Source organism: Ranitomeya variabilis, chromosome 6, assembly GCF_051348905.1.
Source record: "Ranitomeya variabilis isolate aRanVar5 chromosome 6, aRanVar5.hap1, whole genome shotgun sequence".
NCBI classification, from domain to species: domain Eukaryota; kingdom Metazoa; phylum Chordata; class Amphibia; order Anura; family Dendrobatidae; genus Ranitomeya; species Ranitomeya variabilis.
Genome location: NC_135237.1, coordinates 500,456,905 through 500,528,993, shown reverse-complemented (window position 1 = coordinate 500,528,993; position 72,089 = coordinate 500,456,905). Strand labels below are relative to the sequence as shown.

The 72,089-nt window shown below is 43.1% G+C and overlaps 1 protein-coding gene across 1 annotated transcript; it reads right to left on the bottom strand.

Moving 5' to 3' along the window:
• Positions 1–22,177: 22,177 nt before the first annotated feature.
• On the bottom strand, positions 22,178–71,292 carry DECR1 (2,4-dienoyl-CoA reductase 1). Its single transcript, XM_077270805.1, has 10 exons — positions 71,140–71,292; positions 52,678–52,883; positions 50,911–50,968; positions 49,824–49,910; positions 38,143–38,290; positions 28,666–28,765; positions 26,267–26,339; positions 23,609–23,755; positions 23,416–23,478; positions 22,178–22,997 (listed from the first exon to the last, which is right to left on the bottom strand). Exons 1-10 carry the CDS (start codon positions 71,209–71,211, stop codon positions 22,938–22,940), a joined length of 1,014 nt encoding a protein of 337 aa, XP_077126920.1. The 5' UTR covers positions 71,212–71,292; the 3' UTR covers positions 22,178–22,937.
• Positions 71,293–72,089: the final 797 nt, after the last annotated feature.

Sequence of the window (72,089 nt, the reverse complement as noted above, 5' to 3'; positions counted from 1 at the left end):
CCCTACTCTGGAACCCTTTACCACAACACATCAGACTCTCGCCTACCATCGAAATCTTCAAAAAGAACCTGAAGACCCACTGTTGAGGGAGGATTTAAACTGATCCTTCATGGTTAACCCAGTGATTTCCAAATTAATATACAAGGTGTTGCCGGCAACTGAAAATGACCAGACGGAGACGTGTGTCTCTGTATGGGGGATCGAGCTGATCTCTGGCCCCCGTTTATTTTGTGTATGAGTTTTCATTGTCATAGAAATTATACTTCAACCAATCAGCATAAGAACACGCTCACAGTTCTTAACCTATAAGAATGCAGGAAAAACTTAACCCATGAGGATACAGGAAAAATGGAAACTACAGATATGGTCATGTCTTTTTGGCATAGTATGTGTTTTTCTAACAGATGCCTCAGTCTTGTATAGTGATACACCCCCGAATCTATTATCTGGCTTGAGTCAGAAAACTCAAGGTCTTTATACCAATTATGAACCATAGCCTAGTTGCATACCAGGCTTGTGAACAACAAGATAAAATTACTTCATGGCAGCTGTAACCTTTTACCTAATTAAATAACAGAATTTATCTTAAAGCAACAAGAAAATGGAGTCAAAAACACAAAATGGAGAATCTAACACAAAATGGAGAACCTTTCATAATTTGTTCCTACACACCACCTCTTCCGACAAGCCTACAACCTGCAGTAACCACCGATCGACCAAACCACTGCATGACCAGCTCTATCCTCACCTACTGTATTCTCACCCATCCCTTGTAGATTGTGAGCCTTCGCGGGCAGGGTCCTCACTCCTCCTGTACCAGTTATGACTTGTATTGTTTAAGATTATTGTACTTGTTTTTATTATGTATACCCCTCCTCACATGTAAAGCGCCATGGAATAAATGGCGCTATAACAATAAATAATAATAATAATAATGTCACACATGTGCCTTGTATGGCTCACGTTTTGAACCTGGTTGTCCAGCAATTTTTATCCAACTATCCCGGACTAGATGGGCTTCTGCAGAGGGCACGGTCGCTGTGTGCTCACTTCCGCTGTTCGCATCCCGCAGCTCAATGACTTACATCTCTACAGAAGTCGTTGGGCCTGCCAGATCACTGGCTGAAATGCGATGTGCCCACAAGGTGGAATTCAACTCTGCACATGTTGCAGCGACTGTGGCAGCACCGACGAGCCCTGGTGCAATACATTATGACGTATAGCCTGGGCCAACAAGATCCAGAGGTGGGGCAAATCACGCTGCAGGAGTGGTCTCAGATCAGGGACCTATGCACCCTTCTGCACAGTTTTGAAATAGCGATGAAGATGTTTAGTGCTGACGATGCCATTATCAGCATGACTATTCCGGTGATTTACATGCTGGAGCACACCTTAAACAGTATTCGGAGTCAGGTGGTGGAACAAGAGGAGGAGGAGGAGGAACAGGGGGAGTCGAATGCCGACCATCTGGACCTTGGAGCTTACAGAGCCATCTTGGTCCGACTGCGCCCTGTAGGCCTCTGTTCAAACAGCATGCATTTTGTAGCAGTGGGCAGCCCGCCTGTATGTGCGTTAGTAATAGGCTGTAAACCAGATGCTCTGCATTGCCTGTGTGAACAATGCCACATACAGACTATTATCGCTTATCTTTCTGTGCACTAATGCCAGACAACCAATACTGGATTGAAAGTGGTTGTTTCATCGGTATTTTTTGCACCTGTGTTGTTGCCATCATTTATCGGGTCCGATGCGCCCTGCTGGTGCATTTGTTTGGAGGCTTCAGCAGGTAACCATCTCTGCTTTTTTCTCTGTGATTTTTTTTTACACCGCCTGTTTACCTAAGTACTATTTTTTAACGGCATCTAGCCCAGGAAATCCTTTTGGGCCTTGTAGAATTTTGTGCTACTCAGCAGAGTACCCCACCCATGAGAAATGCTACACCGCCTGTTTATCTAAGTACTCATTTTTAACTGCATCTAGCCCAGTTATTCTGGTATTTGACAACTATTAATAATTATGGTAATCCTAACTGACCTAAAATGGGAAAGGTTTTGATTCCATGTCAGATATTGAGAAAAACAGCATGTGTGTCTTTTTATATAGCGTATGTAAACTTCTGGTTTCAACTGTATATATAGATATATATATAGCTCTGGCAAAAATTAAGAGACCACCACATCAAAACCCTGTCATGGGCAGCCCAATCTCCAGACCTGAACCCCATTGAAAACCTCTGGAATATAATCAAGAGGATAATGGATAGTAACAAGCCATCAAAGAAGAACTTTTTGCCACAGGAGCAGTGTGAAAGACTGGTGGAAAGCATGTCAAGACGCATGAAAGCTGTGATTAAAAATCATGGTTATTCCACAAAATACTGATTTCTGAACTCTTCACGAGTTAAAACATTAGTATTGTTGTTTCTAAGTGATTATGAACTTGTTTTCTTTGCATTACTTGAGGTCTGAAAGCACTGTTTTGTTTTTGTTTTTTTACCATTTTTCTTTGTCAGAAAAAAATACAAAACTTATTGCTTGGAAATTCGGAGACATGTTGTATAAATAAAAGACCAATTTTTACACTTTACTCAAAAATAGACCTATAAAGAGAAAAATCAGACAAACTGAACATTTTGCAGTAGTCTCTTTTGCCAGAGCTGTATATTATATTTATATAAAATATATATATATATATACATACACACTAGATGGTGGCCCGATTCTAATGCATCAGGTATTCTAGAATATGTATAGTAGTATATAGCACAGTCCACGCAGTATGTAACACAGCCCACATAGTATATAACACAGCCCACGTAGTATATACCACAGCCCACGCAGTATATAACACAGCCACGTAGTATATAGCAATGTGGGCACTATATCCCTGTTAAAAAAAGAATTAAAATAAAAAATAGTTATATACTCACCTTCCGTCAGCCCCCGGATCCAAGAATGAATTGCGGCAATAACACGTAAAAAGTTGGTCACACAGGGTTAATAGCAGCGTTAACGGACTGCATTACACCGCTTTATAATGCACTCCGTGTAACGGACTGCTAAAACCCTATGTGGCTGCTGACTGGAGGGGAGTAGGGAGGGGCCAATTCGCGGCCAGACTGTGCCTGTCGCTGATTGGTCGCAGCCAGCCGGCTGCGACCAATCAGCGACCCAGGATTTCCGCGACAGACAGATGGAAGTTAGAAACAGACGGAAGTACCCCTTAGGCAATTATATATATATATATATATATATATATCAGGATGAGGGTCATATATACCAGGATGGAGGACATTATATACCAGGATGGAGGACATCTATTCCAGGAAGGAGCCCAAGATGGGGGCATTATTACATAACAGGGGAGGAGGTGCAACTTGTATGATTTAGAACACCACAAGGACTCATACATCTGACCAACATGCGGCAGGGGGCCGGTCCAAATTTTGCACTGGGGCCCATCGGACTCAAGTTATGCCAGCCTGAGCAGAACAGTGATGCAAGGCGCATGTGGGTCTGGTCGGAATCAGTCTACGTATTGTGGGACCCAAAGGGGTGTGTTCACCACATAGTCTGCCAAGTCTCTTCTGACTGATTGGTCAGTTTCAGTCTGTAGAAACACCCAACCAAACCGATAATACCTAGGTGTCAATATATTTGTAGAAAGAATAACAGGAACGGTACAACAGAGTTTTAAGAAAAATAATGCTCCACAATTTTTTTAATTGTGGGGAATGAAATTGTTTACAGTATTAGAACAAATACGTCCAGATAGATTACAAGTATTCTTTTAGTAGAAAAAGGAGAAGGATGCTTCAAAGTAGACCGTGTTGCCATAGAGAAGAAGTCACTCCACAATGGAATAATTTTATTTTGTTTTTACGCGTTTCATTCTCATACCGAAAAGCATAAAATAAAAACTACGAAATGCACTTGTATCTGAGGCTCCTTGAGGGCTGGCTTAAGAAGTACAGCTCTAAAGAGATTGGTGAAAAGGTGTCCTGCAGTAGTACTCTAGAGCATATTGGGTAATCCCTACCTAGACATCCATGTTTGCTCAAGGTGACAGACTCCATTGGATTAATAGGTAGCAATGACATAATACACAAGATCTTTTTGGGTTTTTTTGCTTCAAGTTTGTAAATTGCCATAAGCAATTTAACAGAAAACACAGGGGAGTACACATAATTAGAGAAGCTATTTCTCCTGCCTAAATAAATTGGATATTAATTTTAAATTAATATTGGTGATTGTTTTCCTCTTTTTAAAATTTCTGAATGTAATTATCACCTTATCCAAAGTCATGATATACTTTAAAGTCGGGTTATACAAACGTCTTCCAATCATAATTAACTTGTATTACACACAAAACAAGAAAAAAAATACCTTACTCTCCAAAGAAATTGTGTGGAATAAAATACATATTTTTTCTCATGTTAATTTTTACACCAGTGGTCACAATTGAACCAGGTTTTATTCACACGGTCGTATAATAGCTTTATGTTAGGACAGGTTCACACATTAATATAAAAAAAAATCTTTCAGAGTTGCATCCAGAAACGTGGGATGATTTTTTTTTCTTACTTGTCATCCACATACAATCCGTTTTGTTTTTTTTAATAGGCAGCTATTAATAATTTACAGGACCATTTGCAGTTTCCTATGATGAAGAACTGCAAAGTATCCATAAAAATGTAATGCCATACTGTGTCTCTGTATAGCATCGGATTTTATTCTCACACCCATAGACTTGAATGGGCGAGTCTCATCTGATTTCCAGAGCAAAATCGTGTATGCTGTGATTTTTTTTTACATGCAGCTTCAGTCTGTTCATCTGCACTGCTTCATTGAATAACATCCACCCGGGTGGGGTACATTTTTTTTAATGAATAGCACTCAGACTGAAAATTTGGTTGTGTGCACAAGCTCTTACATAAGATTCTGGATCATGCTAGTGTAAGAGGGTGTGTCGTGGAAGATGAGATTCCTCCGCACTTTTCAGCATTTTTCACCAAAGACTTCCACCTACTGCTCAAATGGAACCATGCAGAACTAAAAGAAGAGGTAAGTGTTTTAGGAACGACGGGTCTAAAAGGAGCACGGGTTCAGGTGACATCAGTGACACAGCTCCCAGATAGAAAAAGTTGGAGCGACAAGGTGGGAAGAGGATTGGCGCCAATAAGTCAAACCAGCAGGACGTGTGCTGGGATGGACTCCGTGGCCAAGTGAGTGGTATCCAGATGACATCGATCAAGATCCGTGAACTAGACCATGCCGGTCAAGATCCATGAAACAGACCATCCAAGTCAAGACCCAAGACCCAGCCCTCATTCATCTTGGCCCAATAGACAACTGTCACAAGTCAAGCACCGAAGACAAGGTGTAGACCCCAATCTGGAAGTGGACATTCACTGAGATCAGGAGGCGTGAGTAAACGGACAGTTACTTCTAAAGCAGACATACGGTACAGTGTTCGGTCCGGAGCGGTGCAGCAGATGGGACGTGGGCCGGACAGAGTGATGAAAGCCCAGAGAGCATTACTTGACTTTGTTGGAAGGACTTGCGGCGAGGCAGGAAATACCGGTGACCCGATAGCGCCAGTAGCTTAAGTGGGACAGTTTTAGTTAGTGACATCCTTATTACTGTAAATGTTGCACCCACTAAGTAAGCTAGTTAGTATATAGAGCATTCCAGTTGGAAATGTTATACAGTGTTAATATCATCTTTACTAATATTGTATACTGTAAATATTCTGTATTCGCAAGGTTTACTTCCTACCAAAACTAACCATCCTTATATCCGTGTTAGGAAAATAACCAGTTAAGTTGGTTACTTCTGCCTTGTCCTTGTAGGCATCTAGTAACCTGTTTTACACTAGGAATAATAGCAGTAGTATTCTTGTCAACTATTAAGGATGGACTTGGGCCAAAAGTATTCCTGTGAAATACAAAATGATTTTTGTCTGTGTCAAAATTCTCAATTCATGAATAAAACCTGGCTGCAGTGATAACGAAACCTGCTTATTTTTCCTCTTGGATTGGTCTTACATTCTCGAAATTCTCAAATCATGAATAAAATCTGGCTGCAGTGAATGCAGATTTTCCCATTACGGAGATAGGAAATTACATCTGATGCTTATATATAAAAATAAAGATTATTATTATAAAGATCTATGGAGAACTGTACCTGTCATTTCAAGACAACTTGCCGCAAAATGTGTGTGTGACTATGCAATGGCATGTAAAAGATTGGCCAGCCCTTGTCAAAATTACTGTTATTGTGAAAAGTTAAGCAAGTTGAAGATGAAATTATCTCTAAAAGATCTAAAGTTAAAGACGACACATTTCATTTATATTTTAGGCAAAACATATATATTTTCATGTTTTACATTTAAAAAATTACAAAAAGTAAAATGAGTCGATGCAAAAGTTTGGGCACCCTGCATGGTTACTACCTGGTAGCACCCCCTTTTGAAAGTATCACTGCTTGTAAACACTTTTTGTAGCCAGCCGAGAGTCTTTCAATCCTTGTTTGAGGGATTTTAACAAATTCTTCCTTGGAAAATTCTTACAGTTCTGTGAGATTCCTGTGTTGTCTTGCATGCTCTGCTATTTTGAGGTCTAGCCACAGATTTTCAATGATGTGCAGATTAGGGGACTATGAGGGTCATTGTAAAAACTTCAGCTTGCGTCTTTTAAAGGTAGTCTATTGTGGATTTTGATGTGTGTTTAGGATTGTCACATACACACTTCTCAGGACATGACATAAGGTGTGCCTGCAAGGGTTAATTTATCTCCTCTCACTCAATCCAACACTCAACTTCTGTTCTAGGCTATAAAGTGAACATAAATCACACCAAGACACAGTCCACACACCACTGTTACGCAACATGATGCCACCACTCATCACAAATGGGGTGATGAGTCCCTGAAATATGTTACTGTCTGACAATCAAATAGTCACACACTCTCTGAAAGGCTATGGATTCTTTAGTGCATACAAGGATTAAATGTATCAAAGATTTTAAGCTTCAATATAAAAACATACAGTGCTTAATGTTCAGCGTCCATACCGAGCACCTACTGTTTGGGCACAGACACCGAACACGGACTTAACCAGGAAGTCCATGTTACTGTTTGGGTTCGGCTCCCTCAACACTGGGTGTTTGTCATGATGTCATGTGCATGACAGTGGGGACACTGCTTTTACTCCCCGGTGAAATCCTAACCTCCAGAGAGTTGCGGTTCCCACACTGTCAAATGACAGCGTGAGCCCGCAGCTATGATCAGAAGTAAAAAGGTTTAACTGTGGTCACTGGCGTCGGCTGATGAGACTACTGATCTCATCAGCCTACGCCTCCTACCGCTATTAATAGTGAGAGGTGCCGGCTGATGGGAGTATTGATCAGCCAGCACCTGTGCTCTAAATAATTAAAAAAAACAAAACACCGGTGAGGGTTCCCCTGTATTTCTGATAACCAGCCAGGCAAAACTGACAGCTGGGGGCTGCAACCCTCAGCTGTCAGCGTTATCAAAGTTTGTTATTAAGAATAGAGGGGTCCCCAGGCTGTTCTTTTAAATCTAAAGAAATAATAATAAAAAAAAAACATCATGGAGCCCCCCATTTTTGACAACCAGCCTTGATAAAGCAGACAGCTGGGTGCTGTTGTTCTCAGGCTGGTAAGGGGCCATTGATATTGCTCCTCCCTCCCAAGAACCACAGATGACTGAGCTGTTGCGAGATCCACGCTAGCACAGTGAGAAAAAGCCTCACGGTGCAGGAGTGAGTTCACCGCAAGAAATTTCTGGCACACAAACCCAAACTTTTTTTTTTTTTTAAACTGTTCGGCCAAACCTGCCAGATCCAAACATCCAGGGGTCTGCCCATCTTTACTTACAATAAAAGATATAAAAATAAAAATTAAATGACACACAAATATGCAACACCATTATAAAATGAAAAGGGGGGGGGGAACAAATACCTATTGTTCTTCTGTTTCCTTGAGGAAAGGAGAAAATGAATTATGGATCACAAGCAGCATTTCACCCATTTTTTATATGCCTTGTCCTGGCTCATATTTCCAGGATACGTTGAATTTGACTATTTAAAAGTTGCTGGTCTGTGACTGGACAATGGGCTAATTTATTTAGGGTCTCCCCCAATTCGCTCTATACCAAAAATGGGAATATCTAGCCGAGTTACAGACCATCTGCTGGCTCCATTGAAGCTAAGGGGCCAGGAGCCGAAGTGTCATGTTTGACACCTCACCAGGAGACCCCCCCCTGTTGTTTTGAGTTCCTGCAATAACAGTAGGCAGATGTTATGTCCTTTGTGTAGATACAGTCCTATGGATGCCTTAACTAGTTATGTTACTGATATGATCGTTTCCCTTACCATATTTCCTTCACAATTATGATTCATTATCCATTTGTAGAAGCCATCCTCTTTTCAGCTTCAGCTCTTTTACAGATGGTTTTATGCTTGCATCAACAATTTGTTGAAATTTCATTGAATCCATTCTTCCCTGTACCCATGAAATTTTTGTCATACCATTGGCTGCAACACAACCCAAAGCATGATAGAGCCAACCCCATGCTTAATGGTTGGTGAGATGTTCTGAGCGCCCTTTTTTCTCCATACATAACTTTGATCATTGTGGCCGATGGGTTCTGTTTTCACCTCATCGGTCCACAGTACTTAATTACAGTATGCCTCAGGCTTGTTTAGATGTTCTTTTACACACTTCTGAGGCTGGATTTTATGGTGAGGACACAGCAGAGGTTTTCTTCTGAGGATTCTTCCATGAAGGCCATATTTGTGCAGGTGTCTCTGAACAGTAGAGCAATGTACCATAACTCCAGAGTGTGCTAAATCTTTCTGTACGTCTTCTGTAGTCAAGAGGGGGTTCTGATTGGCCTCTAAAGCAATCCTACGGGCAGCTCTCACTGAAATCTTGGTTGGTCTTCCAGACCTTATCTTGATCTCCATTTTTCCTGTTAACCGTCTTATCTTAATTACATTTCGAACTGAGATAAGAGAAATCTTCATTTTCAGGGTATGTGCACACGTCAGGATTTTTTGCAGAAATTTTCCTGACAAAAAAACGGAAATTTCTGCCAGAAATCCGCATGCGTTTTTTTTTGCGTTTACGCGTTTTTGATGCTTTTTTTGCGTTTTTTCCCAGATGCATAGAATTGCGCGAAAAACGCAGAAAATCCGCAAAATTAATGAACATGTATGTAAACATATAACCCAGACCCATCACCATAAGCCAAGGGATGGGCAACACTCCAATCAATTATTGAACATACTGATCCAAAGGGCAATTATTAAACTGCACACAGAATCAAGAAGTTTTATATTTTTTTAAATAAAACGTTGTAACTTTATTGGTATACAAAATACACAAAATAAAACACACAAGATAAATCAATGCCTCATCAACATAAAAATGAGTTATTGTGGCAGATAGGAGTAGAAAAATCTAGAAGCTAGCAGGACAGCATGAGGTAATATAAATATTTTTTGGTTAATTAACCTAATAATCAAGCATGCTGAGAAAATATCTCTTGACAAAATTGAATGCAGCACATGTTTTTGAAAAAAGTTCTAGGTGCCCTTTAATTATAATAATACATATGTTACAAAAAATGACTGCCAGTCAGATAATATAATACAATGAGCAGCAGGGGCTACTAAAATTGCCGTGTTTAAATGAGTTCAAAAACCGCTATACTAAACCCATAAAGAACGCTGATCAGAATAGACTAGCGATACACATTCACCCTTTATAAATCATATACTGAACAGAGTCATAGCGTGGTATATGGGCAAACAATAGCTGACACAGCCACAAAATTATAAGTCCAATTACTATATCAAGATAATATAGCTCCTAAATACACAAGTTCAGGATACCTTCACTGAATGAACCTAAATGTCCAGTATAGTGTATGTACTTGTCCTAGTATACACGTCCCAGCAGAACAAAGGCAAAAAATCCGCCTTTGAATCATATGCTAAACTAGCCCAGTAGAAATAATCCTCAACAGCTGCATCCAAACAGTGCGTAGCTAAAAGTGAGCGGACGCTATTGTATTCATTGTGTCCACTGACTAGTATAAGATAGACCTTGCAATGACAACGCCTACTTAGCACAGGCATATGACTTGTTCACCCATAAGGAGCACACAAAACTTCAATAATACATATTACCTAGGAATCCGATGCTTCCTGCTGCCAGCCACATGTGGCACGCCAATCTCTGCCAAACCCCGACGCGCGTTTCGCGACGCTTCCTCTTGGGGGCGTGTCTATACTGAGGCGTCATAGAGCCTTTAAACAGCCATAAGCCAATGAAATCACATGGGGGCGGAGTTTAGTATCCCAAGCCATTCAACTCAAGACAGTCTGCTGGAATACGTAGCGGCGGCAAGTAAATCACAACACCGGTGTGTGTGTGGCGCACAGGCCTAACAACCCAGCTGGCATAGCTGAGCATCAGTATGCATTGAAGGAACTTGTAAGCCACCGGCCATAACTATGGCAAGCAAATCACTACAGCGATATACATTTTATATTAAGAATGGATATTGCAATCCTGCTGCACAGTAAACTAAGTGGCAGAAGGCTCATTGAGCAAAAAACCAACTCATACATTCTACAAATACCCACCCATATTGTAATGAACATCTTTATATAAATACAAACACCAATATTATAAAAAATATTACAATAAATTCTCGCTGTTTTTTTTAAACACGAATAACAAGAAAACTATTATCAGTAGTATTAATAAGGTGTGGCGACACCGCGACAAATGAAAAGTGAATAAAAGATACGAGTGAATACCAACCATGAAAATAAGTGAGAGTTAATGACTGAAAAATGTTTAATATAAATGTATGTGAACAGAACCAGAACAATATACATAGATAAGCCGTATATGCAGATAGGTAAGGAGTGACTGGAGCTACCACCTGCAGGTTGGTGCAACCAGCCACAACCGTAACCAATGCACGGGAATATAAAATGGCAGTACAGGATAAAAACATCCTGCAAAATTTAAAGATTGAAAGAAATAAGGTGTAAAAAAAAAATATATATATATAATGATAAATTAATTTAATGATGACCAAGAGAGGCCCAGTGCTGTGACCATAAAACAAGAATAATAAAAGGAAGCAGAGAGCCTGCCTGACAGATGAACGGCCACAAAGGCCAAATGTTACCAAGTGCAGGAAAAACAGAAAGTGAAACAAAAACACCAAAGAAGTGATAGGCACGTATTTAATGAATTGTGAGATGTGTACAATCATGCCAATAAATTGCTAGAAAATACTATTTTACCCTTACGGGCTCAATTACTCGATTATATATATTTGATTTTGAGGTTATGGATGATGCAATCTAATCATTTATATAATGATATTAGAGGTTGTAGACTAAATACTGTATCCTCTAGTGTTGTGTAACAGTTTGTGCCTTATGTATTTGAATTTATGATGATTTTATTTGGTGAATTTATGCGCAGTCAGTACAGTTGTGTGCGGTGAACAGCGATCATCTTTTCTTCACTTTTGTCTTTCATGTGTTTTCTAGCAATTTATTGGCATGATTGTACACATCTCACAATTCATTAAATACGTGCCTATCACTTCTTTGGTGTTTTTGTTTCACTTTCTGTTTTTCCTGCACTTGGTAACATTTGGCCTTTGTGGCCGTTCATCTGTCAGGCAGGCTCTCTGCTTCCTTTTATTATTCTTGTTTTATGGTCACAGCACTGGGCCTCTCTTGGTCATCATTAAATTAATTTATCATTATATATATATTTTTTTTTTTTTACACCTTATTTCTTTCAATCTTTAAATTTTGCAGGATGTTTTTATCCTGTACTGCCATTTTATATTCCCGTGCATTGGTTACGGTTGTGGCTGGTTGCACCAACCTGCAGGTGGTAGCTCCAGTCACTCCTTACCTATCTGCATATACGGCTTATCTATGTATATTGTTCTGGTTCTGTTCACATACATTTATATTAAACATTTTTCAGTCATTAACTCTCACTTATTTTCATGGTTGGTATTCACTCGTATCTTTTATTCACTTTTCATTTGTCGCGGTGTCGCCACACCTTATTAATACTACTGATAATAGTTTTCTTGTTATTAGTGTTTTTAAAAAAAACAGCGAGAATTTATTGTAATATTTTTTATAATATTGGTGTTTGTCTGTATTTATATAAAGATGTTCATTACAATATGGGTGGGTATTTGTAGAATGTATGAGTTGGTTTTTTGCTCAATGAGCCTTCTGTCACTTAGTTTACTGTGCAGCAGGATTGCAATATCCATTCTTAATATAAAATGTATATCGCTGTAGTGATTTGCTTGCCATAGTTATGGCCGGTGGCTTACAAGTTCCTTCAATGCATACTGATGCTCAGCTATGCCAGCTGGGTTGTTAGGCCTGTGCGCCACACACACACCGGTGTTGTGATTTACTTGCCGCCGCTACGTATTCCAGCAGACTGTCTTGAGTTGAATGGCTTGGGATACTAAACTCCGCCCCCATGTGATTTCATTGGCTTATGGCTGTTTAAAGGCTCTATGACGCCTCAGTATAGACACGCCCCCAAGAGGAAGCTGTCGCGAAACGCGCGTCAGGGTTTGGCAGAGATTGGCGTGCCACATGTGGCTGGCAGCAGGAAGCATCGGATTCCTAGGTAATATGTATTATTGAAGTTTTGTGTGCTCCTTATGTGTGAACAAGTCATATGCCTGTGCTAAGTAGGCGTTGTCATTGCAAGGTCTATCTTATACTAGTCAGTGGACACAATGAATACAATAGCGTCCGCTCACTTTTAGCTACGCACTGTTTGGATGCAGCTTTTGAGGATTATTTCTACTGGGCTAGTTTAGCATATGATTCAAAGGCGGATTTTTTGCCTTTGTTCTGCTGGGACGTGTATACTAGGACAAGTACATACACTATACTGGACATTTAGGTTCATTCAGTGAAGGTATCCTGAACTTGTGTATTTAGGAGCTATATTATCTTGATATAGTAATTGGACTTATAATTTTGTGGCTGTGTCAGCTATTGTTTGCCCATATACCACGCTATGACTCTGTTCAGTATATGATTTATAAAGGGTGAATGTGTATCGCTAGTCTATTCTGATCAGCGTTCTTTATGGGTTTAGTATAGCGGTTTTTGAACTCATTTAAACACGGCAATTTTAGTAGCCCCTGCTGCTCATTGTATTATATTATCTGACTGGCAGTCATTTTTTGTAACATATGTATTATTATAATTAAAGGGCACCAAGAACTTTTTTCAAAAACATGTGCTGCATTCAATTTTGTCAAGAGATATTTTCTCAGCATGCTTGATTATTAGGTTAATTAACCAAAAAATATTTATATTACCTCCTGCTAGCTTCTAGATTTTTTCTACTCCTATCTGCCACAATAACTAATTTTTATGTTGATGAGGCATTGTTTTATCTTGTGTGTTTTATTTTGTGTACCAATAAAGTTACAACGTTTTATTTAAAAAAATATAACACTTCTTGATTCTGTGTGCAGTTTAATAATTGCCCTTTGGATCAGTATGTTCAAAAATTAATGAACATGCTCATTTTTTTACTGCGATGCGTTTTTTTTGCGGAAAAAACGCATCCATGTGCACAAAACATGTAGAATGCATAATGCATGCGTTTTTAATGAGTTTTTATAGCGTTTTTACCGCGAAAAAAACACGAAAAAACCTGAACGTGTGCACATAGCCTCAGAGTGCTAAGCAGATGCTTAGAAGAACCCATGGCTGCTGTTTTTGGCACAAGGTTAATGGAGGCTGGGTTTTTATAAAGCTGGGAAATTTGCATCACCATCATTGTTAGGCCGGCATCACAATAGAGTTTTACAGACGTATGAGAGGTGCAAAAACTACGCATTGCACACTGACCAATGATTCTCTATGGGGCAGCTCCAATCTGCCGTATAATTCTCTGCCGTATTTTACGGGCGTAAAAATCGCAGCATGCTGCGCTTGTCAGCGTATTGCGCAAAAAAATCCGCCTATGAAAGTCAAGGGGGGCGAGAAAAATACGGATTACACACGGACCAGCAGTGTGACTTGCGAGAAATACGCAGCGGTGTTCTATAGAAAAGCCGGTAATTCAGCGCGATGTACAGTAAAATCACACTGACAGGTTTTGGGGTCTAAGGGGTAACGTTTCTCCTTATGGAGAGTGACATACCAGCTGGCTTGTCAAGGTAAGGAGGTTTATTCGCCGTGCAATGCACCTCTGGGAATTTAAATATGCAAATTGCCTCTGCTGAAAAAAAGAGGACTTAACTCTATAGCGCCACCTATTGGAAGTAGCGATCCTACAAGTCACAATCAACCCTTTAACGAGTTAAACTGACAGGTTTTATTAGGATAGAATAAATGTCTACACATAGTATAGGGGTATATATATATACAGTTTTTACAGTCAGGAGCACAGCTGCATTAGCAGGCTCCTGCTTGTAAAATTTTTTAACTCCTTCAGATGGATTTACAGCGTGGGACATGACTAACAGTGGAAAGGTATGGGATATTGCTGTTTTTTTATTTTTCCTTTTTTACAGAACGAGGGTCATCATTTGGATTGAGCGTTTAATAAACTATTACAACACCCTGTGTCTTTATTTCAATAAAATATTTTTTTCCTAATGTGTGTGTGTGTTTTATTAACCATTTACTACTATTGGATTAATAATGGATAGGTGTCTTATTGACACCTCTCCATTATTAACCTGGCTTAATGTCACCTTACAATAGCAAGATGACATTAACCCTTTATTACCCCATATCCCACCACTACACGGGAGTGGGAAGAGAGAGGCTAAGTGCCAGAATAGGTGCATCTTACAGATGTGCCTTTTCTGGGGTGGCTGGGGGCAGATGTTTTTAGACAGGGGGCCAATAACCATGGTACCTCTCTAGGCTATTAATATCTGCCCTCAGTCACTGGCTTTTCCACTCTGGCGGAGAAAATTACGTGCGCCAATTTTTTCCATGATTTAACCCTTTATTTTAACAGCTAGAGCCCCCAAATTTTGCACACAGACACTTGGAACATTATTAGTGAGGAATATGTAAAAAAAAAAAAAAAAGGGATATGAAACTGCTTACTGTATGTAAACCATGTCTCATATCCTGTCGGGGTTGGGAAGGAGATAGGAAAAGCCGGCAATTGAATTGTCGGATAGATTTATAGATAGATATATATATATAGATAGAGATATATATATATATATAGATAGAGATATATATATATATAGATAGAGATATATATATATATAGATAGAGATATATATATATATAGATAGAGATATATATATATATATATAGATAGAGATATATATATATATATATAGATAGAGATATATATATATATATATAGATAGAGATATATATATATATATATAGATAGAGATATATATATATATATATAGATAGAGATATATATATATATAGATAGAGATATATATATATATATAGAGATATATATATATATATAGATAGAGATATATATATATATATATAGAGATATATATATATATATAGAGATATATATATATATATAGATAGAGATATATATATATATATATAGAGATATATATATATATATAGATAGAGATATATATATATATATAGATAGAGATATATATATATATAGATAGAGATATATATATATATAGATAGAGATATATATATATATATAGATAGAGATATATATATATATATAGATAGAGATATATATATATATAGATAGAGATATATATATATATAGATAGAGATATATATATATATATAGATAGAGATATATATATATATAGATAGAGATATATATATATATAGATAGAGATATATATATATAGATAGAGATATATATATATAGATAGAGATATATATATATAGATAGAGATATATATATATAGAGAGATATATATATATATATATATATATATATATATATATATATATATATATATATATATATATATATATATGTTTTCATGAATATTTGAGCCCATGGATCCATTGTATGTCCGTTTTGCAAGCCGGCGACAAAATCTCACTGTACGGATGCCATACAGATTACATACGGAGGTTTCCATGCGCAAAACACGCTGCCACACCCTGCCTACGGATGACATACGGATCACTATTTTGGGAATATTTCTGCGTATTATGCAGTAAAATACGGGCCGTATTTCCCTACGCTGAGTGTGACACCGGCCTTAGGGTTATGACTTGTTCACCTGGCCTATCCCAACAGTCTAATTTAGGTTTGAAACCTTGGTCAAAGTTATCTGTGCACACAAATCTCCAAGGGTGCCCAAACTTTTGCATTGGACCATTTATCTTTCTATAATTTGTAAAATGTAAAAAAAATTATAATATATATTTTTTGACTAAAATACAAAGGAAAGGTGTCATCTTTAACTTTAGGCCATTTAGAGATAATTTCATCTTTAACTTGCTTAATTGTTCACAATAACAGCAACTTTGCCCAGGGCTGCCCAAACTTTTACATGCCACTGCAGCTCAACCAGTCGCCATAGAATTTCAAAGGCACCAACTGTCATCTCCTATCTCAGTAATGGGAAAATCTGTCTTCACTCAATATAGATTTTACCCGTGATTCAGAGTGAAGGATTCTTTAACTATTGCAGCGTGTAGATATTGAAAGGCATGCATTGTAATTCCATAGAACATTCATGTACAGGATTTTGGACCTTCTGGCTTCTTATAACAATTTTGCTTTATCCAACTTTAAAAAGAAGTTGAAATTTGCGGCTTTAATCAAGTTATCATTATAGATCTTCCTTGAAAAGGTTGTTTAGACCTTAATGTGTGAACTGTGCTGACATCTAATAACTATCTGCTGTGTCTCAAGTCTTCCTTTGTAACCTAAGACTTTGTTCTTCCTCTATAATAAGCTGATAATCCCTACCGTCTTTTTTATTCTACAAAGATATACATTACTTTTAATGGTAGCCATGACAACCATTTCCTTCTGTATTTCTATTCTGTAGCACAATTTAGTGGTTACCTGTTGCTAGCGCTAGACCTCTCGATCACTTGTGTACATTATGGATAGAAGTTATCTCGTCTTCTAAAATAAAGCACAAAGTCTACAGATCAGAAATGTAAAAAACAATTGGCTGCTTGTGTCTTTTCCCAATAGATACAGTTGTGGCCAAAAGTATTGACACCCCTGACAATTCTGTCAGATAATAGTTTCTTCCTGAAAATGATTGCAATCACAAATTCTTTGGTATTATTATCTTCATTTAATTTGTCTTAAATGAAAAAACACAAAAGAGAATGAAGCAAAAAGCAAAACATTGATCGTTTCCACACAAAACTCCCAAAATGGGCCAGACAAAAGTATTGGCACCCTCTGCCTAATACTTGGTTGCACAACCTTTAGCCAAAATAACTGCGACCAACTGCTTCCGGTAACCATGAATGAGTTTCTTACAATGCTCTGCTGGAATTTTAGACCATTCTTCTTTGGCAAACTGCTCCAGGTCCCTGATATTTGAAGGGTGCCTTCTCCAAACTGCCATTTTTAGATCTCTCCACAGGTGTTCTATGGGATTCAGGTCTGGACTCATTGCTGGCCACCTTAGAAGTCTCCAGTGCTTTCTCTCAAACAATTTTCTAGTGCTTTTTGAAGTGTGTTTTGGGTCATTGTCCTGCGGGAAGACCCATGACCTCTGAGGGAGACCCAGCTTTCTCACACTGGACCCTACATTATGCTGCAAAATTTGTTGGTAGTCTTCAGACTTCATAAAGCAATGCACGCGGTCAAGCAGTCCAGTGCCAGAGGCAGCAAAGCAACCCCAAAACATCAGGGAACCTCCGCCATGTTTGACTGTAGGGACCGTGTTCTTTTCTTTGAATGCCTCTTTTTTCCTCCTGTAAACTCTATGTTGATGCCTTTGCCCAAAAAGCACTACTTTTATCTCATCTGACGAGAGAACATTCTTCCAAAACATTTTAGGCTGTTTCAGGTAAGTTTTGGCAAACTCCAGCCTGGCTTTTTTATGTCTCGGGGTAAGAAGTGGGGTCTTCCTGGGTCTCCTACCATACAGTCCCTTTTCATTCAGACGCCGACAGATAGTACAGGTTGACACTGTTGTACCCTCGGACTGCAGGGCAGCTTGAACTTGTTTGGATGTTAGTCGAGGTTCTTTATCCAACATCCGCACAATCTTGCCTTGAAATCTCGTCAATTTTTCTTTTCCGTCCACATCTAGGGAGGTTAGCCACAGTGCCATGGGCTTTAAACTTCTTGATGACACTGCGCACGGTAGACACAGGAACATTCAGGTCTAGATTGCTCATGCTTCCTCACAATTTGGTTTCTCAAGTCCTCAGACAGTTCTTTGGTCTTCTTTCTTTTCTCCATGCTCAATGTGGTACACACAAGGACACAGGACAGAGGTTGAGTCAACTATAATCCATGTCAACTGGCTGCAAGTGTGATTTAGTTATTGCCAACATCTGTTAGGTGCCACAGGTAAGTTACAGGTGCTGTTAATTACACAAATTAGAGAAGCATCACATGATTTTTCGAACAGTGCCAATACTTTTGTCTACCCCGTTTTATGTTTGGTGTGGAATTATATCCAATTTGGCTTTAGGACAATTCTTTTTGTGTTTTTTCATTTAAGACAAATTAAATGAAGATAATAATACCAAAGAATTTGTGTTTGCAATCATTTTCAGGAAGAAACTGAGTATTATCTGACAGAATTGCAGGGGTGTCAATACTTTTGGCCACAACTGTAACTTTATACTTTGATTTTTTTTTGTCAGATACAATATAAACTCTTCTTTACACACAAAGGTGCAGTGTGAAGTTCTTTCCTCTTTGTGTAATTGTACTTCATACAACATATTTGCTAAGTGGCAGCATGGATCCTAATAAGAAGTAAATCAACCCTGCTTACACATTAGATCACTTTTCTCAATTTCTAGATAAAACTTCTAGAACTGCTAAAAAAAGAAAAACGTTCACGCGCTTGTACTGAGGTCAGATAAGTGAAGTGAGTTGTTTGCCTGTAAACCTGCAGGACTTTTCTGAAGGCTCCGCAAGCTTGAGAACTTTCTCATGCTCGCGGTGATGTCAGTCGGGTAACAGGAGTTCACCGCGAAACACTGAGCAGTGGTAGCAGATGCTGCTCAGTGTCTCTGCTGGATGGCAGGCTGTATAGTTGCATCATATAACCATGCAGCCTGCCATCTAGATGTAGCAGAGTTAGGCCCGTTGTGGGACAAATGGATTATTATCTTCTCAGCGGACAGGTGAGGAATATTATTGTTTATTATTTTAATTCTCTTGCAGGGAACAATGGTGTCCCTGGAATGGGCGAAGACGCAAGTATAGTTTAATTAAGATTGATTAAAAGGAGTCAGCTTCATTATTTCAATTAAAAGGACTTTATTCTGGGTGTGTTTTTATACAGTATGACTATGGGGTTAATAATGGGGGCATCTTATAGATGTCTCTCCATTACCAACCTCTGGGATTGATATCTCCTGAAAATACAAAGGTGATCTCAACACCCTCAACTATCACTTGGCCTCGCTCTTCCCACTTGCCTTGGTGCGGTGGCAAGTGCGAGGCCAAGTGCCAGAATCAGCGCATGTTATTGATGCGCCTTTTCTGATGCGGCTGAGAGATTATGCTTTTAGCCTGGGGGGAGGGTGGGGGCAATATCCTTGGCCCCTTCCTAGGCTATTAATATATCAGCCCCCAGCTGTCTTCCTAGCTTTTGCTGGTTTTTAATTATAGGGAGGACCCCCAAGTAATTTTTTTGGGGGGATCCCCCATTTTAATAGCCTTTCCTGGTTAAGTATACAGCTGAGAGCTGATATTAATAGCCTGGGAAGCTCCACGGGTATTACCCACTTGCCTGGCTATAAACATCTGCCTCCAGCTATAAGCCTTCCCTCTGCTGGTTATGAAAATTACATGGGAGCCCATGCCATTTTTTTCATAAAATAATTTATTTAGTAATAAAACACATGTACACTAAGCTGCACATGCACTCTACTAATTATATAAGTGACTGACATCTCGATATCTATTCAATGTGCATATACCGTATATAATTGTGCATAAGCCGAGATTTTCAGCATTTTTTTGTGTGCTGAAAACGCCCCCCCCCCCCCCCCCCCCTCGGCTTATACACGAGTCATTGTCCAGAAAGCCGGTGGGGGAGGGGGAGCAGTGGCAGGAGACGGCTAACAGAAGACATCATACACACTCTCCTCGCGCCGTCGCTGCATCTCCGTCCCGGCGGCGACAGCTCTTCCTGTGCTGAGCGGTCACGTGGTACTGCTAATTAAGGTAATGAATATGCACGCGTCTCCACTCCCACAGGCCTGGAGCGCATATTTATTACCATAATGAGCGGTACCACGTGACCGCTCAGCACATGAGAGCTGCCGTGCTGGGAGAGCAGTGATGCAGCGAAGGCATGAGGAGGGCGAGTAGGACGAGGGGGGGGGGGGGGGGGGAGGGGTGAGCCATGCATAACCATGGGACAGGGGGGGGGGGGGGTTGAGAGCCATGCGGGACCAGGGGAGCCATGCATACAACAGAGGGAGCCACATATAGCAAGACAGGACAGGGAGAGCCACACATACCAGGCCAGGACTGGGGGAGCCACACATAGCAGGACAGGACGGGGGAGCCACATACCAGGACAGCGACCGGGGGAGCAGGACCGAGATGAGGGGACAATGCATGCCCGGCTTATACTCGAGTCAATAAGCTTAACCCAGTTTTCCATAACAAAATTAGGTGCCTCGGCTTATACTCGAGTATATACGGTATGTATTCTATTCTGTCAGGTCACGTTGTGATTCTACTGCACGCGGCACATGAATTGCCGGCTTTTTAAAGGACATCAGTGTGTAAAAATCAGATGGCACTCGCATGGTCCGAGTGCTGACTTCTATTGCCGAATGCGATCTGATTTCCAATTACTTTCGCAGCATGCTGCGATTTTTTCTCAGTCTGATCATGATCCAATCCGAGGTGGATAAAAAAAAAAAAAAGAAAATTGCAGATGAACACTAAATGATACAATAAAAATCGGAGTGCATTCGGAACAATGTTATTCTATCATTTAGTGTTCATGTGCAATTTTTTTTTACTTTTTTTTTTCCCCACCTCGGATCGGATCACGATCGGATTGGGGAAAAAAAAAAATTACAGCATGCTGTGACTGTAATTAGGAATCTGATTGCATTCGCACCAATATTAATCGGATTAACATTCTAAGGGCTCATTCCGCGCTTGCGATGAAAATTAGATGAATGCAATGGGACAGGTGCCTGTGAGCATGTGCAGCAGGAGGCTGGACGTCCATGACTTACAGATGGTAGAAGTTATCTCCAGGTAAAAGCAGCTGCTCAATATTCAAAACAAAGACAGGGTGGACAGCAGTGTGAGCAGCCTTCTCTTACCCAAGCTCCTCTGGAATCTCCAGTATTAGGCCATGTTCACACCTTCAGTATTTGGTCAGTATTTTACCTCAGTATCTGTAAGCCAAAACCAGGGGTGGGTGATAAATACAGAAGTGGTGACGTGTTTCTATTATACTTTTCCTCTAATTGTTCCACTCCTGGTTTTGGCTTACACATACTGAGGTAAAATACTGACCAAATACTGATAGTGTGACCGTAGCACGAGCCCTTAATGTGAGAACAACAAGGCGGATCTCCCCTATCCCACTCTGCAAAACTGTTCCCTTAAAAGTGGGTAAAAAACATTTTTCCTTATTTTATGACATCTAAACTCTGGTGTGTTTTATTGTTCAAAAAAATATATGCCGGTCTCTGTTTTGCGACACCTTGTATTCTATAAAAAAAATCGAAAAGGTGCTCTTTTTACCCAGATGGATAGGTTTCCTCAGCTAAAAGTGCAGCAGTACAGGACTGGCTATGAAACCTACCACTGCACGTCTGGTATAAAAATCACATACGCCTCAAGAGCAATCCCACCATGTGGATATAAACCGGTTATTCGCACCAAAGTAACATCCGGTTATGGCTCAAATATGTCCCATCTATAGTTCTGTACAAACCAAGCGCAGAAGTAGGTCCCTACAGTATTTATTGCAATGCATTAAGGCATAGGGTGACAGACGACATACAGAACATGGTGTCATTCATTGCAAATCACCAGATCCACAGTTTTTAGCTGAACTGGTAAATATCAGAAAATCACAGGTTCCGTTTATAAACGAGTTCACAGCACATTCACATTTTCTTCCGTTAAATACATTTTTCACAATTAAGTAATAGATTTGCTTAAGGGTATGTTCACACAGAGGCTGAAAAATCTGGGTTATTTCCACCACCCCAAGAGGAGTCCAAGTCACGAAACTCTGATTTTTATTTTCCTGAACTGGTTACTCAAGTGTGTTTCCAAACACACACTGTCTGCAGCGGATTCCAAAAGGGATCACCTCAAAACAAGTGACTTACCACCTTTTTTTTCTGTGAGGTTTTCAAAACCTTGTGGGGAAAAATAAAGCTCAAAAATCTGAACAGGAAAATAGATTTTCCATTGAACTGAATAGGAAGAGTGTTCAAACAGTGTATTTGAAGCAGTTTTCTTTCTGTAGATTTTGGAGCAACTGACCCAAAATCCTGCTAAAAAATCCTCTGTGTGAACATAACCTAGCATGGACAAAACAGATTAGTCAATATTATTCCCAATGATGTGGAGAATAGTAGTAGTGGCTAAGTGGAACCGATACAGTGACTCCGTTTTAGTAATTGAAGATTTGGGGCACAAATCCTCCATTATTCTTCCATTCTCCTCTATGTGTCTGCATTGAAGGCCATCTTCAATTAGGAGCCTTTTGTCTTCCGGATTAGTTTTTCCATGAGATCCCACTGCTCATTAGTCACCTGCACAAGAAACATAACATGTTATGTGTTGCAATGTGAATAGTCCTCTCCAATGTGGCCATTTACAGCTCCAATCTCCTACACGGTGTTGGTACTAAACCACAGAAATGCTCAAACTTACAGCCGAGGAGAAGGAATTGTGCACTTACTGGATATTACACATATTCACGGGCATTTTATTGTATTCATATATTTGCCTAAAAGTTATTTTTGCATTCATGTTTGCCTAAAAAATATTTTTGCTGTTAAACAGATTAGCATCTACAGCTTCTATGTATAACTGTACATAGCAGATGCAGAAAAAGGTAGGAGGGAATGCATCATTAACTGTATTCTGATGGTGAGGTTCTTAGGCTCAATCTAAATCTGTGATGGGCAATATATATAGGAAATATTAATACTGACAAGTTTCCTTCACCTTTAGTAAGCTGTTAAATTCTCCAGCCATTGAAACATATTCACCGCCATCCATTCGGATGATCTAAAGCAAAAAACAAAAAACACATTATTAGCTTAAATCTTGAAATTGATTTTACCTTAAACGAAGTCGAAAAATAAAAGTATGTAATCCAATGGTATAAAACAAGTGAAGACAAGTCTTACACACTTACCGTGCCAGTCACCCAGCTTGCATAGTCACTGCAGAGATACATGGCTAGGTTTGCGATTTCCCCTGGTGTGCCCAGGCGACCACATGGGATCCTCTTTATCATGTCACCTTCAAAGGTTCCTGTTGGGTCTAAACGGCTAAAAGCACCCTTCAAAATGTAAAAATAAAAAATTGTTCAACAATGCGAGTTTAGTCATCGTTTTTTAAAGAAAACTTCCAGTGGTCCACTTATAAACCTCTTAGAATATGTCCCTCACTATTAGGTCTAGTTTTGAATAAAAATTAATCTTCTATACCAGAAGTGTCAAACATGAGCTGCCTCTGAGGCCGGTATCTGCAGACACAGGGCACCGGAGATCCTGAGAAATACCCAGGACATCAGGAAGTGGACCGAAGGAGAGCGCCGGCGCCCATAGTGACATCATGCCGGAGCGCAGTGTGTCGGAGAGGCGGCGTCTGTCCTGTGCCGGTGGTAAGTGAATATGGGAGGATTTTTTCAACCCCTTTCCGACATCTACCGCACATGAACGCCACAATAGGAGATATCCTGCAAACCGCGATATGCAGAAGCGGCACCATCGGCAGCGGGAGGTCAGCTGAGTACCATGGATCGGCACTGGCAGCGATCGCAGCTGAATAATCCTTTCCTTATGGGGTCTCCATGAATGGTGACAGCGGAATCTAGGTGGTTATTTGAGGGAGGGAGCGTCCTGTAAGTTTTTTGCACCCCACCATCGCCGGTTGACTGTATTTACCATGGCAATCTGAGGCCAAGTAATGGTCTTAGGGTGGGCCAGCTAGGGTGACCTGCAAAATCCTGCAATATGCAGGATCAAAAAACGCCAAGTGTCAGTGCAAAACTGAAACATCTAATGTTCTGCAGCACAGAAGTATTGCAGGTTATTAATCAGAGACCAGGAAAGTTCAAGAAAACCTGTCACCACAAAAAGAAAATGCTATTGACCAGCAGATATGGGGTTAATCCGCAGGTTATTTCTGTTACTAACTTAGCTGAATGCTGCAGGGAGAAAATTTACTTTATTCTCCCCAGCAGCGTTCCAGTGTCAGTCACGGGGCGGGGCGACTGAGAATACTGAGCGGTGCCCCCGACCGTGACTGACACTTGATCTGGCAGGCTGCCAGTCAGTGCCAGGAGCTCAGTGACAGCGGCTGCCCTGTATACTCAGAGCGGTGACTGAACCAGCGCCGACGCCACCCCCATGACTGAAATCGTTACAGCGTGGAACGCTGCAGGAAGAATACAGTTATTTTTCTTCCAGCAGCATTCGGCTAAGTACGAACCGGTTAGTACCACTTAAACCTGCAAAGTAACCCCATATCTGCAAGTTATCAGTATTTTTTTTGTGGTTTACAGGTTCCCTAAAAAAAAAAAAAAAAAGACTAAAAATTGTAAAAAAAATAAATAAAAATAGCTAACAAAAAGTTGTAGCTAAGCCCCCAATCCGACCTGAAAGAGAAGAAAAATACTTTATATAAGTTATATTATACTCACCCAGGGGGCGGTCCGGTCCGATGGGTGTTTCAGGTCGGGGTCTGACGCCTCCCATCTTCTTGCGATGAGGTCCTCCTCTTCATGGCTCCCCGGCATCGCACTCCTGCTCAGGCATACTGATCTGCCCTGTTGAGGGCAAAGCAAAGTACTGCAGTGCGCAGGTGCTGGGCCTCTCTGACCTTTCCCTGCGCACTGCAGTACCTTCCTCTGCCCCCAACAGGACAGACAAGTAGGCCTGCGCCAGAGTGCGATGCTGGGGAGCCTGTGAAGCAAGCAGGAGGGCGGCATCGCAAGAAGATGGGAGGTGTCGGGTCCAGACCTGCGACACCCATCAGACCGGACCGCCCCGCAGGTGAGTATAATAAAACGTATTTTTCTTATCTTTCAGGTCGGATCGGGGGCTTATCTACAGCATTACAGAATGCTATAGATGAGCCCTGAAAGGCGGTGGCCGTATCTTATGTCGGCCAAACCTGGTGACAGGTTCGCTTTAAACACGTAAAACGCTGCTTTATGTGAAAACAAAAATTTAAAAAAAAAATACATTTGGTATCGCCACATCCAAACAAAGCTATAAAATTGTACCACAACCCCAACAATGAACACCTTAAAAATAAAAAACATGCCAAAAATGCAGCTTTTTCATTATACTATCGCACAATATAAATACAATAAAAAGTGATTAAAAAAAGTCACACACAAAAAAAAACAATAATACAAATTATACTATACATATATTTTTAACAATATTATTATATCACTGAATAAGTAATCTCGTCCAGTAAGGAACATGGCGCGTCACGACCCATGCGCCCGGCCGAGTCGGAGACCCCAGCTAGACTATTTAACCTCTTCATTTATCTGCACAGTAGGAGGAGACGTGACTTATTTCCGCCCTTTACTTCCTCACCGCCAGAGGTAACAGAGCAGGAATATTAGGGACAGATAGATCCATCCGTTACGTCAGTAACATGGGGGATCGTGCCAACGCTCTGTTCGTGGATTAGGAAGGACAGCTCTGCAGCACAAAAGGCTGAGCTCCAAGAACGCTACTGTACTGGAAGATATAGAAGCAGTAGAATTTTTTTTTTTCTTTCAGATGTACACTTTAAGAAAATGAAATTCATTAATAAAGAGTCAGCGAACCTTTGTTTTTATTGGTCCCGGCTGAATAACATTAAACCTCAGTCCGTATCTTCCCCATTCAGCAGCAAGAGATCTACAATACAGATAATTATACAAATGATTAATATTTTAATGAAAGAGAATAGGAGAAAGCAGCAATGATGCGGGTACATGGGAATGAAGATGTCGCGCTCCCATACAGTATGTCTGCCCCCATGTATCACTCCCAGTATACAGCATGTCTGCCCCCATGTATCACTCCCAGTATACAGCATGTCTGCCCCCATGTATCACTCCCAGGATACAGCATATCCCTCTTCTGGTCTCCTGATGGCGGCTGGAATAATTCTGCACATTACGTGCAACTAACCCATCCGAAATAATATCTGTTATTGGATGACAGACCGTGTGTAACCTGTTGTGTGGCGGTCCGACTGCTCACATAAGGACATTGCCATAAAGTAAACACACATGAAACCCACTATAACAGTGGAGGACATTGGCCACAGGCATCTTTATAAAAAAGTTTTATTACCAATACATAACTTTAAAAAATGCAGTCTGTCTGCAGGCATTTGCCATGTAATCTGAGAGCAGCACGATGTAGGGGCAGAGCTCCTGATTCTAGCGATAAGTCCCTTACTGGACTGCTTGGTGCAATGTTAATAAAATCCTTGTTTTCTGTGCTGTAGATGTAGCAGTGCTATGAATGCGGAGGCCCACACCACTAATTGGCAACTTCCTGTTTTCGCTGTGCATGACCAGAGAGCTGACAATCAATGGTGGAGGCAGGGGTTACATTAGAATATCTAGACTGCAAACAGTTTCCTTTTAATCTAAATAACTTCATAAATACCATTTTATTTATGAGTGGCTTACTCCTAACAAAGAGGCTGAGAGGAAACCAATAAAGACACTAACATCAGGGAGGGAGGGGAGTCAAGGAAACAGTTTTCATAGCAGGCAAGTTTGGCGGGCCTAAATCCCCTGTATGTGGTCTTTATGCAGTGGACACATGGGATTTTTTTTTATTTTTCACCCAATGACCCAGTGTTATTCTGGCAGACATTGCATATTTGTTTGCACCCATGAGGCTGCTTTTACCAAACAGTTCGGTAATCACCTGTAATCACCACCCTAACAGACCCTACCCAACAACCAAAAGTCTCCAGAATCCAAACCATTCTTGGTGGGAAAATTCCCAGCCAAAACTGCCGAGGAGAAAACAAGGACTTACAAGGGTGACAGAGAATCCCATATGGATCCCTCCCTCTCTGGGATCCTTCCATTCCAGTCATCTGACCGCTGCAGCCAGTCACAGAAATGGTCTTAGTGTGGTATGGAAGATACATGGGTTTTGTTCATATCCAAACACAGCACCACGGTCACATTACTCAGCTTAGCAAGTCTTCCTTTCATCTCAGCAATATATGGGGTCTCCGCACTTGGACCCCGAGCAATCAAAATTTTTGATAATTCAAATATGGATTTTAGAATGTTCCTGTCCTGTTCTTCCGGTCACATTTTGATGCCATGCTATGCTATTAAGCGACAGTTCAGATAGTTCTCTTCTTGGAACACAATATTTCGCAGCAGTAAGGTTTGTGGTGTAATTGACTGATCTTTTTGTATTGTTAAAAATAAATAAATAAAATAAAATCAGCGTTTTTAAACAGTATAAGAACATGAGCGTGGTAAAAATTACATAGTATGAAGTAGGATATTGATCTTCTCCAGGGTAGCACGCATGGCGAATAAGTCTCCTCGCTCTGACATGCCATGCTTGGCCTGTAATTCTTCACAAAAAGAAAGGTTACCCCTTAGATCCCAGTCTTAAGCCTCTCGCCTAGCCAAATCAGATCTCATACCTTGGCACTGATGAGTGGCAATACCCCGAAACACTGACTGCACAGTGAGATTCTGGTTTGGCTTATATCTGAAGTCATAGAGCGAGGCTTACTAATGGCTCGATGCGGAGTTTTAGGATTGCTATTTCCAATAGGAAGCGCTAAAGTTTAAGTCCTCTTCCTCTCTGAAGAGGCAACTTGAATATTTAAAGGGGTTTACCCACAATCAAAAATTCGTTTTTAAATCAACAGGGTTTTGGAATAATAATAATTTCCACAATTGGATGTGTTTAAATAAAATGTTCACAGTACACAGCCGGGGCACATTTATAAGATTATCTCAGCACAGGAACATTATTTTTAAACACATCCAATTGTGGAAATTATTATTATTCCAAGATCTATTGAATAAAAAGAACTTTTCTTTGGGGGAAAACCCCTTTAAAAAAACGTAGTGTGAAGGAGGCCTGAGTGGGCAGGCGCTCCTCACCATCGCACGACACATGCTGCCTGGCACGTCTTTTTTGGAGATCTTATGCATTTAGTTGACGCTTTACATTTAGACGCACTCACGTGCACATTGCTTCCACGCCGGCTTTAGCAGAAGCGCTGGGAACGACAAATCCAGATCCACTCTCTGCATAGATTGTGGTAATAGCCAGAAACGCGGCACCTAGAAAGAAAACAGGACGACATCTAATGAAGTGCTCGTACTGCCATGAAAATGGTGAGTCACACAGGCCAGATGTAACAAAAATCATACTGGAGAGTGGGAGGCTTCAGTCCGCGGGTCACGGTGCCCTAAACTTTTTGGAATACTTATAACTGATAATCTGTTTTCTGATTATTCACGCTTGAGAACATTGATATAAAAAGGCACAAAACAAGAAAACAACAAACAAATCTAGTCACGATACATAATATTTATTTTTCAACAGCCAAAAACAGCTCCGATGCGCGTTATTTACATCTACTGCCAGAAAGTGACCTATTAGGCTTTCAGACATTTTGTTTTTTTTGCTTTTATTAAATGGCAGAAACTTGAGTGGTTCTACTCTACTTTTTACAACCCGAGCTAGTGCTATTGTTGCTTTCTTTTTTTGGGGGGGGAAAGAGCCAATTTCCATGCACTTATCCAATAGAGAATTCCCAAAAGGACTCCATACACATAAGATAAGGGATATAGGATATCTAGCTGGTCGTTCGGGGCCTGATCCCAAGATCGGTGCTCTGGATCCCCTAGCATGAGGGCTCCACAGTGCCATCCTGAATGCTGAACCGCTGCTCTATTCACAGTCTTTAGGACTGACGAAGGCGGCCGAACACTGTACTCTGCTATCTCCGGCAGTGACCTTGACAATGAATGGAGCGGAGATCAAGAACACACACTCTTCTGCTCCATCCAAGATGGGTGCTGCAGAGTTTCACCAACCTCGGGATTGAGTGGGGGTCCAAGAGGTCAGACCCATAACAATCAGCAAGTTATCCCCTATCTTACTGATAGAGGAAATTACTATAATTTTTTTGCCAATAACAAATTTAAGAAAAATTGTGCCCCCCCTCCCACGCACTTGAGCTGAAGATCAACAATATCTAATGGGTTAAATTACTCGGAGAAGTGTCCATGTAATGACAACAGTCCTATATCTTCTTCAGAAGTCCTGCATGGCTTATTGATGACTGCAATGGTCATTTCTATGGTTATAGATGATAGTAATAATGGCTCCGGACTCCCAGTACCAAGCCAAGAAGTCCAGCACCTGATCGATTTGTGAAAACTAGTCAGCATCACAGAAACCGTTCATCTGTCTTCATTTTTCACTTCAAAATCAATTTTATTAAGGAATGTTTTCTAGTAGAGTTTTCAAATATCTTTTCATAAGCTTAAAGGGAACCTGTCACCTCCAAAATGGAAGATGAGCTAATCCCACCAGCATCAGGGGCTTATCTACAGCATTCTGGAATGCTGTAGATAAGCCCCCGATGTATCCTGAAAGATGAGAAAAAGACGTTAGATTATACTCACCCAGGGGTGGTCCCGCTGCGGTCCGGTCTGATAGGAGGACCCGGACCGGACGCCCATCTTCATCAGATGACATCCTCTTCTTGTATTCACGCTGCGGCTCCGGCGCAGGTGTACTTTGTCTGCCCTGTTCAGGGCAGAGCAAAGTACTGCAGTGCGCAGGCACCGGGAAAGGTCAGAGAGGCCCAGCGCCTGCGCACTGCAGTACTTTGCTCTGCCCTCAACAGGACAGACAAAGTACACCTGCACCGGAGCCGCAGTGTGAAGACAAGAAGAGGAGGTCATCTGATGAAGATGGGCATCGCGGTCCCCTTTTATACAATTCTTTGTGCTCAGTGTGGTCCTTTGTTATTGTACTTAAAAACTCTAGTTCAGTATTCAGGAGAGTTCTAATAATGAAAGCTTGTAGAGTCCACATCTTATAGTCCACCTTTCTGTACAGCTGATCTTGAGCTCTATTAGTAGTAAGGGCCCAAATTCCCCAAAAAGGGCCACTTTTATCCTAGTTACAGAAAGGAGCCGCTGACCAGATACCAGCCACTACTTATTACATTCCCCATGGGGCTGCTGGAAAAATCAGCATATGGAATGAATGGAGCAGCAGTGCGCATGCTCCACTAACAGGGACCTATTCTGCTAATTAGTGCATGTCTCAGCAATCAGACCCCATTCCATTCCCCGGTCAAGACGGTATCACCTATAATGTGGAAAAGCGATAAAGTGGTTATTCAGAAAAAACAAGTTAAGCCCACTTTGTTTTGTTTTTTGCTTTTTCTCTTGAATCTTCATGAATCGACCAACAGAGAAGTAGACAAGTTTCTGTAAGTATGTTTGAGAAAGAATCGCCATGAACCTTGCCTTCCCCTAAGGCAGGGGTGTGGAACCTTTATTCTTCTAAGGGCAATTTTATTATTATTATTATACATTTTTATAGCGCCATTTATTCCATGGCGCTTTACATGTGAAAAAGGGGCAAATATAGACAAACACAAACTAAACATGAGCAAAAAACAAGGCACACAGGTACATAATGAGGGAGGACCCTGCCCGCGAGGGCTCAGTCTGCAGGGGATGGGTTTAAGATATTTATACCAACGTTTGGGGAAGCACAAACTTAACTTGAGAATTATCCTGCAATATTTGGTCAATTAATTAACTCACAAGATGGCTGGAATGGCTTAGCTTTCTTGTGGTTGTGATGTTAGGTGGTGGTGATCGTGTTGCAATTGTTTTTCCAGATTTGTGTCAGTCTAGAGCGCAGTCAACTCTTCGTGAGGATAATTTTTGGAAAGTGCTCGCAGCAGAAAACTATTCTAAACACAAATGTATATTACACTGAAATTCTCCTCACAGTGGGAATTTCACTGTTCACATTACAGTTATAGAACTCAAGCAGTAGGAAGTCTACTATATATAAACACACACGAGACCCTGGGGCTGGAGCACGTACATCACACAGGAGACACTTGGGCTGGAGCACGTACATCACACAGGAGACACTTGGGCTGGAGCACATACATCACACAGGAGACACTGGGGCTGGAGCACGTACATCACACAGGAGACACTTGGGCTGGAGCACGTACATCACACAGGAGACACTTGGGCTGGAGCACGTACATCACACAGGAGACACTTGGGCTGGAGCACATACATCACACAGGAGACACTGGGGCTGCAGCACGTACATCACACAGGAGACACTGGGGCTGGAGCACGTACATCACACAGGAGACACTGGGGCTGGAGCACGTACATCACACAGGAGACACTGGGGCTGGAGCACGTACATCACACAGGAGACACTGGGGCTGGAGCACGTACATCACACAGGAGACACTTGGGCTGGAGCACGTACATCACACAGGAGACACTGGGGCTGGAGCACGTACATCACACAGGAGACACTGGGGCTGGAGCACGTACATCACACAGGAGACACTGGGGCTGGAGCACGTACATCACACAGGAGACACTGGGGCTGGAGCACGTACATCACACAGGAGACACTTGGGCTGGAGCACATACATCACACAGGAGACACTGGGGCTGGAGCACGTACATCACACAGGAGACACTGGGGCTGGAGCACGTACATCACACAGGAGACACTGGGGCTGGAGCACGTACATCACACAGGAGACACTGGGGCTGGAGCACGTGCACCACAGGAGACAAGAGGGATGTTGTGATCTTAATCAGTGGGGCGGGCGCATATTGTGCGCCTACTTAATCCACAAATTAGGTCCAGACGCTGGCACTGGCTAGTGTCAGCACATAATCCTACAATGCATGAGCAGCAGCATTCAGTAGTGAACACTGCATACAGTAGGGAAAATACGGTAAGTATTTGATCCCTTGCTGATTTTTGTAAATTTGTTCACTGACAAAGCCATGAACGGTCTATAATTTTAAGGGTAGGTTAATTTTAACATTGAGAGATAGAATATCAAAAATAAAATCCAGAAAATAACATTGTATAAATTTAAACCTTTCAAAATGCTAACAAAATAAAATTACAATTTAAAAATGGTGTTGATGTAAAGCAGACATGAAGGAAATGTCACTTACTAATGTTTTGTGTGATATGACCATATGGATTAAAGGAATAATCATTCAAAGTTCAAAAATTGCTTATTTAACATTTTTCTAAAATTTCTGATTTTTTGTAAATAAATGCAAAACGTATCAACCTAATATACCATTATTATAAAGTAGTATGCGTCACAAAAAAAATAATCTCAAAATCAATAGGATATGTTGAAGTTATTACTACATAAAGTGACACTGGTCAGATTTAAAAAAAAAAAAAAAAAAAAATGGCCTGGTCACTAAGGGGTTAGGATGGCACGGTACAAGAGGTGGCAGTGCCAGAATTACCTGTCATTTATAAGTCCTGCGCCGAAGAGGTAAACAAGATGGGCATATTTGTATTCTGTATCCAGTGTAGCGTTAAATTATTAATGGCTTAATAATAAAAGGAAAAGTTATCAAAACAATTCTAATTAAACCATTACTGCCTAAAGGACATCCATACAAAATTTAATACCGCTGTGGAAACGGGAAATCTGACTCAGCTAATCAAATTTTATAGTGGGGAATGATGCTTCAATCGGAGCACAATAAATTGAGTCATGAACTATGTACACATTCACCAGGCACGCCTGGGGGCATCACCGGGACTAAAATGAGTTTCCGATCGTATACAAGAGATTTTTCACATCGGCTCCACGTTTTGATTTATCAGCTGTTTGAGCCAAACACTAAAAACTACTTCAAAACACTTCCCAACAAAGTTTTATACAGCAGACATACAAACGAACGGCACGTCCATCAGCGAGCTGAAAACGCAACAGACAGGTTCACTTAAATGGTTAAAACTCATTAAAATCACACCCTAAAGCTGCATCTACACATTGCACAACTCATAGATCTGAAATAAAAAAAACCCTCGATTCTCATCTCCTTGCAGTCTAATCTTGGGTCTTGGACTAAAAAGAAAAAAAATATATATACGTATGCAGAAAAAAAATGTGAATAGTTGTGCACACTATAACTAGGTTTGCTTCACAATAAAAAAACAAACCTAAACAAAATAAATTAATTAAATTCCAAGTTATGAGGTAGTAAAATGCGAAAAATGTCAAGGGGTGTGAATACTTCTGCAAGCCACTGTACAGTGCCCATGGCCTCTCCACCCAGAGAGCTTAGCGGTTCTGCAGATACAAGAGCACCAGCTGCTGAGCTCAGTGATTGGCTGCAGCAGTAACGTGTGCTACAGTCGGAAAGCCATCGCTGTAGCCTAACGAGAGGTCGGAGCAGCGCTTAGTGTTATCTGCCATTTTTATCTTACATGACTGCATTCATTTTGGAAGCACTTTGATAAAAATGGAAAACAACTTTCCCATTAAAAAGTTTTGGAGAACTACCTTAAAAGGGGTTGTCTGCTGGGATAGGTCTGCCCAGAAACAAACAAAAAAAAATTATGAAATGACCGTCAGAAACTAGCTGTGATCAGCGGGGAAACAAGCTAGAAAGGGCTCGTTTCCCCTGCAGCAGTTGTACCACATGGTACCTTAAAGGGACAGTCCAAAATGTACATATTGGTGAACTATCGTGAGCATAAGGCATCAGTATCAAATTGGTGGAGGTACGGCACCCGGCACCCCTACTGACCAGCTGCTATCAGATCCAGCGATTTCCAAATATAAGCAACGTACGGGGTAAAATGCAGCAGCTGAATACATGGTGTATTGGCTGCTGCAGGATTCGTGCCCTCATCTACCATTCTAGTGGAAGTGAATAACAGCAGGATCTGCTAAACAATATGATGGGCTGGGGCGTTCTGCCCAGTACATGGCTTCTAGACGTCCGCTGCCAGAGCATAACATGTGTGGGCACGATGGGTGTCTGACCACGACCACTCTGAAATTCATGACCTACTATAAGCAAAACAAAAAATTATGAAGAGTGGGAATAAAAAAGTGCAATACTGTAATTTTTAAAGAATTTGTTGCAGAAATTGTGCGGATTTGTTGCAGATTTCACCCACTGCATTGAGAACCCAAAGTATAAATGGACACAGCCGATTCTGTAACCTGTAATCCACAGAGCTGGTACTGTGAGACGCTGTGGATTTTGTGGAACGCCCACTAGGTACCTAGAGAGTTTTTGCACTCGCTCTGCATTTAAAATCTAGTAATGCAACTGAAAAAGTTTCCTAAACCGGAAAACCCATTCAAGAGTCAACTTTCGGACCACTTTCAATCAGTAACTTTTGGGCTACCTAGGATTAAAAAAATTAAAAAACATTTTTTTGAAAAGTATGAAAGAAATCCCTGTCCAAGGTACAGCGTTCTATCCCTAGACAGGAGGGCTGCGGTGATGGATGTAACGTACAGGACGCGGCTCCTTTCCCCTCATCTCTCGGTTATAACAGGAGATGCTCTGAGCAGATTACGACCAGATCTTCGCACCGTAATCCGATTGCCCTTTTACAGGATTTGTTGATTTCCGTACAGCTCCTGAATACGGCATCTGTCACCCAAGACTTTAATCACTGAATTGCCCGGTGCCGGCTGGCATTTTCTCCATATATCTGTGTTTATTCACATCTGATTTGATCAATTCCTGTAACATGGATCTATACGGAGAGGCGGCTCTGTTACCCAGAACTATTCATTCATCTTCAGTACAATTCTTCGTGCTGGTAAGGATTTCATTACGGCCGGTGAGCTGCAGAGAAAGTTATCGAATCAACGCGTTTCCTGGCGGAAAAGTTATGAATCTTCTCGTGGTTATTGCATTGTCATCTAAAATAAATGATCGGGATTTAAGGACCCGGATACATTATGTTGTAGCAGATATTTGCTGAAAAGTCAATCTTGTGTGGGTCCATGAGCAGATTAGATTGTAAGCCCACAGGAAGGGATAATTGCAGCACACCGGGGTGTCAGCACTGACACAACATCTGCCACAAATAACTACAATTTCAACGTGTTCTGGGCTCTGAAAAGTTAAATCACTATTTAAAAATCAGGCTTTATGCCAAATCATCATCATTATTATTATTATATTTTTAATGTGATTATATGTTTGTTTGTTTTTTCAATTTTCCATATCACCAACTATAGTTAATGGGGGAAAAAAAAAAAAATACAAAAACAAAAGCACACTTGCAATTCTCAGATGCCAAACTTACACTCCCTGTCCTTTTAGGAAGTATTTTCAGCAGTCTCATTATCACAGGCAGGATTACAATGACATTTAACAACTGAATATACATAAGTATTCTCACATCAGGCTCTTATGTGATGAGAGCAAGTTCAGATTAGAAGCGCCGAAGGCTTTTTTTTTTCTTTTCTTTTGTATAAAAAAAAGAAAAAAAAAAAAAAAAAAAAGAAGAAGAACAGGACATTTAACACAACCCCCCCCCCCCCCAAAAAAAAAACCACAAGACAAAAAACACACAAGACAGAATTGGCTTTGCCACCAAAATTCAACCAGCTCCTTTGACGTAAAATTAAGAAAGTTACGTGCATCAGCAAATGGAGACACAAACCAATTAGGCAGTAAAATATTGAAAACAACGTTATAAGTTGGGTATTGCCATAATCATACTGACCTGGAGAATCAGGTTGTCAGGTCATTTTTACCAAACAATATTGCAAAAAAAATAAAATCCAAGAAATAACGGAGGCTTTGTCTTTTTTTATTTTTGCCATAAAAGCAAGCCTTAATAATACAGCTATGTCCGTGGAAAAATAAAAGGGGAGTAAAAATAGCGAATGCGCCAAAAAGTAAAATGTCCTGGTGCTTAAGGGATGAACGATAAAGCCCCTAATAGCACGTCTTTCAGCAGGAGGATGGTTTCCATTCCATAGAAAACACATCAATCCAGAGGCTGCAGTCCGGTCTGTGCGCGCTCCGATGCCTTCACATTGTCTTACAGATATAAAGTGTTAATTTAACAAAATATTAACTCTTGCCTCAAGACTCCACATATGCCCCCCAACTATCCTATCTAACTAGATTACACGGTCTCCTTGGCTCCTCACCACTATCTGTAGTTACCGTAAGTGGTTTTTCCTGACGCCCAGGGGCATTCCCATCTCCAAGATCTTATCCCAATATGTAGTAGGTGCAAGAATAATAAATAATATTAGCAAATACCTCCAATTAGAAATGTAGTGTAGTTTTTCTGATTTGCTGTCACTTTCCTCATAGGCAGGCATTGCAGGACCTCAGATATCCATGGTCACGACCACTGATAAGGCAAATCAGTAAAATATACTACATGTCACTATATCAGTGGTCGTAACCATGGATACCTAAGGTCCTGCAATGCCTGTACAGGAGGAAAGAGACAGCGAATCAGAAAAACTACACTACATATCACTATGACTTTTTCCTCATGTGCACGCATTGCAGGACCTTAGATACCGGTACATTGTAAAAAGGAGATTTAAATCATGACAAATGTTTTATATCTTATTTTTTACAATGTGTCTGGCACCCAATCCCATACTGTTCCCTCGCCCCCTTACATCCTGGTTCCTTCACTTTTTTTATGCCACTTTGTGCTGATTGTACTTGAAAAAATATAGCATTCGGAGCAAAACTATGCACATTTTGGCAATTTTTTTTTATATCTATACATCAGATCCAGTCCAATTATTGCGATACTCAGTCTCATTATACACAAAGGAGCATCGACTGCGACTAACGATTTGTCTGTCATCTAAACAACTACTGGAGGCAGCGAGCCTATTAGGCTGGGTTCACACTGCGTCTGTGGCGTCCGTTAGACGGACTATGTTACACCGTGGCATAATGCGGTGTATCGCAGTCCGTTAACGCCGCCATTATGTGCTATGTCGGACATGTCGGATTATGTCCTATGAGTCCGTCACTCAACGATGGCACATCGCTAGCGCACGCCCATTGTGGGCGTATGCTAGCGATGTGCCGTCATTGAGTGACGGACCCTGGGATGCGGGCTGCAGCGTTTCTGGGTCCGTCACCGCTAGCGCAGATAGAGCACCTGCTAGCTCTATCTGCGCCAGCGTGATGACACATCGGCACTTGCGTTAACAGCAGCCCGTTCAACACATGCGTTAACGGGCTGCTGTTAACGCAATGTGAACATGGCCTTAGCCTGTGTCTGACCCATAATATATAAAATTATATAGTTTTTCTTGATTTGTACCAGTGAAAAAATAAAACCTAAGAGTGTAGTTACTATCTGAAGCTTACTACACTCTGTAGAGCCCTACTTATATATATTTTGCATTACTTTTATCCTAGAATTGATGTGAAATATTTTACACCCATTTAATTTTTGACCAGCAAGAAGGAAAAATAAATAAAATAAATTAATAATTTCCCAGAGCGCTGGCAATGTTTTGGCAGCAATATGACATCTGCAATATACAGCTAAGAGCACATGATAACATGTTGGGGCTAAAACTGCGGAGATCTAACAGCAGGTAAAGGTCAAGTCAAATCAAGGTCGATATGCGGCTTACCTTTTCCTGCTTTAATTAGCTCTTTCCCAACCTCAAGCGTTACGTAAGCTGTGCCATTAAGAACGATGTCTGTGATGGTTCTCCAGGCATTGGCAGAAAGTCTTTCGGAAGGAGAAATGAAGTTCCCGGCCGCATTGTTTATCACCACCTAATAAGAGAGAACATAAAGTAGAACCTCAGATAAAATAAAGTCTAAACCAAACTTCAAATTAAAAAGAATCTCATTAGTTCTGCTTCAACGAATGAAGTGTAGAATAAAAAGCGGCAAATGCTGTGGTTAGCAATGTATTCCCAGCATCAATGCAAGTGATCTGTGCAGTAATAATCTGGGTAATAAAAGGAGAAGCTTCATTTTCCAATCAAAAATCCTTTCGGGTATTCTACTCTTACGCATCCTTTGAACAGTGATATTTTAACGCTTTTTAACATTTTAGTTCTTCATTGCACTTGATTTTTTATGTGCCCCAGGGAATTTACTGGACCATATTTTCAGCTCAACAGTTAGGAACAAGCTCATTTAGTATAGTTATATAGTCCATTTCTTACATTCATATAACAGAACATTTCAGATAAGTAATAAATGATTAAAAAAAAAAAAGGAGATTTGTGTGTACTCACCGTAAAATCTCTTTCTCTTAGCCTCTAATTGGGGGACACAGGACCATTGGTGTTATGCTGCTGTCCACTAGGAGGCGCCGCTATGCATAATCTGAAAAAGATTAACTGTGGCTCCTCCTCTGCAGTATACACCCCTGGACGGCGTCAGCCTTCTCCAGTTTTGTGCAAAAGCAGTAGGAGGAACATAACATGAATTAACATAGACATGCCTATAAGAAGGCCACTATGTACGAGCTCAAAGAACAATATAAGAACTCAACAGTAACAGCCGCCCGAAAAGGGCAACAGGGTGGGAGCTGTGTCCCCCAATTAGAGGCTAAGAGAAAGATTTTACGGTGAGTACACAAAAATCTCCTTTACTCTGTTGCCTCATTGGGGGACACAGGACCATGGGACGTTCTAAAGCAGTCCCTGGGTGGGAAGCAATGGACGAATATTCTGCAGACAGGCCCCTATACTTAGGGCACCGCCGCCTGCAGAACACATCTACCCAGGCTCGCGTCCGCTGAGGACTGGGTATGAACCCTGTAGTGTCTAGTAAACGTGTGTAGGCTAGTCCAAGTGGCCGCCTTACACACTTGTGCCGAAGCCTGGTGCCGAATGGCCCAGGAGGCCCCTACCATCCGCGTAGAATATGCCGTAATACCGGCTGGAAGGAGAATTCTTAAGGCGGTAGGCCTCTTGTATGGTGGATTTGATCCACCTGGCAAGGGTAGCTTTGGAAGCTGGCAGACCCTTGTGGCCGCCTTCCGGAAGGAGGAAAAGAGAATCAGACCTCCGGAAGGACGCAGTCCTAGACACGTATATACGCAATGCCCTGACGAGGTCAAGACTATGGAGAGCCTTCTCCACTCTATGAACCGGAACCGGACAAAGGGATGGTAGTGAAATTTCCTCATTGAGGTGGAAGTTGGACACAACCTTCGGAAGGAAGGATGGGACTGTACGAAGAACTACCTTGTCCTGGTGAAAAGCCAGGAAGGGCCGTCTGCAGGAGTGTGCTGTCAGTTCAGACACCCTGCGTAGCGAGGTGATTGCCACCAGGAAAACCACCTTCTGGGAGAGAAGGCGGAGCGGGACCTCCTTAAGGGGTTCGAAGGGTGGTTCCTGCAATGCTGTCAGGACCAGGTTGAGGTCCCAAGTTTCTAGTGGTCGTCTGTAGGGGAGAACCAATCGGGAAACCCCCTGAAGGAAAGTCCTTACTTGCGGCTTGGTAGCAATGCGCCTTTGAAAAAGCACTGAGAGGGCTGACACCTGGCTCAGACCCGATTGGAGAAACCCAAGTACTTTGGGTAGGGAATAAGGGAGTGGGGTGCAGCCACAAGATTCGCACCATGTAAAGAAAGCTTTCCAGGTACGGTAATAAATCTTGGCAGAGGCTGGCTTCCGTGCCCTGATCATGGTTCCAATGACGTCCAGCGAGAGCACTGCCTGGGTTAGAACCCAGGTCTCAAGGGCCATGCCGTCAAATTGAGAGCCCCTGAGTTCTGGTGGTAGAACGGGCCTTGCGATAGAAGATCGTGGCGTCTGCTGTACTATGACTCCTGCTTGAAAAAGCGAGGAGACCGCTTGGTGGTAGGCAAGAGCCTTGGCTGGCGGTTTTGGGGGGACAGAGAGGAAGAGTCGGTCCAGTGAAAGAGCAAGAGTCGGCAGCCTACTGGTGTGGTGTCTTCCGGAGTCCGTGAGTCATGATGAGGAGAAAGTCTGAGATTTTCCTCCTCTGGGCTTAGGCTGGCCTGCTTTTGATTGCCAGGTCTTGTCCGACCTTTGCGTCGATCGTGAGTTGTCCCTGCATGGGGAACGGTTACGATTTTGTGCTGGACACGAGACGGACCAGCCCGAGGAATTCCGAAAGGATCGGAATCGAGTTTGGTTACGCTTCTTGTAAGTGCGTTTAGGTCCGAGTTGGGGAAGAGAAGTACTCTTACCCCCGGTAGCGTTGGATATCATAGTGTCCAACTGTTCACCGAAAAGTCTCCCACTGAGGTAGGGGAGGTGCGTGAGGGACTTCTTTGAGGCTGCGTCTGCCTTCCATTCCCGCAGCCAGAGGATACGTCGAATTATGATGGCGTTTGATGCTATCCCCGCTACTCCCCTTGCTGAATCCAGAGCTGCATGAAGCATGTAGTCTGCTACGACTGCTATTTGAACTGCTTGGTCCGACAGCTCAGGAGCGGATGCTTGGAGAGCTTGTAAATTTTTTGCCCAGGCCAGAATGGCCTTGGCAGCCCAAACTGAGGCGAACGCGGGAGCTAGGGATGCCCCTGCTGCCTCGAAAATTGAACGAGCCATGCGTTCTACCTGCCGGTCTGCTGCGTCCCTGAGGGTTGAGCTATCTGGCAGTGAAAGGAGGGTCTGTGCTGCTAGCCTAGAGACTGGGGGGTCCACTTCGGGTGGGTCTGTCCATTCCTTGGTGTCCTTCTTTGGGAAGGGGTACCTCGCCTCAAGATATTTGCGATTAGCAAATTTTTTCTCAGGTTGTGAGAGCTGCTTTTTAAGGATTGCCTTAAACTTTGGATGGTTAGAGAAAACCTTAGGCGGCTTCAGAGGTCCTTCAAAAGGAAATCTTATGTTCTGGGGCCTCTGGTGGCAGATCAGAAATGTCCAGCACCCGATGGATGGAAGAGATTATGTCCTCAACTAGAGCTGTATTGCTAGGGGGGATTGGGATCAGGGACCCCTCTGTTTCCCTGTCTGAGTCAGAGTCGCAGATGCCTTCCGAATCCTGTGTATCACTGAGGCGTCCCCTGCTGAGTGAGCCGGGGAGGAGGCCTTCTCTGGTTGGGGATTACGGAGATCTGCATTGTCTGTCCCTGGAATGGGACAGTCTAGATGACCTGGAGCTACGGTGTCTCTCCCTAGAGGGGGATGACCGTGTGCTATGGGATGACGGAGATGGACTGTGGGTCCGCTTGCGTCCTGACCTAGACGTGGATGTGCCAGGATCATCTTGTTCCTGAGTCAAGCTCTCCTTTTGCTGGGTAACGGTCATAGCAGAGGCATGACCATGCAGAGCCTGAAGCAATGTGGAGGTTAGGTTATCTATAGACTGCGTCATAGATTGCGATATCTGAGTAGCCCATTCCGGCGTGGCATTAGACACCGAGGCATTGGCAGGGGCTTCTTGGGGCTCTGACACATTAGATTGTATACAGTTCTGACAATGCGGGTACGTGCTGCCACTGGGGAGAGCGGTCCCGCAGGCTGTGCAGAATGCATAATAGCAGTTCTGCCTGGTTCTCTTGGACCTTGAGCCCGGCATAGTGCACAGAGTGCAGAAGGGCTAGCTATATAGAGAACCCTATAGTGATTGCAGAGAAGCCTATAGGGGAGCCTTATAGGGAATATGGATTCACAGCTGAGTAAGAAACCCAGCTGTGATCTTACCCCACCAGTGTGCCCCTAGGTCCAGCGCCGAAGATCCACAGTCCTGTGCCCCCCGAAGACTGGCTGCCTGGTCCTGCAGACCGGGAGATGCAGGGTTAATCTGCAGCAGAAAATGGCTGCGGAGAAGGAGAGGAAGGGGGAGAAGGGGGCAGAGAGATGGAAAAAGGCGGCAGAACTGTGTAAAAACGCGCCCTTTCCGTCTCGATCCGCCCCCTCTATGACACTGTAGAGTGTCATATTTGTCATCCGGGGGGCGGGCCGGGGGGCGGAGAGGAGGCGGCGGCTACGGCTAGGCCGAAGCCGGGGCCTAAATTAGATGCCTGAGGCCCAGAAGGGCTCCAGGCCGGCGCAAAAGTCCGGGAGGGGGGTCGGATCTGAACCGGACCCCCCTGGATTTAAAGTCAGGATGGCGGTGTGGCTATAAGTGGAAGCGGGAGCCCGGTGTGGGGTCCCCCCGAGGCAGTATATAGCTGGTGCTGCCGCAAAGACAGGGACGCAGGGAGCCCTGTGTCTGTATTGTGCCATGCCTGCCTGCACTCCCCCCGGCCCCAACAGGAGCCCGCAGCTGAGCTGGGGTCCCTGGATGCAGGCGCAGTGTGCTGGCCCATTGCTGGGAGCTGCAGAGTGCTGCCTGTACAGGCCCTACCTGAGGCGTCTCAACCTAATGCCCCCAGAGGGGGATTAGAGAGGGTGCTGTGTGACCATCAGGGGGCTTTATCCTCGCCTCGACCTCAACCCATAAACCAAAAGGAATTGGGGAAGGAGGGGGGGTCTCGACTTCGAACCAGCACTGGGACTGGGGAAGGAGCGACATGGGGAATAGCCATCTCGACTTCAACCGGGCACCCCATAATAGGGGGCCGAGGAAGGAGCCATGCCGGGAGTCTCACAGGAGACCCTCTTTTCTTCATATGTAATCCCGTCGGAAAAAACGGAGTAAAGAAAAAAAACTTTTTAGGTGTGCCTCCTATGAGACACTAAGCAAAAACTGGAGAAGGCTGACGCCGTCCAGGGGTGTATACTGCAGAGGAGGAGCCACAGTTAATCTTTTTCAGATTATGCAGTGTCGCCTCCTAGTGGACAGCAGCATAACACCCATGGTCCTGTGTCCCCCAATGAGGCGACAGAGTAAAAGACACCTCCATCAAACACATAGCAAACTTCCTCTTGTTGAAAATATTAGAGATGGGAGAATCTCAGATGACCCGATTTTATGTTGGAAGGAAAACCGTCTCTTTTCCTTACAAATAAGTGTTTAAAGTGAAAATGGAGACACAGACGGTTGTGTCATACAGCGAGAGGCCTGACTCTTCTGGATAAAAGGGATTGATTCTCTTTACGATCAATATTAAGTAGTGTTTGGAGTAGTCACAATCTCGTATGCTATAATGAAATGTGCCTACAATGAGTTTAAAGATCCCAGTGGGTGGACGGGCTTCTTAATTCTAATAACCTGCGGAAAAGCCTGGGGGAATCTCCACTAGGTTGTCTGCCCGATATAGTCCACTGTGTGTTGTGACCCATTTACGGAACTTAATGACATTTCTACAAAGCTGCACCTTGTCACAACAATTAGAAGCACTGCTATACCTGTCACTGTATTTTATAAATCACACATCACAGAATGGATGCTACTTATGTAAAGTGCCATTAATTCCACACACATCACTGTCCCCATTGGGGCTCACAATCTAGATTCCCCATCAGTAGGTCTTTGGAGTGTGGGAGGAATCCGGAGAACCCGGAGGAAATCCACGCAAACACGGGAAGAACATACAAATTCCTTGCAGATGTCATTAGATTTGATCACAGGATCCCAATGCTGCAAAGAAACAGTGCTAACCACTGAGCCACCGAGCTGTCTGCTACTAGATGGACTACTAGGCACATTTTAGCATTGGGAATATGGCTTTAATGAGCAGGGCTTAGATCACCAAACCATCCTAGGTCAGCAGTCCATGAATTACACCGTACTATGACTAATGGCTTAATGTCTGAGAAGGGCAATCTTACCAATTAGATCTTACTGTGACTTCAATTAAAATTCAAGGCAGTAACCCCCCCCCCCCCCACAAAAAAAAGAAATTATTCAGTCATTTAAAAATTTTTCTCAATTCAAGCTAACATCTCGAAAACATTATTCCCCTTCAAAATACTGTCCATTAGGTGATATGCACTTGTCCCGTTTACTTATTTTTAATGTTCGGAACTTTTATATTTTTCTGAACTAATTCTGTTAAACGCCTCCAGGTATTTTTTCTTAACCTCGTCTCACATCCTAAAAACACTTTCCTTTCCCTTTAGGTTTTTCTGCATTCAACTGAACACCACACCTGCAGCGCTTTGTTAAACGATCATTCCGGATTTTAGGAAAGCTGGGTAGAAGCCCTTTTGGATCCTTTGTTGTAGTGACTACTAGATGTCCACTTCCTTTCACCACAATATCATTTCATGGGGATTTATCATGTACTGGATGGCCCAGAAGTGTACAATTTGCAGATTAGTGAAAATTGTCCCGGTGAACAAAAGACAGAAGTACTGTACTATGATATTCCTACCTTGAAGGGATTCTAGAGCATCAACGCTATTCTCCATTCCTAGAATACGGCCTTTACACAACGTCACAGGGCAGGTGCTGCACAATCATCATGTAAATCTCACATTTGCAAAGAAAATATAGAGAGTTATTTTTCCCTGTTTCGGTGATTGGAGCCACAACAATAGTTAATGAGCAGAATGAGACAGGAAAAGTTCTCTCAACTATTCTGCATAGTTTCAATTTACAAAAAAAGTTGCACTCTGTAGTGCTAAAGCATGTCAATGTGAAATATTAAATAGCAACAATACTGCTTCTGAATACTAGGAAAAAATTAGATGCTTTGCACATAATTTCGCCAATTCATGCCTGCCTATCAACCAACGTCAAGGTGGTCTCAAAACTGATGGGTCCCTACATATCTAATATCAATTCCTCTCTCAGGCTGAAATCTGAATTCCTGGGTGAATGTGCATACCTCCCTCAGTAAAGCCTGTATTTATGGGTAGGTAGGGTCCTGATGCAATTAAAACCACCACATATTGAAGGGCGGAGTGATCAGTCAGAGAGCCAACATACAAATAACAAAAAACTGACTGGCACATCCAAGATGGTGTAAATAGGTGCATACTAGGAGCAGCCACCTCCACATACAATATACAAAAAGAGGTGAACTCTCTGACTGATCACTCCGCCTTTCAACATGTGGTGATTTTAATTGCAGCAGGATCCTACCTACCCATAAATGCAGGCATTGCTGAGAGAGGTGTCCACATTCACCCAGGAATTCAGACTTTAGCTTAAGAGAGGTATTCATATTAGATATGTAGGGACCCATCAGTTTTGAGACCACCTTGACGTTGGTTGATGGGCAGGCTTGAATTGGTAACATTATGTACAGTATCTCATTTTTTCCTAGTCATATTTCATATATTTCACAATGACATGCTTTAGCACGATAGAGTGCAACTTTTTTTTGTATATTGTATATGGAGGTGGCTACTCCTAGTATGCACCTATTCACACTAGCTTGGATAAGTTTTTCTCACGGTGCTAACGGGGATGTCACAGAGGTCACCGCAGTTCAGCCCGGCTGGGAAAGGAGCCTCAGGGACCGTAGGTAACCTCGAGAATGTCACCTCCAGTCACTGAGGCTGCAATCGCATTAGTTTTTCCCCCCTAGGCATGGATTATGGCATGGAACAGAACAACAGACAGGTATGGTATATTGTGGTTTTATTATTTTTGGTTTATTACAGGAGATCAAGGGCTTCGGTGGAATTACGCAAGGTTGTAAGTATGGTTTAAATAAGATTATTAAAGGAGTCTGTGTCTTTCTTTCAATTAAAGGACTTTATTCTTGCTGGGTCTTTATTTACCATATACAGTGGGTACGGTGAGTATTCAGACCCCTTTAAATTTTTCATTCTTTGTTTCATTGCAGGCATTTGGTAAATTCAAAAAAGTTAATTTTTTTATCATTAATGTACACTCTGCACTCCATCTTGGTTGAAAAAAGACAGAAATGTAGAAATGTTTGCAAATTTATTAAAAAAGAAAAATTGAAATATCACATGGTCATAAGTCTTCAGACCCTTTCCTCAGTATTGAGTAGAAGCACTTTTTGAGCTAGTACAGCCATGAGTCTTCTTGGGAATGATGCAACAAGTTTTTCACACCTGGATTTGGGGATCTTCTGCCAATCTTCCTTGCAGATCCTCTCCAGTTCCGTCTGGTTGGATGGTAAACGTTGGTTGACAGCCATTTTCAGGTCTCTCCAGAGATGCTCAATTGGGTTTAGGTCAGGGCTCTGGCTGGGCCAGTCAAGAATGGTCATAGAGATGTTCTGAAGCCACTCCTTTGTTATTTTAGCTGTGTGCTTAAGGTCATTGTCTTGTTGGAATGTGAACCTTCGGCCAAGTCTGAGGTCCAGAGCACTCTGGAAGAGGTTTTCATCCAGGATATCTCTGTACTTGGCCGCATTCATGTTTCCTTCAATGGCAACCAGCCGTCCTGTCCCTGCAGCTGAGAAACACCCCCATAGCATGATACTGCCACCACCATGTTTCACTGTTGGGATTGTGTTTCGCAGGTGATGAGCAGTGCCTAATTTTCTTTACACATACCGCTTAGATTTATCTCCAAAAAGGTCTATGTTCGTCTCATCAGACCAGAGAATCTTATTTCTCATAGTCTGGGCTGGGAGTCCTTCATGTGTTTTTTAGCAAACTCTATGCAGCTTTCATATGTCTTGCACTGAGGAGAGGCTTCTGTCGGGACACTCTACCTGTCTACCACAACGGATTGACTGGTGGAGGGCTGCAGTGATAGTTGACTTTGTGGAACTTTCTCCCATCTCCCTACTGCATCTCTGGAGCTCAGCCACAGTGATCTTGGGGTTCTTCTTCTACTCTCTCACCAAGGCTCTTCTCCCATGATTGCTCAGTTTGGCTGGACGGCCAGGTCTAGGAAGCCTTCTGGTGGTCCCAAACTTCTTCCATTTAAGGATTATGGAGGTCACTGTGCTCTTAGGAACCTTGAGTACTGCAGAAAATCTGTTGTGACCTTGGCCAGATCTGTGCCTTGACACAATTCTGTCTCTGAGCTCCTTGGCCAGTTCCTTTGACCTCATGATTCTCTTTTGATCTAACATGCACTGTGAGGTCTTATATAGACAGGTGTGTGCCTTTCCAAATAAAAAAAAAACATCACAAACACCAAAAACTAGACACCCAACCCACAAAAAAAAAAAAAATATTAATAATAAATGTAATAATAAATCCGGATTTAGTAGTTGCAACAAAAGTTTGGTGGAAGTTTACACAAATGTATTATTAATTTGCACTAAAAAACAACATATGTGAGCTGCTTAGTACATTTTCCAAGATGTCTAGGGAAGGATGTATGCTTTGCAGAGTCAGAAAATGTGTCAAACTTAAAAAAAGCGGTTGTCTGGGAATTTTACATTGATGGCCTATCCTAAGGATAGATCATCAATATCTGATCGGTGGGGGTGCGAAACCCGACACCCAGCCAATCAGTTCTTTCCGCTGCTGACTGACGGAAGTGCTCAGTTGTGTGGCTGCAGAGCACAGCTCTGTCAAATGCATAGCTGCCGCTGTCCGATACTGCACATCCTCCCCCTATTGATATGAATAGGGGCAGATGTGCAGTACCCAATTGTGAACACCAAATAGTCGACAAAGCTCAGCGCCTCTGGATATCAAGGTCCCAGAGTCTGGAGGAAAAGTGGAGAGGTCACAATCCAAGCTGCTTGAGGTCTAGTGTGAAGTTTCCACAATCAGTGATAGCTGGGGAGCCATGTCATCTGCTGGTGTAGGTCCACTGTGTTTTATCAAGACCCAAGTCAGCGCAGCCGTCTACCAGGCAATGTTAGGGCACTTCATGCTTCCCTCTGCTGACAAGCTTTTTGGAGATGGAAATTTAATTCTCCAGCAGGACTTGGTACGTTTGGCAGTGTGGACAGGTATCAATTCCTGGTTTAAAAATAACAGTATCACTGTGCTTGATTGGCAGCAAACTCGCATGACCTTAACCCAATAGAGAATCTATGAGGTATTGTCAAGAGGAAGATGAGAGACACCAGAGCCAACAATGCAGACGAGCTGAAGGCTGCTATCAAAGCAACCTGGTCTTCCATAACCCCTCAGCAGTGCCACAGGCTGATCGCCTCCATGCCACGCTGCACTGATGCAGTAATTGATGCAAAAGGAGCCCCGACCAAGTATTGAGTGCATTTACTGAACATACATTTCAGTAGGCCAACTTTTCAGATTTTAAAATCATCTTTTCAAGCTGGTGTTATAAAGTATTCTAATTTACTGAGATAATGACCTTTGAGTTTTCATTGGCTGTAAGCCATAACCATCAACATTAACAGAAATAAACACTTGAAATAGATCACTCTGTTTGTAATGACTCTATAATATATGAATTTCACTTTTTGCATTGAAGAACTGAAATAAATTTACTTTTTGATGATATTCTAATTTTGTGAGAAGCACTTATTTTAGAGAAATAATTATCTATAAACATCATATTTAATGCAAATGACACTGTGCTAGATCTGAAGAGCGGTGATAGGGCGACATGCTATGCAGGAGGGAGAAGTGATCAGCCATAAATTGGAGCCCTTCAGCCAGGCTTCCTCCTTAATAGTGCTCATGGTACTTCAAACAATCTTAGACTTTCTTTTTTTTTCCTAATTATAGAGTTTTCAACTCGCTTTCATCAGTCATCCAGGCGAGTCACTAACAGAGCAAAGTGAATGCGGAGGGCGCTGTCATACCGGGATATATTAACCAGAGAGGCTGCGAATGAGGACAAAGATCTGCCATCAATTCAGCTCCACGGGTGAGAAAGTGACTGAAGTGAGCTCCGAGGGACGACATGTAGGTACCGCACCGGCCAACGTGACAGCAGAGGGAGAGGAGGCTTCATGGTCAGGTCATTCAAGGGTGTAGAACTACTTACTCCAGAAAGCCCCAGTAACGAGGGTATCTGTAGAGTTACATCTGCTCGACAGTGACTAATCCAACAGCGAAATGCCAACTCTGCCTGCACGCAATGGTCAGAGCAACCGGAGGTCACAGCTGCCAAAACACCTCTAGAAAACGGAGTTTGGTGGCTCCCATCCTGCCTGCGCGGAAACAAGACTCCAGGTTATGTATATTATAGGGGAGTAAAAGAATAGAGACTTCTGGAACCACTCCATGGACCAGCGGGCATTAGATTACATCTGATGGAGAAGACCATTTATAAGACCTGGAACCATTATCATTGTGCATCAGGTCATCTGTGTACAGTGGGGTAAGGGAAAAAAAAAAACAAAAAAAAAAACGGCTCTAAATGTCCACTCTGAGGGCCGTTCACATGAATGCCATTCAACAAAACATCGGATCGGACTCAAACCAAATGTTAGTCTATAGGGCCATGCAGCATGCTGGAGTAGGATCCGATATTCGACTCACTCAGCCATGCAACTCAACGAGTCCATGTAAAACAGACTGCACTCAGATGACATCTGAGTGCACTCCAATTTTCAAGGACTGACAGAATGGAGAAAATGGATTGGCCACACTCTCACTGGTGTGAGCCAAGCCTTAGAAGTTATACTCACACTTGGATGTCCCGCTACTTTAATTACTTCAGCTACAGCTTTCTTCACAGAATCGGGATCTCTGACATCGCACTGAATGGCATGGACCTATAGAAGACGGGAAAATTGTAACTGTCTTTCCTTGCATCGTTAAAGGGAACCTGTCACCCCCAAAATCGAAGGTGAGCAAAGCCCACCGGCATCAGGGGCTTATCTACAGCATTCTGGAATGCTGTAGATAAGCCCCCGATGTATCCTGAAAGATGAGAAAAAGAGGTTAGATTATACTCACCCAGGGGCGGTCCCACTGAAGTCCGATCCGATGGGTGTCGCGGTCCAAGGCCTCCCATCTTCTTACGGTGACGTCCTCTTCTTGTCTTCACGCTGCGGCTCCGGTGCAGGCGTACTTTGTCTGTCCTGTTGAGGGCAGTGCAAAGTTCTGCAGTGCGCAGGCGCCGGGAAAGGTCAGAGAGGCCAAGAGCCTGCGTACTGCAGTACTTTGCTCTGCCCTCAACAGGACAGACAAAGTAGGCCTGCGCCGGAGCCGCAGCGTGAAGACAAGAAGAGGACGTCATCGTAAGAAGATGGGAGGCCTTGGACCGCGACACCCATCGTACCGGACCGCAGCGTGAAGACAAGAAGAGGACGTCATCGTAAGAAGATGGGAGGCCCCGATACGGACCGCGACGCCCATCGGATCGGACCGCCCAGGTGAGTATAATCTAACCTCTTTTTCTCATCTTTCAGGATACATCAGGGGCTTATCTACAGTATTACAGAATGGGGGTGACAGATTCCCTTTAACCCAAGTTTTACCCACTGTGAACCTGGTTGATATAATAACATGTTCAGATGTAGCTGGACAGACATGTAAACACGCAAGTACAAAGGATTTGTTATCCAGCTGATAACATTTTTGGAAATATGTTGACAGTATGACAGTCACACATCAGTGCTCCTCTCCCACTTCCATTCTGACACTCCTAAAGTCCCCACATCTTGGACCCTGCGCACACAAACAGCAGTGACGACAGGAGCGGTGGGAAAGGGTGTCACTGAAGCTTTTTATTTTTAGAAAATAATTGAAAGGCAAAAAAAAAAAAATTACCTTGTTTCCCGTTTCCAATGTGATCTCAGCCGCAGTTGCTTTCAAAACATCCAATTTCCTAAAAATAAAATGAAAATAAAGTGGCAAAATGATCAATTTAAATCAAAGAAAGTGATTTTGGCCGAAGCAGTAAATTGATGGCTCCGGTGTAAAATAAAAGAATATACGGAGGGTTTAGTACAAGTCCTTCCATCTAGTGATGAGCGAGTATACTCGTTGCTCTGGTTTTCCTGAGCACGCTCGGGTGGTCTCGAGTATTTGTTAGTGTTCGGAGATTTAGTTTTTGTTGACGCAGCTGAATGTTTTACAGCTACTAGCCAGCCTGAGTACATGTTGGGGTTGCCTGGTTGCTAGGGAATCCTCACAGATGGCTAGTAGCTGTAAATCATGCAGCTGCGGTGATGAAAACTAAGTCTCCGAGCAGTCAAATACTCGGAGACCACCGGAGTGTGCTCTGGAAAACCCGAGCAACGAGTATACTCGCTCATCACTACTTCTATCTCTTCATATACAGTAAGTGTTCTTATTCCCTATACTATTATTATTCATACCACCACTTAGGGAAAAACTTCAAGTGCTCACACAATAAGCAACCTAATAACTATTTAAAGGGAACCTGTCTGCTGATTCATGCTGTCTAAAGCTCCATCAGAATTAAAAAAATTAAAATTACACAGTATGTGATTGACAGGTCTCTCCTGATGTAGATATAAGGGGGAGACCTGTCAATTAACTGGAGCGGTGTGAGGAGGAGCTGGCCAGGGGCGGCCCCAGAATAGTTTCAATGCCAGCCAGATCTTCTAACTATATTTTCTCTGAAACATCCCTGCAGTTTGGTAAAAATACATTTAAAACCTTTTAGACCATGTCTAACTATAAAGGCTCAGGTCCCACAACCGCATGTCAAGGCTAAGGTCCCACAACCGCATGTCAAGGCTAAGGTCCCACAACCGCATGTCAAGGCTAAGGTCCCACAACCGCATGTCAAGGCTAAGGTCCCACAACCGCATGTCAAGGCTAAGGTCCCACAACCGCACGTAAAGGCTAAGGTCCCACAACCGCACGTAAAGGCTAAGGTCCCACAACCGCACGTAAAGGCTCAGGTTCCCACAACCGCACGTAAAGGCTCAGGTTCCCACAACCGCACGTAAAGGCTCAGGTCCCACAACCGCATGTAAAGGCTCAGGTCCCACAACCGCATGTAAAGGCTAAGGTCCCACAACCGCATGTAAAGGCTAAGGTCCCACAACCGCATGTAAAGGCTCAGGTCCCACAACCGCATGTAAAGGCTAAGGTCCCACAACCGCATGTACAGGCTCAGGTCCCACAACCGCATGTACAGGCTCAGGTCCCGCAACCGCATGTAAAGGCTCAGGTCCCGCAACCGCATGTAAAGGCTCAGGTCCCCCAACCGCATGTTCTCCATGCAATAAAAATGTTCTGATTATGCTAATCAGACTCTGATCTGAGTGGGATCTGTTTTTCCTCGGATGTGGAGAATAAAACAAAAAAAAAAAAAAAAAAGTTTTTCCATTCAGTCAGTCTATGAATATTGAACCAAGCGTGGATGTCATCCGAGTGCATGGCTTAATTGAATAACATTGATCCGAGTGCGTTCCGATGTTTTGACAGATCGTACTCAGACCGAAACTTCGGTCGTTACCACGAGCCCCGAGGGTATGGTTCCAGAGCAGATAGTGCTGTAGTGACATGATATAAAAGGGTGAAAACTGTGGTAGCACCGATTACATTTATGGAAAAGCTCACCTGCTGGATATCACGCACTCTGCGCCCAGTCTGGACAGGGCAGTCGTCATCCCTTTCCCCAGGCCTGTTCCACCTCCTGTAATCAAGGCCACTTTCCCTTTGAATGTATCAGGCGGTAACATCACATTCTGCAGAGGGGGATAGAATTTGACTTGAGGGCCTTCTTTGCTCTCGCTTGATAAGACTGGTGATCCATGGCTGAATACCTGACAATATAAAATCATCACGTGATTAGTGCGGGAGGTCCATAGGATTCCCTGGTGGACATGGAAGAGGAGACTTAAAAACGTTCCACCATAAAGTGATTACTGTGTCCTAGACTAACACCAGGCTCGAGCGTGTGCCAGCTCATTGTCATTCCAAGAGATTTTTTTTATTTTTTATAAATCATTGTTTTTTTTGCCATTTTGCAGCATGAATTGCACTGCTCTACAAGAGAGCGGTATATTTTATATCACAATAGACTTCATCATACCACTTTTAGTCTGCTATTCCACCTGAATGCTAATAATTTCAGACTTTAATTCTAAAGTTACTTTTTGGTTTATCTGAAAAGGCAAAATAGACGTTACATCAAAAAAAAAAGTGTATTTATGTCCAAGTTTTACATGAACAATCAAGGAGAATGCCCACTAGAGCCAGAGTCTGCATCTCCAAGAAAAAAAAAAAACAAAAAAAACTTTCAAATGTTGGACATCAGGTGTGAAAACATGTTTATCAGTTCAGATCAGAAATAATTCTTCTTGTTCTGGCAGAAATGAGAACAAAATATTAAAATGCAGCCTATTGGGATATAACCACATACGGAGACTTTTGGAGAAATCGGCTTCATGATTTTGAATGTGTTCAATGTAAATCCCATTTAAAAATAAAAAAAAAAACAATTAAGACACCCCAAAACACTGATAATCAGGGTGTTCTAGTGGTGTTGGAAAATCATTGAAGTCGTGGATTTGGAGCCTCGAAAATATAGGATTGGGGACTTTGGATTACCGACTCCATAGTCCTGGTAAAGGAGGTATTCTAGTTACATAATTTTCAATGCCACCTTAGGACTCCACGCAGTCTACTTCATTTAGACGTCCATTTTTCACATATGGGTTCTATCCATATTTTTCACAGATAGCCTATAATGGGCACATGGTCTATGAGCTGTTTGTGTTCTCAGTTTTACATCGGAGTCACAGAACAAACTCACCCTCCTGATCTATGGGTCTATGAAAGTTATAGACAGCACAGAGATACCATCAGCATGCAATCCATGTTCTGTCCGTTTCTACCATTATGATAGAAGCTCTGCACTGAAGATAAAGACTAAAACACTGATGAAAAATCAGTATTTTTTGTGCATGAGTAAAATCACTGACGTCTGAATGAAGCCTTGTGTCTATACATGGTTTTTCTTGGTCGATCCAATATTTTACCGCTGCAATTCTTCTCTGTTATAGCGTGACCATCCCAAATGGTCTCTACTCTAATCTACGGTAGGTATTTTCTGCTGTAAATTCGGATATTTCAAATGTCCACACGTGTGGGGGCCAACGTATGCGGCTTACTACACAGGGAATGGGGCTTTGTTGTTGGCTACTACGCATGCTCATCCGGCCTGAGGAAGGAGCATACCCAACGCTGACCATAGAAAGAATGCATTTTTAAAAGAGGGAAACGTAAAAAGTTTAGATCAGCGAGACCCCCAACGACAGCTGAAACAATGCGACACAAGTGGTCCGCCAGACTTTTCTGTCCTTGTGTAGATGGGGCTGTTTGATGACTGGCTTCTGTAGGCTTCTAATCATCAGTCTTCAGCTAAGGTTGCATTAACGCATCCATGTGAATTTTACCATCCGGAAGAAACGGACCGACTTTCTCAGGTGCCATCCATCCTAGGTGCTTCTGGGGTTTTTTTCCCACTGAAGCAGAGTGGTCTGAACTTTTTTTTGACTTTTAATAATGGTTGAAAAACTGATGTACAAAGCAGATTTACATTCATTATATACAGGTCCCCAGAAAAATGGACAGAACATGGATGTGTGAATGTAGCCTTACCCAGAGTGTCCAATCTCCAAACCCTTCATTTTACAGAAATCGTCTGACCTCTCAAACGTCTTTTGAAAGTTCATCTGCTCAGAAAAGACACTATACCAAATGGCACATACAGAGAATGGAAAGCCAAGAGCAGATAATATTAGGCCATCATGGCACATATATACTAGAGACAGATTAAGGCGTAATAGCTCATATGGCATCGTCTCCGGCTGACATAAGTGACCGGTCAAAGATCTGCTGTATCCTTTACAAGAGCGGTATCCTCAGAGCTTGAGAGTTAAAAGCCATTACATGTTCTTTCTCCAAAATAAGGACACGACGTCAAGGCCGGAGCGAAAATTGCTCAGAAATGGAAGCACAGATGTCATCTTACAAGTTGAAGACATGTTAAAAAAAAAAAAAAAAAAAAACATCGAAGACATTCAGAGGTAAAGGTCACCAGTGTTATGTAGTAGAGCCATTTCAAGTGATATCTGGGTTAATTAAAAAAAATCTAATTAATAAAAGAAGAAGAAAAACATTAATTCACTGAAATTCAGTGCCATTAAAGACAAAAACTAGGTGCCATTCTTTAAGAAGTGCGATGATTTTCCTATAACGGGAGGGAGGGATAAAGATCCCATAGATGGCTTGTGTGCCTTTGTGATTCTTCGCACACCCATAGACTTATGGGAATATGTTATCCTCCGTGACTTGGATTGAAGGGAAAAAAAAAAAAAAGGTAATGTCTCAAATTTTTTTTTTTTTTTGAGGGCACATGGACATGTGAACAGTTGCACAGATTACAATGGGTATGTGGTCTATGAAAAACACGTGTACAGCTTGTATGTGAAGAACAGGCGTCTGATGAAGTCTCACCGGCACTTATCTCATGGGATCATGTGCGATATTTCTCTCTAAATAACATCACTACTGAACAGTCAATGTCTATAGGCTGAGGAGGACCAGCATGATATGGAGCACGGCACAGAAAAGGAGCCAAATCCCATCCACCTCGCACCGGCACAGGATGTCAACGGTGGACACAAGGCGGCACAGCAAGGTGAATTTCTGAACGGAGGCAATGAAGCCTTTAATTAAAATCTGACTTGTACCTTAAGGACATGTTTGTTAGTAATGTGATGTCCTTGTGATAAGTGCACGGTGAAATAACGCTGAGGCATCGGACACAGACGAATCAGGGCCCACAGCACGGCCCCCGCTCATCCCTGCAGATAACCCACCATTGTGTGCAAGAAACTCATTTACCAGCAATGCGAAATCACCGGTTACATGGAAGCAACGCTGGAAGTACGCTTTTATAGAACAACATCTTTGCATCTGCAATACTAATCTATATAAATATATGCAAATACACACCTATGCAACAATTTTAGGCACATGTAGAATAATAAATAAGTGTTAATTGTATTTAAAGTGATTAAAAAAAAAAAACGATAAAAAAAAAAAAACACTATCAAGTGATTGAACAAAAGGAGGAATCTACAGTGTGGGCCATTTATATAGATGCCCCTAAATATAATGGGAATGGTTGATGATATCAACTTCCTGTTTGTGGCACATTAGTAAATGGGAGGGGGAAACTTTTCAAGATGGGTGGTGACCATGGCGACCATTTTGGATCCAACTTTATTTTTTTCAATGGGAAGAGGGTCATGTGACATCAAATGTATTGAGACTTTCAGAAGAAAAACAATGGAGTGCTTGGTTTTAACGTAACTTTATTCTTTCATGAGTTATTTACAAATTTATGACCACTTATAAAATGGGTTCAAAGTGCTGCCCATTGTGTTGGATTGTCAATGCAACCCTCTTCTCCCACTCTTTACACACTGATAGCGACACCGCAGAAGAAATGCTAGCACAGGCTTCCAGTATCCGTTGTTTCACATGCTGCACATCTCGTATCTTCACAGCATAGACAATTGCCTTCAGGGGTGCAAAGATAGTGGGGGTCATTCTTCATCAATGGAAACCTCAATGCCACTGGATATCTGAAATTGCTACATGATGATGTGTTGCCCTCTTTATGCACTGAAGATGGCACGTTCCCTGAGTTTTTCCAGCAACATGGTGCACCACCACATTATGGGGGCGAACATTCCTACATGAAGTTTGCTGGAAAGTAAATCAGTCATCGTGGGCCAGTTGAATGGCCACCAAGGTCTCCCGATCTGACCCCCTTAGACTTTTATCTTTGAGGTCATCTGAAGGCAATTGTCTATGCTGTGAAGATACGAGATGTGCAGCATCTGAAACAACGGATACTGGAAGCCTGTGCTAGCATTTCTTCTGCGGTGTTGCTATCAGTGTGTAAAGAGTGGGAGAAGAGGGTTGCATTGACAATCCAACACAATGGGCAGCACTTTGAACACATTTTATAAGTGGTCATAAACTTGTAAATAACTCAGGAAAGAATAAAGTTACGTTAAAATCAAGCACACCATTGTTTTTCTTGTGAAATTGTCAATAAGTTTGATGTGTCACATGACCCTCTTCCCACTGAAAAAAAAAGTTGGATCCAAAATAGCTGACTTCAAAATGGCCACCACCCATCTTGAAAGTCCCCCCCACCTTCCATATACTAATGTGCCACAAACAGGAAGTTGATATCACCAACCATTCCCATTTTATTTAGGTGTATCCATATAAATGGCCCACCCTGTATATCAGATCAATATTTGATGTGAGCGCCTTTTGTCAAAATTACAATCAGTTCTCCTAGGTTATTTTACTTGCACACAGTTTTTGAAGGAACTCGGCAGGGAGATTGTTCCAAACATCCTGGAAAACTAACCACAGATTTTCAGTGGATGTCACTTGGGGGCCTGAGGGCTTGATGTGGCCAAGTGCTTAGTGCACCCACTCAGTTACCATCAGCCATGCCCCTTAATGTGACTGACAGCATTCACTTTGGAGCGCTAGCTGGTCTAACCCCCCCCAGCCCTGCACATACTGATACTGCAGGAGCCGAGAGCGGTGTCAGTGTGTCCCAGTGCATTCTCATCCCTCTTCTGTGTGTAGCCGCTGCTCTCTGCACATGGGATCACACGGCTGATGGTGACAGGCAATGGAGAGGCGATCATGCACACACTAAGGCTAAGGTCACAGGACCGTTTTCTCTCACCTGAGAAAATTGGTCCGAATATGTTAATCACACCGATTGTCCCAGATGTGGAGAATACAAATATATATTTTATCACTAATCACTGCTACAAAAAGTAAAAGGGAACACTAAAATATCACATCCTAGATATCACTGAATGAACAATAAACATAAAAATTATGAATGTAAACCAGAATTAATATCCCATGGAGGTCTGGATTTGGAATGATGATCAAAATCAAATTACAGACTAATCTACAGTAACTTCAGATGAAATGACTCAAGACAATGACATGATGCTCAGTAGTGTTTGTGGCCTCCACGTGCCTGTATGACCTCCCTACAATGCCTGGGCATGCTCCTGATGAGGCGGCAGATGTTCTCCTGAGGGATCTCCTGCCAGACCCAAGTTAAAGCATCCCCCAACTCCTGGACAATCTGTGGTGGCATTGGTGGATGGAATGAGACACGATGTCCCAAATTGGATTCAGGTATGGGAAACGGGCTCACTGCCTTCATCATCCAGGAACTCCTGACACACCAACCACATGAGGCCTAGCATTGTCATGCATCAGAAGGAACCCAGAGTTCACTGCATCTGGTCTCACCATGGGTCTGAGCTCATCCCGTTACCTAATGGCAGTCAGGCTACCTCTGGCGAGCACATGGAGGGCTGTGGGGCTTCACAAAGAAATGCCTCCCCACACCATTACTAAGCCACTACCAAACCGGTCATGCCAAAGGATGTTGCAGGCAGCAGAACATTCTCCACAGCGTATCCAGACTTTCACATGTGCTCAGCGTGAACCTACTCTCACCCGTGAAGAGAACAGGCACAAATGCCGAATCTGTTAGTCTTGTGTTCTCTGGCAAATGCCAATCGCCCTGCACAGTGTTGGGTTGTAAACAGCCACTTGTGGATGTCGAGCCTTCATACCACCCTCATGGAGTCTGTTTTTGACAGTTTGAGCAGACACAAATGTTAGTGGCCTGCTGGAGGTCATTTTGCAGGGCTCTGGCACTGTTCCTTCTGTTTCTCCTCACACAAAGGAGAGGTAGCGGTCCTATTGCCTAGTTGTTAGCCTCCTATGGCCCTCTCCATATCTTCCGGTATCTGCTCCATGCTCTGGACACTGTGCTGACAGACACAGCCATCCTTCTTGCAACAGCTCGCATTGATGTGCCATCCTGGATGAGCTGCTCTTCCTTGAGCCACTTGTGTGTGTTGTAGACACCGCCTCATGCTACTGTACAGTACCTCTAAGGAGAGCAATGACAAAATGCAAAAGTGACCAAAAACAGCCAAAAAGGATGGGAACAGAGAAATGGTCTGTGGTCACCCATTGCAGAACCACTCCTCTATAGGGGTTGTCTTGCTAATTGCCTATTATTTCTACCTGTTGTCTGCTCCATTTGCACAACAGCAGGAAAAATGCATCTTTTTTAACACTGTGAACGCTGTCATTCACCATAAGGAAGGGGGTGGAGGATGTTAATTGAGGAGGTGGAGTGGTGCACCTCATTTACTGGTTACATAAGTTTTTTATAATCTACAGTAACAGTATGATTTTTATTGGGGCCATGTCCTATATGAAGGTCTAAAGAGTTGAATTTCACCTTTTGGGGTGATACTAGCTGTTTGTTTTAGGTGACTTTCCTGTTGCAGAATAAATTTGTGCCAAAAAAAAAAAAAGTATATTAATATCAGACAATGTAAGTGAACTGGTCCATAAAAATACATAGAAAGCACATTTATGGCGTTCTAGTTTCATCCTTTTTTTCCCCCCACAAACTGCTAGGAAAAACTTCCATCATTTTTTGGGGACATATAAGAAAAACTGATGAAACTAAAAATGGTAAGAATGGACACTGGCCAAACTGATGAAAATCTGACCCAAAACACTAATCAAATATATGTCTGTTTTTGAAACCCATGTAACAGGCCACTTATTGAAGCGTTTTTCATCCAGAAACTGTGGCCCATTGCAGATTCTACAGCAAAAACGTGTATTGAGAAAAACTTACAACCAGTCGTATCTATAATGTTAAATAAGAATAATAAGGAAGAAACAATTTCCGCTCTGTAGTACAGGTGTACTGGATATTTTGGTTCCACTAGTAAATTCTACACAAGGTTAGATTTCTATAATACACAAGTGATGGAATGCTGCCACCTAGTGGATTTACATGGAAAATAAAATACAAGAACCATTGATAGGGCCACTGAACCAGCACAAAAGATGCAATGGGATGGTTAGTTCTCTTCTTGAAAAGTATGGGCTAGATATATATTTGTGTGTGCGTGCGTGCGTGCGTGCGTGCGTGTGTATGTATGTATATATATATATATATATATATATATATATATATAAATCACAGTGAAAATGGTGATCTGATAGCTGCTACTCTGCAGGCACCACTATCTTGCTACAGAAAGAAAAAATATTGCCTCCACCAAGATGGCGCCGCCGGTGCCTGCACAGTAGTATCTATCAGATGGCCAGCGGCACCATCATGCTAGGTAAAAAATAAAAATAAAATTATATAGTCTCCAATATAATGGCGCCAGTGCAGTAGTAGCTATTGGCCATCCAATAGATGCTACTGTGCAGGCGGCGCCAACTTGGAAGAGTCAATTTTTTTTTTCTTTCTCTAGGAAGATGGCATCGCCAGCACCTGTACAGTAGCAGCTATCGGATCGCTGGTAGCTGCTACTGCGCATGCGGCATCATTTTCAGTCTGATTTTTTTATTTTTTATTTATATATACACCATCAAAATCAATAATTAAATATGCATTATAGATGCGATCATGCTGCAGTACTGGCGCCTGCATACAGAAGGTGATTTTTATTTATTTTTTTTAAATATATACAATATTCATTATGTAATCTAGGGGGCAGGTCAGTGAGGGATCAGTGACCTGTCAGCAGGCTGCATTATGAATACCTATCAGAGCACCACATGGAGACCCCCACAGGCCGCCCCGGGGCACGAGCATATCATTAACTCAAAACTAAAAATAAAGATTAACCCCTTTCTGACATTAGACGTACTATCCCGTTGAGGTGGGGTGGGCCCGTATGACCACCGACGGGATAGTACGTCATATGCAATCCCTGTGAGCGCGGCCGAGTGTGAGCTGACTATCGCAGCTGACATCCGGCACTATGTGCCAGGAGCGGTCACGGACCGCCCCCGGCACACTGCGATCAAACATGATCACAGTGTTCCGGCGGTATAGGGAAGCATCGCGCAGGGAGGGGGCTCCCTGCGTGCTTCCCTGAGACCCCTGGAGATGAGATCGCGTTGCTCCGAGGGTCTCTTACCTCCTCCTCCCTGCATTAGGCCCGGATCCAAAATGGCCGCTGCATCCGGGTCCTGCAGGGAGGTGGCTTCACAGGCGCCGGGAAGCCTCCCTGCTGTGCATGTCAGATCGCTGACCTGACACAGTGCATAGCAAAGTGTCAGATCAGCGATCTTACACTATAACATGGTGCGCCCCACCCCCCTCCAATACTGAGCATTTCTGTGCTTGATCATCACTATTGATAACACCTCAACTGTTCAGAAGGAATCAGAGTGGGGTACTTTTAACTTATTTACAGATTGCCATAAGGCAAACAGACCCCAAATAGATTCTATGAGAATTATTAAAATTTAACTTTTATGCATCAACTTGATATAAATGACTAGCTATTGAACCCGTTCTACGCCCGGGTGATGAACATTTATATTGGTATACGGTCTCCATCCTGGTATGTGCTGCTTACATCCTGCACCCTAAGCTTTTTTTTCAGTAAATATATTTATTGAAATTTTAACCCCTTAAGCCCCGAGGGTGGTTTGCACGTTAATGACCAGGCCAATTTTTACAATTCTGACCACTGTCCCTTTATGAGGTTATAACTCTGGAACGCTTCAACGGATCTTGGCGATTCTGACATTGTTTTCTCGTGACATATTGTACTTCATGTTAGTGGTAAAATTTCTTCGATATAACTTGCGTTTATTTGTGAAAAAAACGAATATTTGGCGAAAATTTTGAAAATATCGCAATTTTCCAACTTTGAATTTTTATGCCCTTAAATCACAGACATATGTCACACAAAATACTTAATAAATAACATTTCCCACATGTCTACTTTACATCAGCACAATTTTGGAACCAAAATTTTTTTTTGTGACGGAGTTATAAGGGTTAAAAGTTGACCAGCAATTTCTCATTTTTACAACACCATTTTTTTTTAGGGACCACATCTCATTTGAAGTCATTTTGACGGGTCTATATGATAGAAAATACCCAAGTGTGACACCATTCTAAAAACTGCACCCCTCAAGGTACTCAAAACCACTTTCAAGAAGTTTATTAACCCTTCAGGTGTTTCACAGGAATTTTTGGAATGTTTAAATAAAAATGAACATTTAACTTTTTTTCACACAAAATTTATTTCAGCTCCAATTTGTTTTATTTTACCAAGGGTAACAGGAGAAAATAGACCCCAAAAGTTGTTGTACAATTTGTCCTGAGTACGCTGATACCCCATATGTGGGGGTAAACCACAGTTTGGGCGCATGGCAGAGCTTGGAAGCAAAGGAGCGCCATTTGACTTTTCAATGCAAAATTGACTGGAATTGAGATGGGACGCCATGTTGCATTTGGAGAGCCCCTGATGTGCCTAAACATTGAAACCCCTAACAAGTGACACCATTTTGGAAAGTAGACCCCCTAAGGAACTTATCTAGATGTGTGGTGAGCACTTTGACCCAACAAGTGCTTTACAGAAGTTTATAATGCAGAGCCGTAAAAATAAAAAATCATATTTTTTCACAAAAATGATCTTTTCACCCCCAATTTTTTATTTTCCCAAGGGTGAGAGAAGAAATTGGACCCCAAAAATTGTTGTGCAATTTGTCCTGAGTACGCTGATACCCCATATGTGGGTGTAAACCATTGTTTGGGCGCAGGGCAGAGCTTGGAAGCAAAGGAGCGCCATTTGACTTTTCAATGCAAAATTGACTGGAATTGAGATGGGACGCCATGTTGCATTTGGAGAGCCCCTGATGTGCCTAAACATTGAAACCCCTAACAAGTGACACCATTTTGGAAAGTAGACCCCCTAAGGAACTTATCTAGATGTGTGGTGAGCACTTTGACCCAACAAGTGCTTTACAGAAGTTTATAATGCAGAGCCGTAAAAATAAAAAATCATATTTTTTCACAAAAATGATCTTTTCACCCCCATTTTTTTATTTCCCCAAGGGTAAGAGAAGAAATTAGACCACAAAAGTTGTTGTGCAATTTGTCCTGAGTACGACGATACCCCATATGTGGGTGTAAACCATTGTTTGGGCGCATAGCAGAGCTCAGAAGGGAAGAAGCGCTATTTTACTTTTCAATCCAAAATTGACTGGAATTAAGATGGGATGCCATGTTGCGTTTGGAGAGCCCCTGATGTGCCTAAACATTAAACCCCCCCACAAGTGACACCATTTTGGAAAGTAGACCCCCTAAGGAACTTATCTAGATGTGTTTTGAGAGCTTTGAACCCCCAAGTGTTTCACTACAGTTTATAACGCAGAGCCGTGAAAATAATTTTTTTTTTTTTTTTTCACAAAAATGAAATTTAGCCCCCAGTTTTGTATTTTCACAAGGGTATCAGGATAAATTGGACCCTAAAAGTTGTTGTCCAATTTGTCCTGAGTACGCTGATACCCCCTATGTGGGGGGGAACCACTGTTTGGGCGCATGACAGAGCTCGGAAGGGAAGGAGCGCCATTTGGAATGCAGACTTAAATGGATTGGTCTGCAGGCGTCACGTTGCATTTGCAGAGCCCCTGATGTACCCAAACAGTACAAACCCCCCACAAGTGACCCCATATTGGAAACTAGACCCCCCAAGGAACTTATCTAGATGTGTTGTGAGAACTTTGAACCCCCAAGTGTTTCACTACAGTTTATAACGCAGAGCCGTGAAAATAAAAATTATTTTTTTTTTCACAAAAATGATTTTTTAGCCCCCAGTTTTGTATTTTCACAAGGGTATCAGGATAAATTGGACCCTAAAAGTTGTTGTCCAATTTGTCCTGAGTACGCTGATACCCCCTATGTGGGGGGGAACCACTGTTTGGGCGCATGACAGAGCTCGGAAGGGAAGGAGCGCCATTTGGAATGCAGACTTAAATGGATTGGTCTGCAGGCGTCACGTTGCATTTGCAGAGCCCCTGATGTACCCAAACAGTACAAACCCCCCACAAGTGACCCCATATTGGAAACTAGACCCCCCAAGGAACTTATCTAGATGTGTTGTGAGAACTTTGAACCCCCAAGTGTTTCATTACAGTTTATAACGCAGAGCCGTGAAAATAAAAATTATTTTTTTTTTCACAAAAATGATTTTTTAGCCCCCAGTTTTGTATTTTCACAAGGGTATCAGGATAAATTGGACCCTAAAAGTTGTTGTCCAATTTGTCCTGAGTACGCTGATACCCCCTATGTGGGGGGGGGACCACTGTTTGGGCGCATGACAGAGCTCGGAAGGGAAGGAGCGCCATTTGGAATGCAGACTTAAATGGATTGGTCTGCAGGCGTCACGTTGCATTTGCAGAGCCCCTGATGTACCCAAATAGTACAAACCCCCCACAAGTGACCCCATATTGGAAACTAGACCTCCCAAGGAACTTATCTAGATGTGTTGTGAGAACTTTGAACCCCCAAGTGTTTCACTACAGTTTACAACGCAGAGCCGTGAAAATAAAACATATTTTTTTTCCCACAAAAATGATTTTTAGCCCCCCAAATTTTTATTTTCCCAAGGATAACAAGAGAACTTGGACCCCAGAAGTTGTTGTTCAATTTGTCCCTAGTACGCTGATACCCCATATGTTGGGGTAAACCCCTTTTTGGACGCACGGGAGAGCTCGGAAGGGAAGGAGCACTGTTTTACTTTTTCAACGCAGAATTGGCTGGAATTGAGATTGGACGCCATGTCGCATTTGGAGAGCCCCTGATGTGCCTGAACAGTGGAAACTCCCCAATTCTACCTGAAACCCTACCCCTAACCTCACCCCTAACCGTTTACTGAACATTTTCTGACAGTCATAAGTGCCACGTATATAAGTGCCACGTATGTAAGTGCCACGTATGTAAGTGCCACGTATGTAAGTGCCACGTATGTAAGTGCCACGTATGTAAGTGCCACGTATATAAGTGCCACGTATATAAGTGCCACGTATATAAGTGCCACGTATATAAGTGCCACGTATATAAGTGCCACGTATATAAGTGCCACGTATTTAAGTGCCACGTATTTAAGTGCCACGTATTTAAGTGCCACGATATTTCAGTGCCACGTATTTCAGTGCCACGTATTTCAGGCACTGAAAAATACGTGGCACTTAAATACGTGGCACTTAAATACGTGGCACTTAAATACGTGGCACTTAAATACGTGGCACTTAAATACGTGGCACTTAAATACGTGGCACTTAAATACGTGGCACTTAAATACGTGGCACTTAAATACGTGGCACTTAAATACGTGGCACTTAAATACGTGGCACTTAAATACGTGGCACTTAAATACGTGGCACTTAAATACGTGGCACTTAAATACGTGGCACTTAAATACGTGGCACTTAAATACGTGGCACTTAAATACGTGGCACTTAAATACGTGGCACTTAAATACGTGGCACTTAAATACGTGGCACTTAAATACGTGGCACTTAAATACGTGGCACTTAAATACGTGGCACTTAAATACGTGGCACTTATATACGTGGCCACTGAAATATCGTGGCACTTATATACGTATATACGTATATAAACGTATATTTCAGTGCCACGTATTTCAGTGCCACGTATTTCAGGTTAGGGGTAGGGTTAGGGTTTTTTGTTTTTTTCTTGTTTTCTTGTGTTTTTCTATAAAAACGCATGCGTTTTACCGCGTTTACATGCATTTTTTTCACACACGCGTTTTTTTTAAAAAACGCATGCAGATAAAAACGCAAGTGTGAAACCAGACTAAAAGACGCTTTTTATAGCAAAAAAGTTTTTGCGTCTCCACATTTTGAGACCTATAATTTTTCCACATTTTGGTCCACAGAGTCATGTGAGGTCTTGTTTTTTGCGGGACGAGTTGACGTTTTTATTGGTAACATTTTCGGACACGTGACCATTTTTTATCACTTTTTATTCCGATTTTTGTGAGGCAGAATAACCAAAAACCAGCTATTCATGAATTTCTTTTGGGAGAGGCGTTTATACCGTTCTGCGCTTGGTAAAATTGATAAAGCAGTTTTATTCGTCGGGTCAGTACGATTACAGCGATACCTCATTTATATCATTTTTTTATGTTTTGACGCTTTTATACGATAAAAACTATTTTATAGAAAAAATAATTATTTTGGCATCGCTTTATTCTCAGGACTATAACTTTTTTATTTTTTTGCTGATGATGCTGTATGGCGGCTCGTTTTTTGCGGGACAAGATGACGTTTTCAGCGGTACCATGGTTATTTATATCCGTCTTTTTGATCGCGTGTTATTCCACTTTTTGTTCGGCGGTATGGTAATAAAGCGTTGTTTTTTGCCTCGTTTTTTTTTTTTTTTTTTTCTTACGGTGTTTACTGAAGGGGTTAACTAGTGGGCCAGTTTTATAGGTTGGGTCGTTACGGACGCGGCGATACTAAATATGTGTACTTTTATTGTTTTTGTTTGTTTTTTTTAGATAAAGAAATGTATTTATGGGAATATTTTTTTTTTTTATTATTATTTATTTAGGAATTTTTTTTTTTTTTTTTTACACGTGGAAATTTTTTTTTTTACTTTGTCCCAGGGGGGGACATTACAGATCGCTGATCTCACAGTGTGCACAGCACTCTGTGAGATCTCCGATCTCACTTACAGCCGTGCAGGCTGCAGCTTTCATCTGCAGCCTGCTCCGACCCGGAAGTGCTCCCTGCAGGACCCGGATACAGCCCCTCGGCCATTTTGGATCCGGGGCCTGCAGGGAGAAGACGTTCGGTACGAGGTGAGTACATCACCTTGTACCGATCGTCTCAGGGAAGCCCGCAGGGAGCCCCCTCCCTGCGCGATGCTTCCCTGTACCGCCGGTACACCGCGATCATGTTTGATCGCGGTGTGCCGGGGGTTAATGTGCCGGGGGCGGTCCGTGACCGCTCCTGGCACATAGTGCCGGATGTCAGCTGCGATATGCAGCCGACACCCGGCCGCGATCGGCCGCGCTCCCCCCCGTAAGCGCGGCCGATCGCGTATGACGTACTATACCGTCACCGGGAATTAAGGCCCACCCCACCTCGACGGTATAGTACGTCATACGGGATTAAGGGGTTAAACAGGAAAAACAATAAAAAGAATCATTACAATGTCCAGAGCTATACATTACGCCTCTGAGAACGCAGCACAAGTGTAGTGGAACAAGGACTCTGGCATATAAAGGGTACATGGTTCTCATCTTGAGAATCACCTCGGGACATGGACCTTATATACAGAATACTGAACCTGTAAGAAAAGCAATTGTAGAGATAGGAGAAAAGGAAAGAAAGAGAAAAAGAGAAAAAGAAAGGGGGGGAAGGGGAGAAAGGAGGGAGAGGGGAGGGGGGGTTAAGGGAGACCCAGCAATGTACACGCCCACGTATTGAGAATTATAAGTATGTACACAGCCAAGTCAGGAACCCTGTGCTCTCCTTGAAGGATGGCCACAGGAACCAGGTGCGTCCCTGGTGATATGCAGCATTACCATCACCTGCCACCAGCGACTCCAGACGATGTAATCTATCCATTTCAGCTATCCATTCCTCCGTGGAGGGGACCTCAGTGGACCTCCAATGTTGGGAAATAACTGCCCTGGCAGCTATTAGGCAAAATCTCAGGATCCCCTTTTTAACGGAAGCTATCGAACTGGGTATCAGGGACAGTAGGGCCATTTGGGGGAGGGCTCGTGGCGGACCCCAGTCATCAAGTGAAAGGCATCGAAAACTGAGTTCCAGAAGAGTTGCAGGGGACCACCAAACATGAAGCATAGAGCCCGTGGCGGAGCCACATCTCCAGCAGGCGTCCGAGATCTCTGGGTTAATCCTGTGGAGAAGGGTGGGACACCTATACCAGCGTGTCAGTAATTTATAATTCCTCTCCTGCGCCTGACTGGACATCGTCATCTTATGCTGCACCCTAATCTTGTCACGTGCTGCTACCATCTTGCGCCCCCTTCCTGTTATGTGCAGCTGCCATCCTGCGCCCTCATCCTGTTTTGTGCGCCTCCATCTTGTCATGTGCTACTCTCTTCCTGAGCCCTCATCCTGTCATGTGCTCCCATCCTGCACCCCAATCCTGTCATGTGGTGCTCCCAATCTGCACCCCCATTCTGTAATGTGCTGCACCCATCCTGCGCCCCCATCCTGTCATGCGCTGCTTACATCCTGCGCCCCCATCCTGTCATGTGCTGCTCCCATCCTGCGCCCCCATTCTGTCATGTGCTGCTCCCATCCCGCGCCCCATTCTGTCATGTGCTGCTCTCATCCATATGCCCCGTATGCTGCTCCATAAAGGTTGATGGCCCCCATAAGATGTTCCATAGCATAATATGCCCCGTATGCGGTGCGATTAAAAAATAAAAAAAATTACATACTCGCCTATCGTCGCTGGGCGCCGAGTGCCGGTGTCCTGAGCAGGCGGGGACACCAGCGCGCTTTAGGGGTCAGGTGCCGGAGTCACCGCTGGCTCAACCCCCCGGCACTTGCTATATTCACCTGTCCCCGTTCCACCGCCGCGCGCTGCTGTGTCTTCCGGGTCCTCTTGCTGTGACTGTTCAGAGGGCACGCACTAACCACGTCATTGCACCCTCTGACCTAAATGTCACAGGCAGAGGATGCGGAAGACAGAGCGGCAAGCAGTGGTGGAACGGGGACAGGTGAATATCGCATACTCACCCTCCTGGCATGTCCCTGCTTCTCCATCGGAGATCGCGGTATGCTTTCAGTGCTTACGCATACCGCGATCTCCTGGGGTGCGTCACTCTGTGGGGTCCAGACTGCTCAGGCGTTTGCGCAGTCTATAGAGGGGACGGACAGAGTGACGCTCCCAGCGGTATATTATAGATGTGCAATTTAAAACCACAATGTCTGTGTTGATCACTATATAGACTTTCTATTAGTCCTGAGCCATCATTTTAACAGTTCCTCCGTGGGTTCAAGATATGGCAATAGTATTGTTTTTTTAGTAATAGTAAATTTGTCTACTGGAAGACGTCTCCTGCTGGTTTTGATGATATGTTACTTGTATAATATACACAATCACTTTGAATAAAAATCCAGTCGGTGATGTGGAACTAAGGCCGGGGTCACGAGTGTAATGTGAGAAACTTGCATCAATACCCGGCACTCGGGACTGGGGCGTTCAGCTGCATGTATTTCTATGTAGCTGAACGCTGCGGTGCGAGCCGCCGGCGGCAGTATCGGGTATTGAGGTGTGACCCCGGCCTAACTGATATTATTCCCACTGACACTGAGTGCAAGTCCACTATTGAGTGCGGTGTTCTTGCATCAATGGTCAAAATATCCCATTATATGTTGTGGGATTAGCTGATCTAATTGCCCCCACTATCTCGGTTTCTCTTTATGGGGCGACTGTTAGATAGCCCTCAGGACTATTAGTAATGATTCATTATAATATCTCTTTGCATAGTGTGGCCGCAGATCACCACTTTTTGCATTTCATGAACCAACTACAGACAATTGCTTTTACAATATGTACCCAGCTCCAGTATGGCTCACACACACAGGCAGCGCTGTACAGCTGAAATAGTCATGGCGGCGCTGCTACTATGCACTTCCTAATAAAGCAGAGAAATCGGAGGCCCAATTTCCATATGTGCAGAGGTTGTCCCTCCTGCATGCATGGCAACACACGGCGGCTCCATGCCACAGTGAGGGCGCACTCACTATGGTCAGACTTCTTGGGAACCTGATGTCGACCCATGGGCAGCGTATCAGTCACTGGCTGTATGATCAGTCGGGTATGTGACTCAGAAAAGCCGCAGCCAAAAACACACTGCAAGAGCTCCCAGAGACGGAGCCGCGCAGGACACTGGTCAGACAGGCGGGTACACGGTGGCTTCTCACCGCCCGCTCCCCTCGAGTGACAGGTCTCTCCATACTTGTGCTGTGTAAAAGAAGAGGCAGTCAGGTACTGGCAGGGAGGAGCCGCTGGGACCCGGCTGTTTGTCCAGTCACTTTTCTCTCAGTATTTTTCATTACATCGCATTGCATGGTGTTCATCCTAACAGGAGTATTGCAGCCAGATGTGCGATCTGCGTAAAATGGAATATTTAAAGGGGCTGTACGGTCCAAATCGCTAAGTGTGCGGTCACTCCGAGTCACTGCAGACTTATTAATCCCCCCTTGCATGCATTGGGACTCACCGGTAACTGGCCCGGGACTGGACGGTATGCTCACTGGTATTGCACCCCATGTAGTGATGCCGCTGGCAGGTAGGCATGGCTAATGTGTGGCGCGAGGCCGCGGCCACTGCCCAGGAGTATGTGTAACGCATCTACACCGGCCGCTCAGAAACCAGCGGATCCCCGGTATGTACAGTGTGCGCTGGAGGGATTCGCAGGTCTGCAGTCACACACAGCAGCTGCAGACTGGTCGGTTTGGACCGGACAATTCCTATAACTGCCCCTCTAGACTTGTCTGCAGCAGTGTGGGATTATTGTGGGGGGAACGAGCCGCTCAGCTTTACTGCGGTGGTCCCGCACTACTCTGAAGTCTGAAGTTATTACCAGGTACATGTTACTGGGAATAATCCACAGAAGTACTCATCGTCTGCTAAGGTTTATGCGCCTTCTAGGAGAATTCCTGTATAAACATGATACATTGTCTTTTCTAATTAAAATTTGAAAAAAAAAGTCTTTTATAAAAATCAAAACTAAACTAAACCCACAAGTCCTCGTATGGCTACAAGTGTGCAGTATCTGGCCTGCTCTCGTAATGCGGCCACAGGGCAATGTTGCTTCATTGTCTCGCATTCCTCAGCTGCACGGACTCAGTCAGTGACACTTTGCCCTTTTTTCGCAATGTAACTTCACAGTCACAAAAACAACCTCGCCCTCATCAAAAATGGCCGCTTACTACAGCAAAACTATGCCGCCGCTAATTGGCTAAAGTGCGGTCACGTGAAAGGCCCGACCCGCAATGTGATTCCTTCGCAGACTTTATTTTTTGCCACCTTTCACAACCGTGCGCTGAGTGTGACAGTGCGCCAGCGACTCCGGACTCCGCGCTTACCCGGATGGCGCTCGGAGCAGCCCTCACACGCAGCACAGCTCGCCGCCCCGCAGCTGACACGAAAGCCGCCATCTTTCAATAGGGTAGAGGCTAAATCCAAGTGGCCTGAGGGATCTCAGCGCGTCATACCCATGTGACGGAATGATGTCACAGGAAGGGGCGGGGCCTCTTCTTCCGTAGAGCAGACACGAGGGTGGAGCCTCCCCCCGGTATGACACGCCCCCGGAAATTACGTCAGGCCCCATACCCAGGCTACTAGGCTAGTAGCATTTACCATTTACCCAGACACGAAGAAGCTGTGGGTGTCATGGCGGGATTTGGAGTGTTTGGGGGGTCACAGATCAGGTAAGTGGATGTTCATGCACGTGCCGGGGGTCTGCCTGGGGAAGGGGGTGATGCTTGAATGGGACTGTGTGCTGGCGGTCTGCCTGGGGAAGGGGGGTGCAGGTTGCATGGGAATAGATGCTGGGAGTCTGCCTGGGGAAGGGGGTGATGCTTGCATGGGACTGCGTTCCTGTGGGTCTGCATGGGGAAGGGGATGATGCATGGGACTGCGTGCTGGGGGTCTGCCTGGGGAAGGGCGATGATGCTTGCATGGGACTGCATGCAGGGGGTCTGCCTGGTGAGGGGGTGCAGGTTGCATGGGACTGCATGCTGGGGGTCTGCCTGGTGAGGGGGTGCAGGTTGCACGGGACTGCATGCTGGGGGCTGCCTGGTGAGGGGGTGCAGGTTGCATGGGACTGCATGCAGGGGGTCTGCCTGGTGAGGGGGTGCAGGTTGCATGGGACTGCATGCTGGGGGTCTGCCTGGTGAGGGGGTGCAGGTTGCATGGGACTGCATGCAGGGGGTCTGCCTGGTGAGGGGGTGCAGGTTGCATGGGACTGCATGCTGGGGGTCTGCCTGGTGAGGGGGTGCAGGTTGCACGGGACTGCATGCTGGGGGCTGCCTGT

Coding starts and splice junctions, on each gene's coding strand:
- DECR1 (XM_077270805.1), bottom strand. CDS start 71,211: ATGGCGGCTTTCGTGTCAGCTGCGGGGCGGCGAGCTGTGCTGCGTGTG. Junction 50,969..52,677: donor GAGTGCGTGATATCCAGCAG/GTGAGCTTTTCC, acceptor TTTTATTTTTAG/GAAATTGGATGTTTTGAAAG. Junction 23,756..26,266: donor CGGGACCAATAAAAACAAAG/GTTCGCTGACTC, acceptor TACATTTTGAAG/GGTGCTTTTAGCCGTTTAGA.